The 72089-nt window shown below is 40.1% G+C and overlaps 2 protein-coding genes and 1 long non-coding RNA gene across 6 annotated transcripts in view; all 3 read right to left on the reverse strand.

The window, feature by feature from the left end:
• Window positions 1–5727: 5727 nt before the first annotated feature.
• On the reverse strand, window positions 5728–35963 carry LOC113886767. The gene is made up of 6 exons (XR_003509551.1): window positions 35709–35963; window positions 32977–33181; window positions 29436–29596; window positions 26453–26514; window positions 25318–25456; window positions 5728–5767 (listed from the first exon to the last, which is right to left on the reverse strand). It is a non-coding gene; the product is annotated as an uncharacterized LOC113886767 (long non-coding RNA).
• Window positions 35964–51190: 15227 nt separating this feature from the next.
• Window positions 51191–52740, reverse strand: BEX3 (brain expressed X-linked 3). 2 transcript variants are annotated; one of them, XM_027533212.1, is made up of 3 exons: window positions 52624–52740; window positions 52163–52240; window positions 51191–51765 (listed from the first exon to the last, which is right to left on the reverse strand). In XM_027533212.1, exon 3 carries the CDS (start codon window positions 51751–51753, stop codon window positions 51445–51447), a length of 309 nt encoding a protein of 102 aa, XP_027389013.1. In that variant the 5' UTR covers window positions 51754–51765; window positions 52163–52240; window positions 52624–52740; the 3' UTR covers window positions 51191–51444. The 2 variants fall into 2 exon arrangements, with proteins under 2 accessions (XP_027389013.1, XP_027389012.1); XM_027533211.1 differs by having other exon boundaries at window positions 51191–51812; window positions 52624–52705.
• Window positions 52741–53391: 651 nt separating this feature from the next.
• TCEAL9 (transcription elongation factor A like 9) overlaps window positions 53392–72089 on the reverse strand; it is a 23582-nt gene continuing 4884 nt past the window's right edge. For 2 of the 3 annotated variants that reach the window (XM_027533214.1, XM_027533213.1), the window contains exon 5: window positions 53392–53580. The gene's annotated coding sequence lies outside the window, so the exon portion shown is untranslated. Of the gene's footprint in view, window positions 53581–56176; window positions 56681–72089 lie in introns of those variants that run through there. The other variant, XR_003509550.1, reaches the window with a different exon arrangement.

Here is a 72089-nt window from a genome sequence, read left to right on the forward strand (position 1 = left end):
ATCGTTTTGATGGACATGAGTTTGAGTAAGCTCCAGGAGTGGACAGGGAAGCCTGACGTGCTGCAGTCCATGGGATTGCAACAAGTCGGACACAACTGAGTGACTGAACTGAACTGAACAGAGAAGCAAATTTCATTCAGGATATAGTTAAGGATAGTGATAGGAGTTGGTTATAAGGATTGCCATTCTGATAATTTCCTTCCTATCATCTCTCAGCCTGGGTTTAGGAAGGGAGGACAAAGGAGTAGCAAGGTCATGAAGAGGCTGAAAGAAACAGAAGAAAGTGTGGTTGTCAGTGAGTGTGGGCACACATATGCAAGCACAGATACACTGACACTCACATTATACATATTCCTACATCTACCAGGCTGGGTAGATTCTAAGACTCTCACAAGACAGTTGTGCTCAAAGAGGACACATACAGCTACCAGTGCAAATAGTCACATGAATCCTTATCTGTTCCTTTCTGAGCTGTTTAGTGTCATGCACAAAACATTGACAATAGGGCATATAAAAAACATTGAATTCCAAATAATGTGAAGTTGTGAGAATCAGTTCTATCACATCCATAGGATGGAATTCTAGTCATGTAGCAAAAATGTTATAATGAAAATAAAAAAGAGAGTATTTTCTGCCTTTCAGATTAGCAATGATTCACATTATTTTTAAAATGTGTCGAAATAGGAATTTTCATATAGCACTGTTAGAAATACAAAATGGCAATTTTTTTCAGTGTTGTATTCATAAAAAATAGCTTTCTTAGTTTGAAAAAACACTTCAGGAACGTATGAAAATGCCTACTAAGATATCTTCAGGTAAATGAACAAGAATGTTAAGTACACTATTATTTGTAATAGAAAATATGGTAAAGGAATTATATGCACATCACTATTGGAAAAGTGAATTTTGGAGCATCCAAATTGCCACAGGCTGGGATCTGGGACCTGTGTTTCAGTACTTTAACTTGCACCTGGCATACCTTGCTTTGAACAAGAAAATACAGAGAAAATGGGTAGGACTAAAAATAACTGGGTGCATGCGCAGTTGTGACAAATTCTGGACAAAAGATCCAAATAGACCAAATAACTGATACAAAAAGCTCAGCTTCTCTGTTCACCGGTGCCAAAACAAATTTTGGAGACAGAATTTTGGGTGAAGTAGAAAGGGAAAGCTTTATTCCTCTGCTAGGCAAAGGGGGACACAGCATGCTAATATCCTCAAAACCAAGTGTCCTCAAATTAGGTAGATCATGACAAGTTTTATAGTAAAAGAGGGATTGATCAGGTCCTGGACACTCTTCTGATGGGTTGGTGGTGAAGTAAATAAGCACCAACATCATCAGTCTTGAGGTTTAACTGGTCTGGGGTCTACATGCTTGTGGACAGCATACCATAATTTCAGTATGACCTGTCCATCTTGGATGTCATTGCACAGCATGGCTCATAGCTTCATTGAGTTACTAAAGCCCCCTCACCATGACAAGGCTGTGATCCATGAAGCAGAACACCACCTAAGGGGTGGCCAAATCATCAAAGCAACCCCTCTGGCTTGACCCCTGAACACACCCCTACTCTCCTCCCAAATAAAGAATGAGCTGGCCATACCTCTGGGAGCGGGGAGCAGCAAGCAAGGGAACCTGTTGTTTGTTCTCATTTCCCCCTGCAGCCGTAGGGACCCCAATAAAGCCATGCCTGTATTTCATGTCTGGTGTCTAGTCTATTTTATTGATTGAGGAAGGCCTAGAACCCTGGTCAGTAACAATGTGATGCAACAGTTTGTTGATATAAAAGAAAAAGTGACATTTAGCTTTCAAGAAGCTAAAATATTATTGTAGATATTAATTCTCATGGAAATATGTTCACAATAAGTGATAAAGCAGGTTACAATATTTATTGCTGTTGCTGTTCAGTTGCCCAGTCATGTCCAACTCTTTGTGACTCCATGGATTGCAGCATGCCAGGCCTCCCTGTCCCTCACCATCTCCTGGAGTTTGCCCAAGTTCATGTTCACTGCATTGGTGATCCCATCCAGCCATCTCGTCCTCTTATGCTCCCTTCTCCTTCTGCCTTAAATCTTTCCCAGCATCAGGGACTTTTCCAATGAGTCAGCCGTTTGCTCAGATGACCAAAATATTGCAGTTTCAGCTTCAGCATCAGCCCTTCCAATGAGTATTCAGGGTTGATTTCCCTTGAGACTGACTGGTTTGATCTCCTTGCTGTTCAAGGGACTTTCAGGAGTCTTCTCCCGCACCACAGTTCGAAGGCATCAATCCTTTGGCATTCAGCCTTCTTAATGGTCCAGCTCTCACAACCGTACGTGACCACTGGGAAGATCATAGCCTTGACTAACAGACCTTTGTTGGCAGAGTAATGTCTCTGCTTTTCAACACACTGTCTAGTTTTGTCATCGCTTTCCTGTCATAAAGCAAAATCTCCTGATTTCATGGCTGCAGCCATCTGCAGTGATTTTAGAGCCCAAGAAGAGGAAATCTGTTACTGCTTCCAGCCTTTTCCCTTCTATTTGCCATGCAGTAATGGGGTCAGATGCCATGATCTTAGGTTTTTTTTTTTTTTTTAACAGTTAGTCTTAAGCCGGCTGTTTCACTCTTCTCCTCCATCCTCAAGAGACTCTTTAGTTTCTCTTTGCTTTCTACCATTAGAGTGGATTATATTTATAACTTACAAGAATCTATTTTTGCTTATAGAGGGGTATACCTCTTTATCCAGAAAGCTTTAAAACTGAAAAAAAAAAAAAAAAAAAAACTTTTTGTTAAAACATAAAAATGGTCCTGTTGTTGAAATCACATAGAGTTTTCCACTCAACATAGAAAGAGGCTGCACTTTCTGTCTATATACTTCAGTATCCCTGCATCAAGTCTGCATCCCTTTTCCACACAGACTTCCTGAAAGTTCTCTGGGTTTAGGCCACAGCCCTTCCCTCCCACCTTCTAGCTCAGGGATGTTCAAGCTGCAGTTCAGTGTACTGTCACAAGGTGGCACCATCCTACCGCCACAGTCACATTTCTCTATGAAGACTTTCATTCAAAGAGCTAGAAAATCACATCCTCTTCTTCAAATGGACGGAGGAGCCTGGTAGGCTACAGTCCATGGGGTCTCAAAGAGTCGGACACGACTTCATGACTTCACTTTCACTTCTTCAAAAGCCAGCCTATATACCTATGTACACGATGACTCTAATTTTGTCTAAAAACTTGTTAGAGGTAAGAGAAGAGTGTAAAAGGAAATACTTAGCACTTGCATATGAAGACAAAACACCAGGTCACAATAGCTTGTTGGCTGTGGCCACCTGTTGAAGGGTTTGGTAAGACTGGTGGGAGGTGCAAGAGAGAAGGGGATCCAGAGCAGGGTTTTGGCGGCTCTGTCCAATGTCATGGGCAGGGTATGACATACAGGGAGTGGGAGAAGATCTGAAAAGACTCTACAGGGTGGGTGGTGATGGAGGGTGAACACCCTGCTGTCTGGGAGTGACCCCCATCTTGAAGTGTGGACACTTCAACCTACACTTACAAAGGAAGGAGATACCTCAGTGACTTCGATGTTCTTTTTGGGAAAACTGCAGGTGGTACTGCTTTACTAATATATATATAAACTTTACAAACATAATTAGTCCCTTAGTAAATAAAACATTCCAAGATCATCTTCTGCTTAGCACAGTGTGCTCATTTTCTTTGTAAAAGAAAAATGGAGATGGGAGCCACCTCGTGGTCAGAGACATGATTGCAGTTCTGTGACTCAGAACAGGGGGCTTGGCAAAGGAGGGTGAGGAGGAAGTTAGGGATGTGGGTTAATGGTTTTAGCCAGGGTTTTCCAGAATTTTTCACTTACTGGGAGCAGTTTCTCGGTATCTTCCATTTTCTGGCATATCTAAATCTGAGATCGGAATCAACCTCTAGTCAGACCTGAAGAGAAAGCTAGATTTGTTAAAGTGGCATTTATAAGCTATATTGACATTCAGTTGTTAAGTGGCCTCTGACTCTTTGCTACCCCATGAGCTGCAGCAGGCCAGGTTTCTCTGTCCCTCACTATCTCCCTGAGTTTATTCATACTCATGTCCATTGAGTCAGTGATAGTATCTAAACATCTCAATCTCTGCTATGGCCTTCTACTTTTGTCCTCAATCTTTCCCAGCATAAGTGATATTTCCAATGAGTCAGGTCTTAAAATCAAATGGCCACAGTCTTGGAGCTCAGCTTCAGCATCAGTCCTTCCAACGAATATTCAGGGTTGATTTCCTTTAGGATGGATTTTTTGACCTCCTTGCTGTCCAAGGAACTCTCAAAAGTCTTCTGTAGCACCACAGCTAAAGAGCATCAATTTTTTTAAAATTTTATTTTATTTTTAAACTTTACATAATTGTATTAGTTTTGCCAAATATCAAAATGAATCCATCACAGGTATACATGTGCTCCCCATCCTGAACCCTCCTCCCTCCTCCCTCCCCATACCATCCCTCTGGGTCGTCCCAGTGCACTAGCCCCAAGCATCCAGTATCGTGCATTGAACCTGCACTGGCATCTCGTTTCATACATGATATTATACATGTTTCAATGCCATTCTCCCAAATCTTCCCACCCTCTCCCTCTCCCACAGAGTCCATAAGACTGTTCCATACATCAGCGTCACTTTTGCTGTCTCGTACACAGGGTTATTGTTATCATCTTTCTAAATTCCATATATATGAGTTAGTATACTGTATTGGTGTTTTTCCTTCTGGCTTACTTCACTCTGTATAATAGGCTCCAGTTTCATCCACCTCATTAGAACTGATTCAAATGTATTCTTTTTAATGGCTGAGTAATACTCCATTGTGTATATGTACCACAGCTTTCTTATCCATTCATCTGCTGATGGACATCTAGGTTGCTTCCATGTCCTGGCTATTATAAACAGTGCTGCAATGAACATTGGGGTACACGTGTCTCTTTCCCTTCTGGTTTCCTCAGTGTGTATGCCCAGCAGTGGGATTGCTGGATCATAAGGCAGTTCTATTTCCAGTTTTTGAAGGAATCTCCACACTGTTCTCCATAGTGGCTGTACTAGTTTGCATTCCCACCAACAGTGTAAGAGGGTTCCCTTTCTTCCACACCCTCTCCAACATTTATTATTTGTAGACTTTTGGATCGCAGCCATTCTGACTGGTGTGAAATGGTACCTCATAGTGGTCTTGATTTGCATTTCTCTGATAATGAGTGATGTTGAGCATCTTTTCATGTATTTGTTAGCCATCTGTATGTCTTAAAGAGCATCAATTTTTTTTTTTTTGTCACTCAGCCTTCTTTATGGTCCAACTCCCACATCTGTGCATGACTACTGAAAACATCATTGTTTTGACTATATAGAACTTTGTCAGCAAAATGATGTCTCTGCTTTTTTAATGCACCGTCTAGGTTTGTCATAGCTTTTCTTCCAAGGAGCAAGCATCTTTTAATTTTGTGGCTGCAGTCACCATATGCAGTGATTTGGAGCTGAAGAAAATAAAATCTGTTACTTTTTTCACTTTTTCCCCAACTATTTGCCATGAAGTGATGGGACAGAATGTCATGATCTTCGTTTTTTTTTGAATGTTGAGTTTTAAACCAGCTTTTTTTCACTCTTCTTTTTCAACCTCATGTAAGGGCTCTTTAGTTCCTCTTTGCTTTCTGCCATTAGAGTGGTATCATCTGCATATCTGAGGTTATTGATATTTCTCCCAGCAATCTTGATTCCAGCTTGTGATTCATCCAGCCTGGCATTTTGCATGATGTATTCTGCATTTAAGGTAAATAAGCAGGGTGACAATACAGCCTTGACATACTCCTTTACCAATTTTGAACCAGTCCATTGTTCCCTATCCTGTTCTAACTGTTGCTTCTTGTCATGCATTCAGGTTTCTCAGGAGACAGTTATCCTGGTCTGTATTCCTGTCACTTCAAAAATTTTCCACAGTTTCTTGGGATGCTCACAGTAAAGACTTTAACTTAGTCAGTGAAGCCTAAATAGATTTTTTTTTCAATTCCCTTGCTTTCTCTATGATCCAATGACTGTTGGCAATTTGATCTCTGGTTCCTCTGTCTTTACTAAATCCAGGTTGTAAATCTGGACATTTTATGTCCATGTACTGCTGAAGCCTAACTTGAAGGATTTTGAGCACACTACCTTGCTAGTGTGTGAATGAATGCAATTGTATAGTATAGCGCGATTGTATACCTGCTTAAGGTGAGGTGTGTAACTTCATTCCAGTCCTGCCATTTATCTGGTGATATAGTCTTGGTGCTATGAGCCTAAGCTTCATTGTCTATCAAATGGGATTCAGGATACTTTTTTCACACAGCTATCCCAAGGATAAACTGAGAAAACATGCCCAAAGTATATGACATATAGTGGGACTTTAAGAGCGCCTTAAAAGCCAAGACTCAATAATAAGTTCTGGCTGAGACAGCTAAGGCAGCATTGCAGACAGATGTTTTTTGTTGTTGATGTTGTTTCCCCTAATGAGAAGATAAATAAATTTATGCGGGAAGCAAATATTTCTCTGATATACCTTGACTTCAACGTTTTAAAGATGGAAGGATCTCTAGTCTTGGGAGACTCAAAGCTCCTAAAACATGCTCCACATCATACCTGTGTGCTGGTACTAATCCAGTTTCCCACACTGGGAAGAGCGACCTCACTTTGACTCACTTGGTGATGCCTCCAGGGTACCGAGTTGTGGTGTTTGCCTAATTGCTGCTCCTGGATTGCTCTGTATGTTAATATGCCTATAGGAAAATTTGGGACAATAGTCCCAAATGGGGAAATAGTCATAAGTGGATGGGTCCTCAGATTAAGTCACAGCAGCCTTTCAGCCATGTGCTGCCTTCCTGAGAGGCACAAGTCCAAGAATTACTAGAATTTTCCAATACTTAATTGTAAATTCTTACTAATAATTTAAAATATCTATTAGAAGCCATCCTGTGCAGTGAAAGTGTTTCATTAATTCTTTTGTGAAAGAAAAAGAAGATAAAGATGGAATTGAACATATAGGAAAATTCACGGGTTAAACCTAACAGGAGATGGCTCCTTCATATTAATTTTTAAACTTGTTCAAACTTCATGGCATTGAGGATTTTTTAAATATTTATTTATCTATTTGGCTCTGCTGGGTCATAGTTGGGGCATGTGAACTCTTAGTTGTGGTATGCAAAGTCTTAGCTATGGCACATGGGACCTATTTCTCATACCAGGGATCAAACCTGGGCCCGAGCATTGAGTCTTAGTCACTGGGCCATCTGAGAAGTTCTGGAATTGAAGATTAAAAAAACCCAAAAAACCCTCTCAGGGCTTCTAATACCTATGCAGACAAAGGAGGCTCTCACTCCTTCCCTCTCTATCCCTCTTTGCCTTCAAAATATAACTTCCCCAGAGAGTTTTCTACATGCTCTATTTACATCAGAAAGTTTTCAGCATTCCCGGTAAACATTCCTCATTCTCACCAACCCCTTATCTCATTGCACTGTCAGTTATACCCCCATGATTTCAGAGAACTTGCTCTCACCAAGGTCACAAGCCACCAATTTGTCCATAGGTCCAGATATTTTGTAGAGGTATTTACATATTATTACTTAAAAAAATTAATTTTTATTGAAGGATAGATAATTGCTTTACAGAATTTTGCTGTTTTCTGTCAAACCTCAACATGAATCAGCCATAGGTATACATACATTCCCTCCTTTTTGAACCTCCCTACCATCATCCTCCCCATCCCACCCCTCCAGAGCCCCTGTTTCAGTTTCCTGAACCATACAGCAAATTCCCATTGGCTATCAATTTTACATATGGTAGTGTAAGTTTCCTTGTTATTCTTTCCATACATCACCTTCTCCTCCCCTCTCCCCATGTCCCTAAGATTATTCTCTATGTCTGTTTCTCCATTGTTGCCCTGTAAATAAATTCTTCAGTACCATTTTTATAGATTCCATATATATGTGTTAGAATATGGTATTTATCTTTCTCTTTTTGACTCACTTCACTCTATAATAGGTTCTAGGTTCATCCAACTAATGAGAACTGACTCAAATGTGTTCCCTTTTATGGCTGAGTAATATTCCATTGGGTATATGTACCACAACTTCTTTATCCATTCATCTGTTGATGGGCATCTAGGTTGCTTCCATGTTCTAGCTATTGTAAATAGTGCTGCAATGAACAATGGGATACATGTGTCTCTTTCAATTTTGGTTTCCTCAGGGTATATGCCTAGGAGTGGGATTGCTGGGTCATATGGTGGTTTTATTCCTAGTTTTTAAAGGAATCTCCATAACATCTTCCATAGTTGCTATATCAACTTACATTCCCACCAACAGTACAAGAGTGTTCCTTTTTCTGCACACCCTCTCCAGCATTTATTGTTTGTAGACTTTTTGATGAGGATCATTCTGACCCATGTGAGGTGATATTTCATTGTAGTTTGATTTGCATTTCTTTAATAATGAGCGATGTTGAGCACATTTTCATGTGTTTGTTAGCCATCTGTATGTATTCTTTGGAGAAACGTCTGTTTAGGTCTTCTCCCCACTTTTTGATTGGGTTGTTTGTTTTTCTGGTATTGAGTTGTATGAGCTGCTTGTATATTTTGGAAATTAATCCTTTGTCAGTTATTTCATTTGCTATTATTTTCTCCCATTCTGAGGGTTGTCTTTTCACCTTGCTTATAGTTTCCTTTGCTGTGCAACAGCTTTTAAGTTTAATCAGGTCCCACTCGTTTACTTTTGTTTTTATTTCCATTATTCTAGGAGGTGGGTCATAGAGGATCTTGCTTTGATTTATGTCATCGAGTGTTCTATGTTTTCCTTTAAGAGTTTTATAGTTTCTTGTCTTACATTTAGTTCTTTCATCCATTTTGAGTTTATCTTTGTGTATGGTGTTAAGAAGTGTTCTAATTTCATTCTTACACATATAGCTGTCCAGTTTTCCTAGCACCATTTACTGAAGAGGCTGTCTTTGCCCCGTTGTATATTCTTGCCTCCTTTGTCAAAAATAAGGTACCCATAGGTGCATGGGTTTATTTATGGGTTTTCTATCTTGTTCCATTGGTCTGTATTTCTGTTTTAGTGCCAGTACCATACTGTCTTGATAACTGTAGCTTTGTAGTATAATCTGAAGTCAGGAAGGTTGATTCCTCCAGCTCTATTCTTCTTTCTCAAGACTGCTTTGGCTGTTCAGGATCTTTTGTGTTTCCATATGTACTGTGAAATTTTTTGTTCTAGTTCTGTGAAAAATGCCATTGGTAATTTTATAGGGATCACATTAAGCTTGTAGATTGCATTTGGTAATATAGTCATTTTCACAGTATTGATTCTTCCTACCCAGGAACATGGAATATCTCTCTGTCTGTTTATGGCCTCTTTGATTTCTTTCATTAGTATCTTATGATTTTCTGTATACAGTTCTCTTGTCTCCTTAAGTAAGTTTATTCCTAGATATTTACTTCTTTTTGTTGCAATGGTGAATGGGATTGATTCCTTAATTTCTCATTCTGATTTTTCATTGTTAGTATATAGAAATGTAAGTGATTTCTGTGTGTTAATTTTGTATCCTGCAACTTTGCTAAATTCACTGATTAGCTCTAATAATTTTCTGATACTATCTTTAGGGTTTTCTATGTCATCTGCAAACAGTGAGAGCTTTACTTCTTTTCTGATCTGGATTCCTTTTATTTCTTTTTCTTCTCTGATTGCTTTAGCTAGGACTTCCAGAACTAATTTGAATAATAGTGGCAAAAGTGGACACCCTTGTCTTGTTCCTGATCTTAGGGAAATTTTTTGTTCTAGTTCTGTGAAAAATACCATTGGTAATTTTATAGGGATCACATTAAGCCTGTAGATTGCATTTGATAATATAGTCATTTTCACATTTTCTTTTGCTTCCCATTTGCATGGAATGTATTTTTCCATCCTCTCACTTTCAATCTATACATTTCTTGAGGTCTGAAGTGAGTTTCTTGTAGACAGAATATATATGGGTCTTGTTTTTGTATCCATTCAGCCAGTCTGTGTCTTTTGGTTGGAGCAATTAATCCATTTACATTTAAAGTAATTATTGATATATATGTTCCTATTGCCATTTTCTAATTGTTTCGGGTTGATTTTGTAGATCTTTTTTTCTTCTGTTGTATTTCTTGACTATATAAGTCTGTTTAACATTTGTTGTAAAGCTGGTTTGGTGGTACTGAATTCTCTTAACTTTTGCTTGTCTGAAAAGCTTTTTATTTCTCCACCAATTTCGAATGAGATCCTTGCTGGGTACAGTAATTTTGGTTGTAGATTTTTCCCTTTCAATACTTTAAATATATCCTGCTATTCCCTTTTGGCCTGAAGAGTTTCTGCTGAAAGGTCAGCTGTTAAGCATATGGGGTTTCCCTTGTATGTTACTTGTTGCTTCTCTCTGGTTGCTTTTAATACTCTTTCTTTGTGTTTAGTCTTTGTTAGTATGTGTCTTGGCGTGTTTCTCCTTGGGTTTATCCTGTATGGGATTCTTTGTGCCTCTTGGACTTGATTGACTATTTCCTTTTCCATGCTGGGGAAAATTTCAACTATAATCTCTTCAAAAATTTTCTCATAGCCTTTCTTTTTCTCTTCTTCTTCTGGGACCCCTATAATTCAAATGTTGGTGCATTTGATATGGTCCCAGAGGTCTCTGAGACTGTCCTCAGTTTTCATTCTTTTTACTTTACTCTGCTCTTCAGAAGTTATTTACACCATTTTATTTTCCAGCTCACTGATTTGTTCTTCTGCTTCAGATATTCTGCTATTGATTCCTTCCAGAGTATTTTTAATTTCAGTAATTGTGTTGTTTGTCTCTGTATGTTTATTCTTTAATTCTTTTAGGTCTTTGTTAATTGATTCTTTCATTTTCTCCATTTAGTTTTCAAGATTTTTGATCATCTTTACTATCATTATTCTAAATTCTTTTTCAGGCAGTTTGCCTATTTCTTCTTCATTTTTTGGACTTCTGTGTTTCTGATTTGTTCCTTCATTTGTACAGTATTTCTCTGCCTTTTTTTAAAGTTATTCTGTTTGAGGTCTCCTTTTCCCAGGCTTCAAGGAAAGTTGAATCCTTTCCTTGAAGAAGGTTGAATTCTTTCTTCCTTTTAGTTTCTGCCCTCCTAAGGTTGGTCCAGTGGTTTGTGTGAGCTTTGTATAGGGTGGGATTTGTGCTAAGTTTTTGTTTGTTTTTCCTCTGATAGGCAAGGCTGAGTGGTAATCCTGTCTGCTGATGATTGGGTTTGTATTTTTGTTTCGTTTGTTGTTTAGATGAGGCGTCCTGCACAGGGTGCTACTGGCGGTTGGGTGATGCTGGGTCTTGTATTCAAGGGGTTTCCTTTGTGTGAGTTCTCACTATTTGATACTCCCTATGGTTAGTTCTCTGGTAGTCTAGGGTCTTGGAGTCAGTGCTCCCACTCCAAAGGCTCAGGGTTTGATCTCTGGTCAGGAACAAAGATTCCACAAGTGGTTTGTTATGGCATTAAGTGAAATTAAAACAAATATCCAAAAGTGAGTAGCCAAAGATGAACCCTAGAAAAATGGCAGTTACAAAATCAGGCAAATAATAATTAAAATAATGGAATATACACATATACATATACACCCATGACCAAAGTGAAAACAGTCCAACAAAAATAAAGTACAGCAGATTGATTCAGAGAATATAGGAAATAAAAAATTATATTTACCAGTTAAGAACAAAACTAACTTAAGCACAAACTGGAAAACAAAACTAAAGCAAGGTGCCAAGTGGGGAATAAAGCAATGAGAACAAAACTAACAAATATGTTGAGAGGAAAGGAAAGAAAGAAAGAATAGATATACAGAGTAGAAGTAAATGAAGAAGATTTATATACATTAAAGATTAACTGCAAGGGGAAAAGAACAGTAGGAAAGGCAAACAAAGGAATAAATGTAGAAAAAATATAACAGGTTTAAAAAAATTAAAAATTTAAATTATAAAAAAGAGAAAAGATAAATACCAGAAGAAGAAAGAAAAGGTGGGGGGGGAAGAAATCTCTACAGAACTGCAAAAGCCCAACATAGAGGCAGAGGTTTATAACAACTGTAGAAAATGTGACTGAATATACACATATACATATACATCCATAAGCAAAATCAAAACAGTTCAACAAAAATAAAGTATAATAGATTGACCCAGTGAACAAAGAAAACCGAAAATTATATCTACCAGAACAAAACTTATTAAAGCACAAACTGGAAAACAAAACTAAAGCAAGGTGCCAATTGGGGAATAAAGCAATGAAAATAAAACTAACAAAAATGTTGAGAGGAGAGGAGAGAAAGAAAAGAAAGAAAGAATAGATATGCAAAGTTAAATAGAGGTAGATTTATTTACATTAAAGATTAATGGCAAGGGGAAAAGAACAGTAGGAAAAGCAAACAAAGGAATAAATGTAGAAAAAATAATAATAGGTTTAAAAAATTAAAAATTAAAACTAAGAAAAAAAAAAAAAAGAGGAAAACTTCACAGAACTGCAAAAGCCCAAAGTAGAGGCAGAGATTTATGACAACAATAAAAAAAAAAAATGTGACTGGGGGAAAAAAAAAAAAGCTCAAAAGCGTAATAGGGTTTCTTAGTGCCAATAAAACTGACAACTACAACAGAGGGGGAAAAACGGGAAAAGAAAAAAAAATCCAAAAGAATCTATAGAACAAGTCAAAAAATAAGAATAATAAATATTTTTCTTTAGTCACTGCTGTCAGAGTCCTTTCCTGTGCTGGGAATCACAGTCCACCCTACCTCCCTAGGATGCCCTCCAACACTGTGCTGATCTCTGGACCTTCTGTGGGGGCTGCTCAGATTCTAGTCTAGTCCTACTCCTGTGTGTTCTTGCCTCCAATGTCCACAGCAATCAGAGCTAGTGTGTTTTCTTTTGTGGGCACTCTCAGTGGCCTTTTGTATATTCCACAGACACAGAGTCTGCTTAATTGATCATATGGATTGAATATGCAGCTTGTACAGCTGGTGGGAAGGTTTTGGATCTTCTTCCTTAACCACACTGCCCCTTGGTTTCAATTGTGGTTTTATTTCCACCTCTACATGTGGGTTGTCCACTGGGGCTTAGCTCCTGAGGCTTCCCTGGAGGACTTGGGTTTGCCCTTGCGAGGGCCAGGTGTGGAGGTGGTGCAGCTGCTTGGGTCACAGGGGTTTTGGCAGCACCAGATACTCAGGGGGGTTGGCGGCTAGGGTAGTAGGAAATATAGTGCTCTAGAAGGGTATGGCAACCATTATTGGCCAATATGCTCCAGTATTCTTGCCTGGAGAGCCCCCTCTCTGACAGAGAAGCCCAGCAGGCCACAGTCTACAGGGTCGCAAAGAGTCAAACGCGACTGAAGCAACCCTGATGCATAAACACAAGACATCTTTTTTGCCTGTGGCAGCTCTGCCCCAGTGAGAGTTGAGAGGTGGTGCACCTGCTTGGCTTGCGGGAACCCTGGTGGCACCAAGTGTACAGGGACACGGACTGCCTCTGCCGCAGGAGTTATGGCCCTATCAGAGACTTTTTTTGAGCCTGTTGTAGCTGGTGATCAGAAGGCCTCTTTGGCCAGTCTTTCTCTGTAGCTCCGCCCGTTCAGGCATTTAGAAGGGTCCCTTGCCTGGGGTCCTTCTCTGTTGTTTGGCGCATCAGGCACGTAGAGGGGTCCCTCTGACTGGGGTCCTACTCTGCAGATTGTCACATCAGGCACTTAAAGGGGCACCCTGGGTGGGGTCCTACTCTGTACTTCAGTGTGTCAGGCATTTGATGGGCCAGCCTCTCTATTGTTCTGCCAATGCTGGCTTGTGGGGAGAGAGAGGCTATGGTGATGGCTCCACCCGCTATGCTGACTCAGCAGTATCGCCTTGCTTCCATGGCTGCCTGGCTTTCCTCCACCGCCATTTCCCACCATGATCTCCTCCCTCACATCCCCTCAATCCATCTCTCCACAGTCAACAGCAGCCTTCACCCTGGGATTGCTCCACAATCCCTTGACTCCAGCTCCCAGCCATTGCCCCTTCCAGGAGACCGGCATTCCTGCCCAGGGTATGTATGGTTGGAGCTTGGACTGTCTGATTCTCATTCCATTTAGGCTGCTACAGATCCGCCATTTCACTCTCAGCCTTAAATCTTTCTCCTCTGACTCAGACAATTGCCCCACTGTGCTTCAGTTCCCCCACCTGCCAAGGGCAGGTCCAGCCCTACTAATACTCTTGTTTTTTCCCCTAGTTCCTTCATCCTACTGAGTTTTGCGTGGGTCTATATATTCTTTTCCACTGGTTAGGTACTCCTGTCTGCTCTCAGCTGGTGTTCCACATACACTTCTGTGTCTGAAGGTGTATTCCTGATGGAGAGAGATGTACTCCACATCCACCTATTCCTCTGCCATCTTGTTCTCCCTGTCCATAATATTACTTTTAATGACCACCTGACTTTAGCATGTTTGAGCAGACTGCTCTTGTCACTTAACAGCTAATCTTTGACAGTTTCCCAGACTCTGGAAGCAAAAGGCAAAGGAGAAAAGGCAAGAAATCTGAATGCAGATTTCCAAAGAATAGCAAGGAAAGATAAGAAAGCCTTCCTAAGTGATGAGTGTGAAGAAATAGAGGAAAACAATAGAATGGGAAAGATTAGAGATCTCTTCAATAAAAATTAGAGATACTAAAGGAACATTTCTTGCAAAGATGGGCACAATAAAGGACAGAAACAGCCTGGACCTAAAAGAAGCAGAAGATATTAAGAAGAGGTGGCAAGGATACACAGAAGAACTCTACAAAAAAGATCTTCATGACCCAGATAACCATGATGGTGTGATCACTCACCTAGAGCCAGACATACTGGAATGCGAAGTCAAGTGGGCCTTCGGAAGCATCACTATGAACAAAGCTTGTGGACGTGATGGAATTCCAGCTGAGTTATTTCAAATCCTAAAATATGATGCTTTGAAAGTGCTGCACTAAATATGCCAGCAAGTTTTGAAAACAGCAGTGGCTATAGGACTGGAAAATATCAGTTTTCATTCCAATCCCTAAGAAAGGCAATGCCATGGAATGTTCAAACTACTGCACAATTGCACTCATCTCACAAGCTACCAAAGTAAAGCTGAAAATTCTCCATGCTAGGCTTTAACACTACATGAACTGAGAACTTCCAGATGTTCAAGCTGAATCTAGAAAAGGCAGAGGAATCAGAGATCAAATTGCCAACATCCATTGGATCATAGAAAAAGCAAGAGGATTCCAGAAAAACATCTACTTCTGCTTCATTTACTACACTAAAGCCTTTGACTGTGTGGATCACAACAAACTGGAAAATTCTTCAAGAGTTGGGAAGACCATAGCACCTTAACTGCATCTTGAGAAATCTGTATGCAGGTCAAGAAGAAACAGTTAGAACCATACGTGGAACAACATACTGGTTCCAAGTTGGGAAAGGAGTACATCAAGGCTGTATATTGTCACCTTTCTTGTTTAACTTATATGCAGAGTACATGAGGAAATGCCCAACTGGATGAACTAACTGACAGACTCTGGAGCATGAGGTACTTAAAGTTGGCCATTAGTGTTTCTACTCTCATTTTTATTATTAAGTTGGCCTATATTGATATTTCTCCATAGAAAGAAGTTTTCAGTTCAGTTCAGTCATTCAGTCATGTCCGACTCTTTGCGACCCCATGAATCGCAGCACGCCAGGCCTCCCTGTCCATCATCAACTCCCGGAGTTCACTCAGACTCACGTCCATTGAGTCGGTGATGCCATCCAGCCATCTCATCCTCTGTCGTCCCCTTCTCCTGCCCCCAATCCCTCCCAGCATCAGACTCTTTTCCAATGAGTCAACTCTTTGCATGAGGTGGCCAAAGTATTGGAGTTTCAGCTTTAGCATCAGTCCTTCCAACGAACACCCAGGACTGATCTCCTTTAGAATGGACTGGTTGGATCTCCTTGCAGTCCAAGGGACTCTCAAGAGTCTTCTCCAACACCACAGTTCAAAAGCATCAATTCTTCGGTGCTCAGCTTTCTTCACAGTCCAACTCTCACATCCATACATGACCACTGGAAAAACCATAGCCTTGACTTTATGAAGCTATAAATAGGCTATTGCTTCATTGCTATTCTTATATATAAACAGTTATGTTTATATAGTAAAACAGCTCAAAAATAAATATTATAGATACTGAGCTGTTAAGAACCCTTCTCCATAAGTAATAGGCTTTTACGGGTTTTTAATGATGTTTTCCTAAATGCATTTTTCAATTTTTATACAATGACTGTGTCTTAGATTTGGAAATGAAAATCACCCTAATGAATAAATATACATCCCCAGCCCTTTCCATAGAAAAGTGACTCAGCATCAGAATAGGGACACCTCTAACCTAAGGGACTTAGGTAATAGGGTGGACCCAGGAGTCATTTATGAATCCACCATATGACCATCCCAGTTGAGCAGCTTCAGGGAAATCACATGGGTAACAGAAGGGAATCTGTCTCTAAACAAATGTTCCATTCAACAGTTAGGAAGTGTCTCCACTTTCCAGAATTTTAACTAAGGTCTTGAGCTGAAAGTAGTTTCACAACATGCATCTCTCTGTCCTTTCCAAATAAACTCTTGAAATGAAGGCAAGCTCGTGGGTTTAACAACCCAGTTAGCCAAGCAGCTAACACCATGGAGAAAGGAAAGATTGAGAGTCTCCATGAAATTGCCCAGACCCACAGCATCCAGAGGGGAAAATGTTCAAAGGGCAGGTTTCAGGGGAAATTTTAGTTCCAGGATCATTCAGACAAAGTCCCCAGAAACAGTCCACACAGGTAAATGAAAACACCTTTGAAGTGCCTTCCTTGGGCAACTAAAAATAATCAAAGGAAAGGAAAATATGCACATGCCCAACACTTGTAATACAAAATTAGATCACATTCACGATATGAGACATCCACAAAGTCACCAAAAGGTTTAGGTGTTAGTCTGGACACAGGAAAATTCTCTCTCTGTATCACTGCCTTTTTTGACCAGGTTGTGGCTGCATCAGATTTTAGCTCTGCAGAAGTGGAAAGTGCACAAAAGCAATACATAAAAGAGTGTAGGTGAATGCTAAATTTGGGGTTAGCTTGTCATGGCAGTGCTGTGTTGTAATACACCTCACTGAGCTGATGAAAGGCGTTGAGACAACAAAGGACGAGAAAAGCCTGAGTGATCTCAGGGACGATGCAGAGATGGAACAAACCAGAGTGTGGGGAGAGCTAACGGGTGGACAGAGTGTTCTGGTTAGGAATGTGACCCCCAGGAGGCAGGTAGGACCTCACTGGCAGATGAAGTCCATGGGACCTGGGGTCAGAGAAACTAAAGAGGGTGTATGGTCTCCAGAAAGTGTGGGGGAATCCCTTAGTAATGAATCCTTCCCCTTTATGTCTGCTTCCTACTTTAAAGGAGGTTTAGGGAACTGAGTATCAGCTCAACTTCCCTGCTCTCAGTGGACCTGGTCCTTCTCTGCCCTGTAGACCAGTGACAGACACGGGGCACTTTACTCCTTACCCACATTGTATACCATATCAGTGTATAAAGGAGCTGTGTAGTGTCCCATGGAAGCAACTATGGTCCTTCCCCAATCAGTCCTACACCCGGATGGCCTCAGATCCCTGGAGTGCCCCCTCAGTTACCTCTGAGCCTCCATTCTTCACTCCAGTCAGGGTGGACTCCAAATGAAAAGATACTCTCCATCATATGTCATCAAGGAAGTGAAAATTAAAACAATGAGATACCACTGCACATCTATTAGAATGACCAAACACCAGAACTCTGACAATACCAAATACTCACAAGGATGTGAAGGAACAGGGACTCATTCATTGCTGGTGGGACTGAAAAGATGGTATAACCACTTTAGAAGACAGTTTGGTGGTTTCTTAAAAAACTAAACCTCCTCTTACCATATGATCCAGCAATCTTGCTCCTTGGTATGTACTCATGGGAGTTGAAAACTTACTTTCACACAAAAACCTGCACATACTGCAGCTTTATTCATAATGGCCAAAACCTGGAAGCAACTAAGATGACCTTTACTAGGTGAATGGATAAATAAACTGTGGCACATCCAGACAATGGAATATTATTTATAACTAAAAAGTAATGAGCTATCAAGCCATAAAGACATGGAGGAAACTTAAATCCATACCACTAAGTACAAGAAGCCAATATGAAAAGGTCACATACTGTGTGATTCTAACTATATGACATTTTAGAAACAGTAAATCTATGGAGACAATAAAAAGATCACTGGTTGCCAGGGGCTAGAATGGGGAGAGGGAATAACTGGTGGAGCATTTGGTGGAGGGGCACTTACCTGGTGGCTCAGGCGGTAAAGAATCTGACTGCAATACAGGAGTTCCAGGTTCTATCCCTAGGTTGGAAAGATCCCCTGGAGAAAGGAATGACTACCCACTCCAGTATTCTTGCCTGGAGAATTCCATGGACAGAGGAGTCTGGCAGGCTACAGTCCATGGGTTTGCAAAGAGTTGGAAACTACTGAGTGACTAACACTTTCACTTTTCAGAGTAATTTTAGGGCCTCCTACTCTGCATGATACTACAATAGTGGAGACATGTCATTACACATTTCTCCAGATCCATAAAATATACAAGAATGAACCCTGATGTAAACTATGGGCTTTGTGTGATAATGATGTGTTAAATATAGGTTCATCAATATAACAAATGTACCACTCTGGTGAGTGATGTTGATAATGAGGCTACAAATGTGTAGGGGCACTGGGTATATGAGAATTCTCTGTACTTCTCAGTTTTTGCTATGTACTTGAAACTACTCTAAGAAATAAACTCTATTGAAAACAATAAATTTTAAAAATATAATACTTTTTCACTGGTTCCATGCATTGAAAAGATCAAGAAACAGTGCCAACCTAGTCTCAATGTGTACCTCTACCACCATGACTTAATCCTCTAATATCATTTCCCACTCAAAGGAGCCAGACTTTTCTGAAATGTCTGAAACCAGGTCTAGGGTAAGGAACGTATCAGATATCAATTTGGACCAAACTATCATATCAGAAAGCATGTCAAAAAGACTCAGAAGCCAAGACAAAGGAACTCCCACTGGCCAAACATTGAATGTTCTCAGGAGCAGAAAGATTAATGGCTTCAGTGTATTAAAACATGTCAAATATAAGCATATATGAGTTCATGATGGCATGCTAACAAAAAACAAAACTAAACTAACTCAGTGCTCATTTTGGAGAATCCTAGGGAAACAAACTATTCTTTTAAATAGTAGAAATGCTGCAAAAGACTTAAGCATTCATTTATCCCTTTTTGTGCGTACCATAGCTCAGCATTACCTAAAAGTTGCTGAGGTTACATTTATTTGATAGAAGTCTAGGTAATGAATGCAGAGGAAATTAGAATTAGAACAATAGGTTAGATAGGGTCATTGACTCAATGGACATGAGTTTGACCAAACTCCAGGAGATAGTGGAGGACAGAAAAGCCTGGTGTGCTGCAGTTTATGGGGTTGCAAAGATTCGGACAGGACTTAGTGACTGAACAACAATTATTCAACCTTTACTGAAATGCAGAATTAGGCAATGATCTTCAGAGACTGCATAAAACATGAGGTGAAAAGCACATGGGAAATTTTATAATGGATCAATCAGGCTGAGCGAGAGACAGTGCACTAAGTCGTGTCCGACTCTTGCAACCCCATGGACTGTAGCCTGCCAGGCTCCTCTGTCTATGGGATTCTCCAGACAAGAATACTGGAGTGGATTGCCGTTTCCTTCTCCAATCAGGCTGACAGTACTCCAATTCAGTGATCAATTTTAATGTTACAAGAGGAGAGATGACCAGACACAATGAATCTCATGGTGGAATACTATAGGAATAAACAATAGCACAAGGAACTTTTGCCAAAAAGCCTAGTCTTAACAAGCCTCTAAGCCTAATTATCAACTTAAAGACTACAGAGGTCAGAGGAACAAAATAAGCAATAGCATAAATATATAATTAGCAAAATCCAAAATCCACACTCTATAGGACAAAAGATCCAGTTTATTCAGCACATAAATTAGAAGGTTGAAAAAATGGAGATAGACCTTCTTTAGATTAAAAGACTTAATACTTCAGAGAGAGAGTTAAAGAGAAATTAAAACCGAAATTAAAATTAAAACCACAACAAGTTACCACTAAGTGCCCTCCAGGACAACAAAACTGAAAAAATACCATGTGTCAACAAGGATTTGCACAAAGTAGAATTCTCTCACACTTAACTAGGGGTATAGATCTGAACAACTTTGAAAAACTGCTTGAGGCAGCCGCGTCGGGGCCCGCGGTGCCCGCCCACCCCCGGGAGGCTCGCCCGGGCTGCAGTGAAGAGGACGCTCCGCATTAAAAAAAAAAAAAAAAAGAAAGAAAAACTGCTTGAGTTCTACTGAACTCAAAATATTCATATTCTATGACTTAAAAATGCCACTCTTTGATATACGTTCAGAAGTGAAAATATTAATAAATGTTCATAAAAAAGATGTGCAAATGAACATTCATAGTACTATTATTCATAATAATTAAAAATATGTAAATCCCCTAGATACATATATTGTAAAATATCCACATGATATAATACTATATATAATGAGAATGAATGATCTAGAACTGTAGACAACAATAATGTAAATCACACACATGTACATTATGTTGATTAAAAGGAGCCATACTCAAGAGTATATGCTATAGATTACCAGGAATTTTTCCCCTGGCCTCACCTATCAGACCATCCCTGCCTCCTAACCAGTAAAACCCAGAGCACAGAGCAATGTGATTCCCATCTAAAAAGCACCTTGAGTTCATAAAAGGTGAAATAATTTATCTTTGATGTCCAAGTAATTATTTTAACATTCAAGCTATCTAATGCATAGGAACTACAGTGATTATTCCCTTTTCACTTGCTGTTATAATTATTTCCCTTGACAGAAGACATAAATAGGCATTTCTTTAAAGACATAGAGAGGTTCAAAAAGCACATGAAAAGATGTTCAACATTGTTAATTATTAGAGAAATGTAAATCAAAACTACAGTGAGGTATCATCTCATTCTGGTCAGAATGGCCATCATCAAAAAGTCTACAAACAATAAATGCTGCAAAGGGTATGGAGAAAAAGGAATCCTCCTATACTGTTGGTGGAAATGTAAATTGGTACAGCCAATTTGGAGGTTCCTTAAGAAACTAAAAAAAAAAAAAAAAGCTACTATATGATCTTGCTATCCCACTCCTGGGCATATATCCAGAGAAAACCATAAGTCAAAAACATACATGCATCCCAATGTTCTGCTGCTGCTGCAGCTAAGTCGCTTCAGTCGTGTCCAACTCTGTGTGACCCCATAGACGGCAGCCCAACAGGCTCCCCCTTCCCTGGGATTCTCCAGGCAAGAACACTGGAGTGGTTGCCATTTCCTTCTCCAATGCATGAAAGTGAAAAGTGAAAGTGAAGTCGCTCAGTCATGTCCGACTCTTAGCGACCCCATGGACTGCAGCCCACCAGGCTCCTCCGTCCATGGGATTTTCCAGGCAAGAGTACTGGAGTGGGGTGCCATTGCCTTCTCCGACCCCAATGTTCATTGTAGCACTATTTACAATAGCCAAGTCATAGAAGCAACCTAAATGTCCATAGACAAATGTATAGATAAAGAGGATGTGGTACATATTACAATGGAATACTACTCAGCCTTAAAAAAGAATGAAATAATGCCATTTGCAGCAACATTGATGAACCTAGAGATTATCAAACTAAGTGAAGTAAGTCAAACAGAAAGACAAATGCCATATGACATCACTTATATGTGGAATCTAAAATATGATACAAATGAACTTATTTACAAAACAGAAACAGACTCACAAACATGGAAAACAAACTTATCATTACCAAAGGGGATGGGGGGGAGAAAGATAAGAGTTTGTGATTAGCAGATACAAACTACTGTATATAAAACAGATAAACAATAAGATCCTACTATATAGCACAGGGAACCATAGTCAATATCTTATAATAAACCATAATGGAAAAGAATATGAAAAAGAATATACATATATGTGTGTGTGTGTGTGTATATATATATATATAAAATCACTTTGCTGTACCTCAGAAACTAACACAACACTGTAAATCAACTACATTTCAATAAAAATATAAATAAATAATGATGGTTCCTGTAAAACATTCTCTCCTTGACCAAACTCTAGTCAGATTCCCCTGAGCTCTCCTCTGAACCAGGCCTGAACCTGGACAATAGTTGCAAACAAAAAACTGACATAGTTTCTAGCTAACGGCTGCATTCCTAAAATGACCTTAAATTCCCTTAAAGTGATTGCCTAAGAACACTCAAGTCTTTCAGAACAATTTACTGTTTGTTCCAGCCAATGCCTGAGGAGAGGACCTTGTCTCCCAGCCTTTGTGGGAGGGTAGAAATCTAACTTGAATAAGTATGCCTTAGAAACCCATATGGGTTTCACATGAACACCTCCCTTCCTGCTTTTTTGTAAATTTTTAGTTCCAGGGCTATACTGGCCCCTACTCACCTCTCTCCCTTTTCCCCTCATATTCCCTTTGAAAAGCGTAGTCACCTCTGTACAAATTGAAGTTGGAGTCAGCTCACACTGGACTCTTTTCCATGTCATAATAATATATTACTGATTAAAATATGTCCTTACCACTTTAACTAAGGTCTGGCTTTGTTTATCTTTGTCATGCTTTTTTTCGTATAATCATTACCTTTTTGTTAAATAAATACCATCTGGTACATAGCAAAATGCCTAATGAAGCATAGTTTCTACCCAAAGAGATATGGATGGCTCTAACCTAACATCATCCATTGTGGGCTGACATGGTTCAACAAATATTTTTCTTCTCCCTAAGAGTATTAGCTAGAAGTATGGGCTTTGGAGACAGGCTAGGTCCAAACTGCTATTCTGCCACTTACAAACTGTGTGAGTTTCAATACTTTTACTTCACCTTATAATCACTCAATTGTCTCATGTATAAAAACTGGGATTGTGCAGTACTTACTGTAGAAGACAAAATGTTTCTAAACAATATTGCTTTGTGTTTTGGTCTTTACAAGCATAAATGGTCCCTAATACTAATATTTAAAAAATTCTACTGGGCTTCCCAGATGGCTCAGCAGTAAAGAATCTGCCTGCCAGTGCAGGAGATGCAGGTTCAATCCCAGAATCAGGAAGATCCCCTGGAGAAGGAAATGGCAACCCACTCTGGTATTCTTGCCTGCAAAATCCCACGGACAGAGGAGCCTGGCGGGCTACAGTCTGTGGGGTTGCAAAAGGGTCAGACATGACTTAGCAACCAAGCAACAAGAACAACAACAACAAAAATTCTACTGCAGAGATATTGGGATACCTGACTTTCTGTGATCTTAGTAGACTGAAAGAACTACTCAGCACTTCAGTTGTTTTCCTCATTCTATAAGATGGGTAAAACAATCATAGCTACATCAAAGATTGCTGCTTTGAGAACTGAATTAATATATAAAAAGCCTTAAAACAATGCTAGGCACACAATAACAGCTCAAAAAATGCAAGCTGCTTTAAAAAATACTCACAATACAGATCTTATTATAGTTTTACATTTACATGTATATTTAATAAAGTTTAATAGTCTTACAACTGAATTCTATTCATCAAAAGAGATTTTGTATCTCATTAATTTTCATTGTCACCAATGTTGGATACCTAATTATCATAAGAATGTTTTCAAGTACTTGGAATAACTGATCTGAGGAAACACCATCACAATTTCTGTACATGACTGAACATAAATCCGAGGCCTCATTCAGGATCCTGCGTTATCCTCATATACCCCACCACTCCAACACACAGCCACTGCAGGTCCTTCCTACCCTGCCTCTGGCACACCCTGTCCACGCCACCTGTCCTCTGCATACCACTGCAGCTCAGGGCCAATCCACCTTCGTCTCTGCCATGGACCCTGCAAGATTCTCCTAGTGGTTATTCCCTCCATCTCTCCTATATCTGTCCAGTCCATTCCCCACACAGCAGCCAGAGTCACCTTGTGAGTGCATGAATCACAGCTTGTCACTCCCTCCCTCTAGCCCTTCACCCTCAGGATGAACTCCAAACTCCTTACATGTCCCACACCATGTGGCTGCTGTCTGCCCTTGACCTCATCTCCTACCATCTGCACTTGTGTGCCAGGCTCCACTCACTGGACCTTGTCTTCTGCTCCTGGAACCAGCAGTGCCACATACTCAACAGGATGAGTGACCCAAAGGCCTGCCCAGGCCTGGTTTCCTCTTGTCATTCAGGACTCAGCTCAAATGTCACTTCCTGAGAAAGAGATTCACTGACAACCCCTCCATTATAATCCCCATGCCACTCATTTTTTACTCTATTTATGTGTTTATTTTCCTCAAAGCACTCATCCCCATATGGAATTATCCCACTTACTGGTTTACCTGATTACTGCCAGTCTCCCCAAACTAGAATAAAACTCTAGGGACCTTGCCTGTCTTGTTCTTTTTGCTGTGTCCCCAGTGCCTATTTCATTGCTTCACATATAAATCTCTGCATAAATATTACTTGCATGAGGGAACTGTTACCTATTTGACATACAGGAGCAGGGGCAGATATTTAAGACTGAGGTACAGGACAAGTTGGCAAAGACAAAAGACATTAAATGATGCAGAATTTTAAGAAGTGTTTGTTGCAAATCTGCAGCAGAGCTGTTTAAAATTGGATGAATACCAGAAACACTGGAAATATTCTTCAAAATGTAGGCACCTCCCATTCTACCTCCCTGGGTTTAATTCAGCAGACCTAGGGTGGGGTACAGGAATCTGGAATTTTAATAAGTACCCCCAAGTGAGTTTAATGAAGTGCTTTGAGGATCCCATTTGGATAATTCCTGACCCAAACAGCTAACATCTGTGTAGCATTAATTTAATGCCCAACATGGGACTTCCATGGCAGTCCAGCAGTAAAGCCTCGGTGCTTCCAGTGCAGGGGATGTGGGTTCAATATCCAGTTGAGGAACTAAGATCCCACATGCTGTACGGCTTAAAAAAGGTAATTTAACGCCTACCATGCAAAATTCTAATATATCTGGGGTGTATCTGTTAATGTAGTACACTGGTCCTTCCCTCCCACCTACAATCACATATTGCTTTCCCACATGGGTTCATACCTAAACTCCTGGGTGGTCGGAAGCATTGGGTACTGTTATCCTGTTGTATAGAAGAGAATGGAGGGAAGAGTGGTGACTTACCTAAAGTGTACCAATGATGGGACCCAATCTCTTCACTCTTGCTCCAAGAACCTGTCTAGCAGACTCAACATCACAACTGGTTCTTTCTACTGGATCTTGTTTCTGGGGCTCAGTGTCCACATCCTTCTGTGATGTCCTACTTTAAGGAAGAATAAGGAGATAAGACAGCACATGGAATAGAGAGGGAAGTGAGAAGAGGGGAAAGCACATGAAATGCAGGGGAAGGGGCTCAGGATGTGTTTGCCTGCTGACTCCTCTCATTTCCCTGGAAGCTGTGCAATGATGCTTTTCCTCCACACACAGCAGTGACACTGAGGCTTTCACATCATGGACATGTACCCTTATCCCTGTTGATGTTACATGTCCAAGTATTCTCTCCAGTCGTCATGCTATTATGGAAATGTCAAAGGCATCACACTAAACAGAATGAAGGAGGTAATGTTGGAGTGGAGAAATACAATTTGGTGAGGGCCTAATAGATGCCACATGCTGAAGGTTGTAATTATCAGACTTTTCAGTTCTACAAAAGGATGCTCTGAGGTGGAGAATCATAATTTTCTTTCTACAGATTTGGAGATACTCGGGCTCAGAGAGCAAAGTACATGTTCAAAGAATTCTAAGGAGGCATCAAATGGAAACAGAAGCCAACTTAAAGGGGCCTCTGCTGGCCAATTCTGGGACAAATTGAGCATCAAAATAAATAATTACAGCACCAAATGGTAGACCTCTGAGCAAAATAGGATAATCTATGAGTCATACTTACATAAATAAAAAAATAGAGAAAAGAGAAAGCTCTACCTCCAGTCAAATTTCAGTGAACAAATCTGAAAGGAATGAGCTAATCAGAAAAGCAACACTTGACAACTATAATAGTAATAAATAAGACAGGTTAGAATTATAAAATGATGTTCAATCTGCATCAAATCCCACAGCAGTCACTAAGTCACCATGGTAACCATGCTTGGCAAGTGAAGCCAGCAAACAAACAGCAACCAATTTGGTTCCAATTATGTGACAGGAAGTTAAAAGGACTGACATGACCACAGCATTAACCTCAAGTTTTCCTTCCAATAAAGATTCCTGGTAGCTTCTCCAATATACATATACACATAAACATACATGTTCATATACATACGTGTTTTCTCCTTCTGTCTGTTTCACCACTGGAGAACCCAGGAATTCACTGAGGAAGACTTGCTGGGGCACAAAAAAGAAAAAACCCACAATTAAATTGGTTCAATTCTAACCACATGCATGAAATTGAAAGCTGCCATAATTATTTTATTTCAGTCGCTGATTTTTCTGGAGATGTCCTGTAGAATTATCTCTGACATCTTCCTCCCTAGTTTCAGCACATTGCCAATAACATCTAAAAGCTGATAAAGAAACACAGTCAAAAGCATGTTACACATCAAATAGTTTTTACATCCTAGAGTAGCCTGTTCTTTCAACCAAAAAGTCCCTGCGTGGCTATTATTAAACATTTGGCTGCTGACAGTACAGTGAAAATACAATAACTGGAAATTTTATTTACAAAACAGTGTTCTTTAGAATAGCATCAAAAAGTCTGAAATACGTATGAACAACTTGTCCAAAAATGAGCAAGACCTGTTCACTGAACACTATAAAACATTGCTCAGAAAAATTAAAGAAAACTTAAATAAATGGACAGACAACTGTCTTTGTGGGTCAAAAGATGTAGTATTGTTAAGATGGTACTTCTCCCAAATTGGTCTATATATTCAGTGTAATACCAATAAAAATCCTAGAAAATATTTTTAAAAAGAAATTTATGGGCCAATTCTGAAGTTAATATGGAAACACAAAGGTCATGGACTATGAAAAACAACCTTGAGAAAAGAAGAATAAGGTTGAAGGATGAAGACTCCAAGATTTCTGAAGACTCATTATGCTGCTGCTAAGTCGTTTCAGTCATGTCCGACTCTTAGCAACCCCATGGACTGCAGCCTACCAGGCTCCTCCATCCATGGGATTTTCCAGGCAAGAGTACTGGAGTGGGGTGCTCACTATAAACCTACAGTAATCAAGGAAGTGTGGTATTAGAATCAATGTAGACAAACAGATTGAAGGAAAATAATAAAGTATCCAGAAATAGATGCAAACATATATGGAGAACTGATTTTTGAAAACAAGCAAAGGCAGTTCAGTGGAGAAATGATAGTCTTATCAACAAAAGGTGCTGGGACAAGTGGATATCATATATACAAATATAAAAAGTGATTCACATATCACATAATATGCAAATGTCCACTCAAAATGCATCAGAGACCCAAATATAACCTAAAGTTTTCAACCTTCTAGAGGAACCATAGGAGAAAATCCTTGTGACCTTGTGTTAGGTGAAGATTTCACAAACACTGAAACTATAATCCATAAGCAAACTAATACATAAAACTGGACTTCAAGTTAAAAACTGCCCTTCCTAAGATACTACTCAGAGAATGAAAAGTCAAGGCATTGGCTGGGAGAAAATATGTGCAAATTATATATCTGACAAAGCATCTGTATCCAGAATACAGAAAATCTAGCAAAAGTCATTTAAGAAGCAAAAAAGATACTACAATAAATAAATAGGGAAAATTTTGGAATAAAAATTTCACCAAAGAAGATACAGAAACAGCAAATAAGCACATGAAAAAATGCTCAATATCATTAGAGAATTATAAATTAAAACTACAATCGGATACCACTATATTCATACGAGAATGGCTAAAATTAGAAAGACTGACCATCCCAAGCACTGGCGAGGTTGAGGAGAGTGGAACTCTCACAAAGTGTTTGAGGGAATGAAAAATGGTATAACCAGTTTGGCAGTTTCTTAACAATGTTAATCTTAAATCTACCATATTATTCAGACACTGCACTCTTTAAGTATTTACCTGAGAGAAAGTAAACAAATCCATGCAAAATTCACTGAAGATTTAATTTAGAACACAACAGCAAATTTCAAACAAATCAGAGTATATCTGTATACTGCGATGTGTGCGTGTGTGCATGCTGTCACTTTGAGTCATGTCTGACTCTTTGCAACCTGCCAGGCTCCTCTGTACATGGGATTCTCCGGGTAAGAATACTGGAGTGGGTTGCCATTCCCTTCTCCAGAGGATCTTCCTGACCCAGGGATCGAACCCACGGCTCCTGCATTACAGGCAGATAGATTCTTTACCACTGAGTCATAGACGAAGCTCATACTAGGACACTACTCATCAATAAAAAAGAATGAACTATTGATACATGCAACAAAATGGATACATCTAAAACCAAAAGGCTGAATGAAAGAAGCCAGTCAACCAAAACCAACTGACCAAAAAAAAAAAAGAAAATCCTTTATGATTCCATTTGAATAAAATTCCAGGAAATGAAAAGTAATCTATAGTGAAAGAAGATCAGTGGTTGCCTGGGTACACTGCAAGGGGGAGGAGGGGGGAGGCAAGGTAATAAAGAGCTGAAATTATTATGTACTGGGAAGGTAAACATATCTACATTTAAGATTACATGGTTATTTTAGCAGATCAATAAGACACTCTAAAGTAACTATTTAAATATATAAATTTTTAAAGCTGAGTTGAAAGCTGAGGATACCACTAAGTTGTGTCCAACTCTTGTGATCCCATGAATTGTAGCCTGCCAGTAAAAGATATTTTTAACTAACATTTGGAAATTTTCTGGCATCTTAAGACTTTTCATTATAGAATAGATAAAGAATGCAGCTTCCAGGGAATAAACTATATTACAATCTCAAATCACTAGGAAGAGTTTCTAACCAAATGCATATTTCAACAACCACCTGAGAGAAACATGCTGATCACTGAATAATATTTACCCAGTGAGAACAATTTAGGTATATTTATTCCAAATGCATGCTAAAGATCAAGTTCCTCCCTCAGGTTGGGTAAATAATTGCTTTCAGACAAAAGAAGACATCTTTAATAGACCTCAAGGGCTACTATAAAGCATTAGCTGATGAAGAAATTAAATGCCACCTGCTAACCTTTTTCTTCCATGATGAGATCAAAGTAGCTTCTTTACTTTTAGGCTAGTTTGTGAACCTTACAGAGATATCCCACAATATGCTTTTATCAGATCTATGAACTCACTTGAGTCAGGTGTCATATCCAACTGAAGATGTGAAGTGCTGGGGTCTCCTGAGGACCGCTGCCCTTGAACCTGGAGTAGAAGCTCCATCAGTCAACAGGACACTGATCCTCAGAATCTGTCTCCTTCAGACATCTGATGAGAAAGGCCACTGGCATGAGGGCTGCACAGGGAGAGACACATCCAGCAATCACCACGGTTTACCGGTGTAACTGCATGCCCTGCACCATACTAGGCACTGGGTTAGTGACAATGACATTGAAACAATTGGGTAGTGATAATAACAACCAGATGTTACAATGAGCTTCACACCATGGCCTTTTTCTTCTCCTTTTCTCATCTATCTCTTAACAACAAAGAGGAAAAGCAATAAAAATTGCCTGAATTCATACAGACGTTCATGATCCCACAATAACTACAGGGCCATTGGCTTGTCAAAGTGAAAGTCGCTCAGTCGTGACCCATGGACACAACCCCATGGACTATACAGTCCATTGAATTCTCCAGGCCAGAATACTGGAGTGGGTAGCCTTTCCCTTCTCCAGGGGATCTTCCCAACCCAGGGATCAAACCCAGGTCTCCCACATTGTGGGCAGATTCTTTACAAGCTAAGCCACAAGGGAAGCCCGAAAGCAGAGCACTTTTGCTCTTTATGTTGTCACCAGAGAAATAAAGGCAATATAGACTGGGAGCTGGGTGGTGGTGGAACTCTGCCCAAGCTATTCTCACAAAGCAAATGCCTGTCATCAGGAATTTTGCGTTATTTAAAATGAGACAGGGTGAAAGTATCATCAATATAATGAAATCCACGGAGCGTTCTTGGAGGTGAACTAGCCCTTGCAGGGTGAATGTGTAAAACCACAGCTAAGCAGGTAGCCATCTGTGGCAGAAAACTAAGAGACTGACTGTAATCATGTGACTGAATGATCAAGGAACACACAAAATAAATGTCATTAGGCAATTTAGGAATTATTTCAAGAAAGCAGGCCTAGAATATTAGTTATTTAGTAGGCAGAAACTTGGGCTTCCCAGGTGACCCTAGTGGTAAAGAACATGTTTGCAAATGCAGGAGATGTAAGAGACAATGATTCAATCCCTGGAGAATCCTCAAAACTGAATAGCCTGGCGGGCTACAATCTACAGGGTTGCAAAGAGTCAGACATGACACAAGTGACTTAGCACAATGCACAAGGCAGAAACTTAGTCTATCGAGCCATACATTGGTTTGTCCTGGGGAATTCTGACCCTCCATTCTCATTAATTTCTTCCATATGATGGGTCATCCATGACCAAAGCACTTCTAGCCTTTCTATACACTCATTTCTTCTCTATTACAGGAACAACTTACCTAATTAGTGAGATTAGAAGGAGAACTAATTGCACAGCTCAGGTCAGCTTCCTTCAAAACTCTTGGTGGTGAGTTGCCCTTATGGAGCTCACATTCTGTTCTGCCCAGTTGTAAGGTGACTGGCCCACAGTTCTCCCCTTTCTGTGTCTGGCTGGCTCCCAATTATTCCTATGGCCTTGCTCCAAAATGCCTGGGCTTTGTGCTTCTCTGGGTGTTTATGTTTATTGAGCCACAAGATGAACCCACATACCCAGTTAGTGGGCATTCCTGTGTTAACTTTCCAAGATGGCCCCATAAGAGCTCAGTAACGGCACACTGATTTCCTGGAAATGGGGTGACAATTTTTCCCCATAGCCCACTTCCATTATACATACAACACAAAAGTGGAACCAACTCTTATACACAAGTTGGGTCTGTGTGAACTTATTTTCCTTCTTGTTGTTGTAGTTCCAGAAGCCCTTCAAGACATAGTTATGCTGTGTAGGGCTACATCGTTTAGGTTAAAGTAATCTTGGAAGCAGAAGTTAGGAAGTGGGGTGGGAAGGAAACTAACAAATCAATGGCCTATTACTGGCCAGACACTGTGTTAGGAACTCCACATACTGTTTTTACAACTTCTTACAACTGTTCAGTAAGTTGAAAGTGAAAGTGAAGTCGCTCAATCATGTCTGACTCTTTGCGACCCCATGGACTGTAGGTATCAGTATTCCCTGTTATAACTCATTCCTCTTTTTAAAAAAAATTATTTATTTTAATTGGAGGCTAATTACTTTATAATATTGTAGTGGTTTTTTGCCATGGCACACTCTACAAAGGCTCAGAGAGGTTACATACATTTTTCAAGGGCATGCCAGGGAATAGGCAGCATAGTTATTCTAATCCAGGGTTGTTAGATTCCAAAGTTGGGTTCTACCCTGTATCTGTGCACACAGGGTGGGTAATAACGTTTACCTTGCTCTAGAGAGCTTTGTCTCAATACTGTTGACACTTTGGTTCAGAGAGCTCTTTGTTGTGAAGGCTGTTCTATGCATTGTGGGATGTTTAGCCTCTACCCACAAAATTTCAGTAGTACTCCAAGTTGTGACTACTGAAAGTGTTTTCAGATATTTCCACATGTCTCCTGGAGCCAGGGAATGAAATCAACACCATTTGAGAACTATTGCTCTAGGTATAAAATTTCTGACAGGTAGTTGGATACATGGATCTGGAGCCTAGAAGGAAGTTCTGAGATGAAGACATGATCTGTAGGCTTACCGAGCCTGGGATGTAACAGATACCCCCAAAATATTTGTTAAAAATGCAAATGGCTTATAAAATTGAGTCATAAAGTCTTTCTATCCTTATACCAGTTCTACAAACTAAAGCAGGATCATTCTCATAAGCTTTATCAAAATCTACATTTTCAACCCAACAATTATTAGCTTTTTTCCTCTTTGTGAAAGGAATGTATTTGAAATGGTAGAACATGTTGAAATGGGTTATGCTACCACCAGGTAAAGCCAGAGCAAGAACTCAACATTAAGATGGAAGAACAAAAGAGTGAAGGTCCAGTGTAGCCTACATTTCTATGCCAGACACCGTATTAAGTACTTTGATGATACTAACATATTTATCTTCAAAACATCCTTTTAAGGTTTTATCACCATTTATGAATCAGAAGTTAAGGCACAGGGAGGTTAAAAAAGTTGTCTAGCTCACATAGTAGGAGACAGAGGGATGGCCCTTCCCAGGTCTATATGGTATTAAATAAAGCCCACTGATACTAACTATGAAAGTACCCTATCATGAAACAACAAATGTCTCTATAATCTCACCCAGAGTCTGGAACTCAGTGAATTTTTAACTGAATTGAAATCATATATAGAGACTGAATGTAGATGTAGAGCCTACAGCATGAGTCTTAAAATAATTCCTTGGACTTACATTGAAAAATATCTTCCGTCTAGAAACTCAAAGTGTTTTGCTGGATGGAAATGACTTTAGTCTCTGGCCCAGACCTAGCTGGCTGGGAGAAGAAGCTGATGTGATCCTCTTTGACAGGAGAGACCACCTCTTCTTTGGCCAGTATTTATTCAATGTCATCCTAGAGTTATGAGGTGAGGTCTGTCACTGGGGCCCAGGGAGAGCTCTTGGCTGGTACTGTGTGGTCTCATACAAAATACACAAATAGCCTTTGATCCTATGTATCACCTTACCTTTCAAAGGTTCAGCAGAGAAGTATTTCCCTAAAGTTATCTGCAGGGAGAAGTAAGGGAACATAATAGCACATGACACAAGAACAAACAGGATGATGGTTTTCTTCCTTTTCAACTTCTCCAGGGGAGGAGAGCGGAAAGCAGCAGGTTTTCCAGGAGATCCCTCTTTGCTCCCATTCTTGAAATCCTTTGCTCCAGCCCAGCCCTTTGTGACATGACAGGAATGTAGACAGAAGTTAGGGTTAGTGAATCTGGGGTGCGCTGAGAGAAGGACAGAAAGATGGGAGATGCCTGACAACCAGAATGGTACAACAGGAAACACAGATACCGAAGCATATGCCCTGGTTCTTGGCTCATCCATCAAGCTCTCAGTTCTACTTGTTTATGTTTGCAGTGCCATCACTCTACCCCATAGCAATGAAAGTGAAAGTCGATCAGTCATGTCCGACTCTTTGTGACCCCATGGACTGTGAATTGTCCAGGCCAGAATACTGGAGTGGGTAGTCTTTCCTTTCTCCAGGGGATCTTCCCAACCCAAGGATCAAACCCAGGTCTCCCACACTGCAGGCAGAGTCTTTACCAGCTGAGCCACAAGGGAAGCCCATACATAACACAAATATATATTTTCCAAGTGAGACTAAGAGGGGTGAGGTGTCTTACAGACATGAACAGTTACTCCAGGGAAGTCTCCTGTATCTCTTTTTCCAGTGTCTTGTGTCCTGTCTGGCAGACATAGTATTAGACTTTGATCTCACTTTTCAGGACCTCAAAGAAAATACTATTTTCCTATGTAAAACAAGAGGGTAAGCTAAGGGGAAAGGAAAACATGGGGAATAGGGTAGATGGTGACTTCACTCCCTTACTCCAGTCTCCATTCATGGGGTACATGACTCAGTTGAATGGAAATGGTATAGACACCTTCTTTTCTTCCCCAGCCCCATCAGGGCACTTATTCCACCACATAAAACAGCATTGCATGCATGTGTGCTAAGTTCAGTCATGTCTGGCTCTTTGTGACCCTATTGACTGTAGCTTGACAGTCTCCTCTGTCCGTAGGATTCTCCAGACAAGAATAATGGAGTGGATAGCTATTCCCTCCTCTAAGGGATCTTCCAGACCCAGGGATCGAACCCACGTCTCTTGCGTCTTCTGCATTGGTAGGCAGATTTTTTACCACTGCACCACTTGGGAAGCCCAAAATGACATTTAGTCACAGTCAAAACAGAAATACGTAAATATTTTCCTTCTCTCCTGTTCTTTTTTCCTTCTTTTCCTTCTCTCCAGATCATGCTACCCTTCAAATACCAGTCACATCTGTAGTTCTCCTGCCCCCTCCACTTCTAGGAAGATAAAGCTCCACCAGATTCCTGACTCTCAGCGGATCCGTCCTTAAGAAGTGTGAATCCCTCTTCCTTTTCCCTTTGAACATATGACTCAGCTTCTGTCTTCACAGAAGCTTCTGTGCTATCTTCACAGGCCCATTGAGGCTGGAAGGGAATGAGACCAAGGCCCCAAGTCAGATAGTGACTGCACTGTCCTCACATTCCCAGGGCACTTGATGTCTCCTGACGAGCATCTTTCTGATACCGGTGGAGCCATCACTCCAGGAGAGCAGGGTGGTGGCAGGATCCTCCTTTGGGAGAAGGCTGTTTCTAGGCAAGAGTTAGAACTCATAGCTTCTGTTCAGTTCCAACAGTTTTAGACATACAGAGACTTAGTCACAGAGTAAGGTTTTTCATGTGGTAGATTCTCTTAACGGAGTTAATTTAGGTCTTCTGGCAAAGTGAAGGCAGCTGCCTCTGATGAGGGCCAGACAAAGGGTTTCTGAGACTAATTGTCTCTGAGACTAATTGGAAAGCAGGGTGGAAAGAGGACCCCTGGATGAGTTCTTGCCTTGAAGGCCCTGGGGGACAAATAATCCCATGTCGAGCATAATACACCCAAAACAAGAGTAAGGATTTATGGTGGAGACCAGAAGGAGACGACTACATGTGACAAAGCAGTGGCTGGACACTTTTGATGAATGCTTCAACATTTCTTTTCCCATCTGATAATACTGGCAGAAAAGAATCACAAGTCATTTTTTCAGTACGAAATGGGAAACACCAAATAACTTAGTCAGTGAATAAAGTTTCTAGGGAAACTGGCAGTAGTTCTTCCACCCAAGGCTGAAGTGGAAACCAAGACTGATAAGCAGCTCTGAGTGCTAGGGTAATAAAGTTTCAGAGGGGGAAAAAGAGACAGGTAATAATGAAGCCCCCAGTTGCCAGGTCAACAGCCATTGAACTCCTCTGGTCATACTCCCTTTAAGCCTCTTGCCCAAATCACCTATCTGTGAACTTAGACTGGATGAAAAAGGCAACAACAACCCAGAGAATTTATAACTGTGGGATGGCTCCTCTCTGACACCTAAAAATTATGAACTCACTGTTGGAAAAGTGAAGAGAGGGTCTTCTCTGAGTAAAAACCTGTCCATTACAATGGGCAATTGGTCAGACATGATTCCCTATCACTGTTTCATGTTGCAGCTGATCCTCTCTCTTCTACTCCTCATTACATTAGTGTCCCGCATGGCCTTTCAAATCTGGAAACAACTTTGGGCAACTTAACTGCAGGAGGTGCAGCCTCTCTACGATGAAAAATTCTCAAACTTCATTGGTTATCTTCAACTCTCAGAAGAAAAGAACAAAGAATAGCCATAAAGAGAAGGTCGTATAGCCCATTACCATCACCTTTTGGTATTGAATAGCTGGCTCTCGCTTTTCTCAAAGGACCACGGATTTCCATGCCATATGAAAAAATAACAAAAAACATAAAAATCAGCAAATTTCCTTGTCTATGCCTCTGCATTTTTTTTGTCATTATTGCCTGAAATTTCTCATCTTGTACAGGTTTTGTAAGTGAGCTTTACTGTACATGTGTGCTAAGTCACTTCAGTCATGTCCGACTCTTTGCAACCCCATGGAGGAGCCTGCCAGGCTCCTCTATCCATGGGATTCTCTGGGCAGGAATACTGGAGTGGGTTGCCATTTCCTTCTCCAGGGGATCTTTCCGACCCAGAGATCGAACTTGTGTCTCTTATGTCTCTCTTGCTTCATCTAATCCTCAGCACAAGTCTACGAGGTAGGTTTTATACAAGTTTTTATACCTTTTATACCTGTTTTACCAAAAAGGAAGTGGAGCCTGAAGGACTTTGTCTGCAGCACAAATGCATTCCAGTTTTTGTTTGAATGCTTTTGTATATTCCATGTTTACTCAGAAATACTTATTTTGCTGTTGTTATTTGGATTGTTCTACAAATTTCAATTAGTATGTACATAAAATCATTGAAATATTTCAATCTTTTTACTGTTGCCTTTTACTTTTGCCTTTTCCAGAATGTTATATACTTGGAATCATACAGTATGGAGCCTTATCAGTTTGGCTTCTGTCACTCAGAAATACACATTTAAGTTTCCTCTATATCTTTTTGTCACTTGATAGTTTATGTATTTTTATTGTTGAATAATATTCCATTTATGGATGAACCCTAGTTTGTTTATCCATTTATCTATTGAAGGACATCTTGGTTGATTCCACATTTTGGCAATTATAAACTGCTATAAATATTTGTGTGAAGATTTTTGTGTGTTACTGTTCAGGTTTTTATACCCTTAATTTTTTTGTCTACTTGCTCTATTAATTACTGAGCGAGAAGCATTGACATCTACAACTATAATTTCAGATTTGTCTATGTATCTTTTCAGTGGTAGGATTTGCTTTAAGCATTTTGAAGCATATTATTGGGTGCAGCATATTTAGGATTTCTGTGACCTTGTGGCTCAGCTGGTAAAGATCTGCCTGCAATGTGGGAGACCTGGGTTTGATCCCTGCGTTGGGAAGATCCCCTGGAGAAGGGAAAGGCTACCCACTCCAGTATTCTGGCCTGGAGAATTCCACGGACTGTATAGTCCATGGGATCTCAAAGAGTTGGACACGACTGAGTTATTTTCATTTTCACTTGATGAATTAATCTAGCATTATAAAAACACTTTTGTTTTTCTGAAGTAATATTCCTTGCTCTGAAGTATACTTTGTCTAATGTTAATATAATGACAAGCCTTAGCATTTTTCTTAATACACATTTGTACCCATTGAATTTAGCCTATATGTATTTTTATATTTAAAATCTATTTCTGGGACTTCCCAGGTGGTCCAGTGGTTAAGAATCCACCCTGCAATGTGGAGGATGTGGGTTTAATCTCTGGGAAGGGAACTAAGATCCAATATGCTGTGCAGCAACTAAATTTGAGAGCAGCAACTAAGACCTGATGCAGCCAAATAAGTAAATAATTTTTTAAAATAAAGTCTATTTTTTATAGAGCGTATGTTTGGGTCCTGCTTTTTCATCCAATCAGACAAACTAACATTGTAATTGGAATGTTCATAATAGTTATGTTTAATGTAATTTTCAAAACAATTTGGTTCAAATTTGATGTTTTGCTGTTTTCTATTTGTATCTCTTTTTGAATTGATCTTTTCCTGCCTTCATTTGAATTACTTGACCATTTTTAGTAATTTATGTTATCTCTTCTGTTGGCTTATTAGTACACATTATTTTATTTTTACTAGTTTCGGTGGAATTTGCACACTGTATTTTTAACTTCTATCTACTTTTAAACACTGATTTTAGCACTTCACATATAAATGTAAGAATCTTACAATAATCATATTTTATTTTATTTTCCCTTATTGTGGTATTTTTGTAATGTATTTTACTGTACATATCATATGAATTACATAATGTATTTATCTTATTTTCAGTAAGTTCAGCAGCTCAGTAGTGTCTGACTCTTTGCAACCCCATGAACTGCAGCACGCCAGGCCTCCCTGTTCATCACCAACTCCCGGAGTCTACCCAAACCCATGTCCATTGAGTTCGTGATGTTATCCAACCATCTCATCCTCTGTCGTCCCCTTCTCCTGCCCTCAATCTTTCTCAGCATCAGGGTCTTTTCAAATGAGTCAGCTCTTCGCATTAGGTGGCCAAAGTATTGGAATTTCAGCTTCAACATCAGTCCTTCCCATGAACACCCAGGACTGATCTCCTTTAGGATGGACTGATTGGATCTCCTTGCAGTCCAAGGGACTCTCAAGAGTCTTCTCCAACACCACAGTTCAAAAGCATCAATTCTTCAGTGCTCAGCTTTCTTTATAGTCCAACCCTCACATCCATACATGACCACTGGAAAAACCATAGCCTTGACTAGACAGACCTTTGTGGACAAAGTAATGTCTCTGCTTTTTAATATGCTATCTTATTTTAGTTTTTAAAAAAATATTTAAAACTGAGAAAAAGTATATTTACTTACCTATTTACCATATTTGGTGTTCTTTGTCCTTTGCCCAGATTCAGTGTTCCATCTGGCATTATTCCCCTCAGTCTGAAGTACATTTTAAAAAATACTTCTTATATTGCTAGTCAACTGGCAACAAACTCTTTCAGGCTTTGTTAGTATTCAAAGAAATATTTAAAGAAATATTTATAACCTCAGATAAGCAGATGACACTATCCTTATGGCAGAAAGCTAAGAGGAACTAAAGAGTCTCTTGATGAAAGTGAAAAAGGAGAGTGAAAAATTTGGCTTAAAACTCAACATTCAAAAAGCTAAGACCATGGCATCCGGTCCCATCACTTCATGGCAAATAGATGGAGAAACATTGGAAACAGTGACAGACTTTATTTTGGGGGGCTCCAAAAGGACTGCAGATGGTGACTGCAGCCATGTAATTAAAAGACGCTTGCTCCTTGGAAGAAAAGTTATGACCAACATAGATAGCATATTAAAAAGCAGAGACATTATTTTGCCAACAAAGGTCTATCTATCTAGTCAAAGCTATGGTTTTTCCAGTAGTCATGTCTGGATGTGAGAGTTGAACCATAAAGAAGGCTGAGTGTTGAAGAATTGATGCTTTTGAACTGTGGCGTTGGAGAAGAATCTTGAGAGTCCCTTGGACTGCAAGGAGATCAAATTGGTCAATACTAAAGGAAATCAGTCCTGAATACTCTTTGGAAGGACTGATGCTGAAGCTGAAGCCCTAACACTTTGGCTACCTGATGGAATTTGAAAAGACACTGCTGCAGGGCAAGATTGAAGGCAGGAAGAGAAGGGGATGACAGAAGAAGAGATGGTCAGATGGCATCACCGACTCGATGCACATGAGTTTGAGCAAGCTTCAGGAGTTGGTGATGGACAAAGAAGCCTGGCGTGCTGCAGTCCATGGGGTCACAAAGAGTCTGACACGACTGAGTGACTGAACTGACTGAAAGTATTTTATCATTATTTTCAAGGATATTTACAGAGAACAGCAAATTCTAGTTTGACAGTTTTTATTTTTTTAGTACTTCAAACATGACTCAGTCATATTCTGGCTTACACCATTTCTGATAAGTAAACCATGCACGGTGATTTTTACATTTGTGTTTCTTTTTTTTTATTTTTTAACTTTACAATATTGTATTGGTTTTGCCATATATCTGCCACAGGTATACACATGTTCCCCATCCTGAACCCTCCTCCCTCCTCCCTCCCCGTACCATCCCTCTGGGGCATCCCAGTGCACCAGCCCCAAGCATCCAGTATCGTGCATCGAACCTGGACTGGCGACTCGTTTCATATATGATATTATATCTCCAGCTGTTTTTAAGATTTTCTTTTTATTACTAGTTTTCGGATATTTTGTCATTATATGCTTTGGCGTGGCCTTATTTGTTTTTCCGGCTTGGCTTCATTGAGATTCTTGAATCTTTGAGTTTTCAGTTTTCCTTAAATTTGGAAAACATTCTGCCATTATTTTTTTCAAAAATTTTTTACTGTTCCCTAATTATAGATACATTAGACATCTTGGTACTGTCGCACAGATCAATGAAGAAGCTCCTGATAGTTTCTGTTCCTAGGGCTGTCAACTCAATGAGCTTTCAGTGAGTGTCAGGTCTACCATTAATCTCAACAAATACTATTTTCATTCAAAGCTTCACTTGGGAACATTTATATCTGCCGTTTAACTCCTCATTATAATAATACTTTCCTTTAATCCTTGGGCATATTTATAATAGCTGTTTTAAATCTGTGGATGTTAACCTCACCTTGGATGCTGCTATAATTTCTGTTTTGTTTATACTGAGTATTTCTCTCTCTTAATTATTGGTCATAATTTCCTACTACTTTTGTATTACTAGTAACTTTTTATTAAATGATGAACATTGTGAATTTTACGTGGTTAAATATTGGGATTATGTTTTCTTCCTTTAAAGAATGCAGGATTTTGTTCTTGGAGGCAGATCATCTTAACTCTTGAGGATTTTCTTTAAACTTTATCAGGCATGTTTACAGCAGGTTTTACTCTAGTGTTAATTTATTACTACTACTCAAATATTTTCCTTCTGAGGACTCTACTGAATGCTCCTGGTGTGTGAATGCTCACTTTTGTCTGTGTGTTCTCAGTTGTGTCCGACTCTTTGTGGCCCCATGGATTGTAGCCCTTCAGGCTCATCTGTCCATGGAATTTTCCAGACAACAATACTGGAGTGGGTTGCCATTTCCTCCCCCAGAGGATCTTCCCAACCTGGGGATTGAACCTGTGTCTCTGGCATCTCCTGCATTGGCAGACAAATTCTTTACCACTAGCACCACTTGGGAAAGCCAGTATTCGGAAAGACTGCAATTTGACTGAATTATTCCCCACCTGTGCAAGCTCTGGAACTGTTTCAAACTTCAGTTCCCCAGTTATTCAATAGTTGTTATTCACTGTGTTCTATATATATGATAAGGTCAAATATGTTAAGAATTTTGTAAAATCTTTGAGGTCCTTACTGATATTTTTTGATAATACTATTATTTACCAAAAAAATGCTTTGTATTATTCCTTCTCACTATAATTATGCATTTTATACTTGTTCTGTTATTCTGATTTTTTTCCTTTATGTCTTTAGGCACATATAAGTAATTAGAATACCATCTAGTGGATTGATCTTTCTCTTTATAAATGTCTTTTTTTAATCTATATAATTGTCAATTGCTTTGAATTCAATCTTGTTTGATATTTAAAAATCAGTATCAGCATTCTTATAGATACAATTTGCAAAATATACCTTTTAGCATTCTCTTAGGTTCACCCATTCTTTGTTCTTATATTCAATGTGAATCTTACATAACTATCTCATAGTTGTATTTTACTGGAATACTGAGGGGCTGAGTAGAGATTTAGACCCAAGTAGAAGTGAGAAGTTCTAACACTTGGACTCTTAGAGCCTGAGCTATATCACTTCCCTGAATATTACAAGTCCTCTCTCTTTTCAGTCTCTATGTTCTCTTTGGCAGATCCTATTCATTTCTGCATTTGTCACTACAATTCCATATGTCTAGCCCAAACTACTCTTTGGCCCTGTAGATTTTTGTCTGAACTTTAATGGAACTCTCCTGAATGTCTCAAACTTACCTCAATCTCAGCAGGTCAAAATATGTTCCACCATTAAGATTAACCCTATTTCTCTGTCTCAGGTTTCCTGCTCAGTGGTGTTCAAAGTGCAATGCTGGCTCTGGTCACAGAGGTGACCCTTTTTAAGTTTCTTCAATAGACAGTCAAGTTTGCTAAAAGAGAAAAAGAAACCTGTCATTATGTTAAAAAACAAGTTAGGGGATATTCTTTACCTCATACTTATTCACTTTTGAAAATGTATATGAATCACAAACACTGACAAAATCTACTTGGCACAATTCTTTCCCGTGAAATATGCATTCATACAACTAATGCCATTCTTCAATTGCTGACAGGTGTCTCAATTTTTCTACTCAATAGCTTTACTCTAGGTCCTAGTTTGTACTTCTGCATAGTTTCTCTTCCCCCTAATGTCATCTTCCTCACAAGTTGGACTTACCACAATTACCTCTCAAGTCCTCAACATTAAGGACTTCATTTTTTTCCTTTTGCTTTTTTTCCTTTTTGGTTCCCAACATCAATAGCCTGATTATCTCCACTATATCCACCCTTGGGCTTCCCTGATAGCTCAGTTGGTAAAGAATCCACCTGCAATGCAGGAGACCCAGGTTCCATTCCTAGGTCAGGAAGATCCTCTAGAGAAGGGATAAGCTACCCAATCCAATATTCTTGGATTTCCCTTGTGGCTCAGCTAATAAAGAATCCACCTGCAATGTCGAAGACCTGGGTTTGATCCCTGGGTTGGGAAAAATCCCCTGAAGAAGGGAAAGGCTACCCACTCCAGTATTCTTGCCTGGAGAATTCCATGGACTGTATAGCCCATGGGGTTGCAAGGAGTCAGAAACGACTGAGCCACTTTCACCTTCACTTCACTTCATCTCATACCCAGTTTTATTCGGTGTGAGGAAAAACATGTCTCTCTTTAGAAGAAACAATAGGATTGGAATTTGCTACTACTAAAATATCTTAAAAAACATTATTTTAAAATTATATTGAAGAAAATAGGTGGCTGTTTCAATCACTGCTTTAATGGATTTATTATTTGTTTTATGAAATGCTGAGAGCACTGGTCCTGGACCCAACATTTTGAGCTGTATCTTGGGTTTACAACTTACTGCTGCTGCTGCTGCTGCTGCTAAGTCGCTTCAGTCGTGTCCAACTCTGTGCGACCCCATAGACAGCAGCCCACCAGGCTCCCCCGTCCCTGGGATTCTCCAGGCAAGAACACTGGAGTGGGTTGCCATTTCCTTCTCCAATGCATGAAAGTGAAAAGTGAAAGTGAAGTCGCTCAGTCGTGTCTGACTCGTAGCGACCCCATGGACTGCAGCCCACCAGGCTCCTCCATCCATGGGATTTGCCAGGCAAGAGTACTGGAGTCGGGTGCCATTGCCTTCTCCGTTACAACTTACTAGTTGTACAATTTTAGGTAATTTGCTTAATCACTATGTATCTCAACTTCCTCCTATGTACAATGGGTACATTGATAGTACAGCCCTCACAGATTTCTTCTGAGGAATGGATTGATTAGTACCTGTAAATAGCTGAAGACACTGTTTCAAATATAGTACACACTAAAAGTAGTGCTATGTTACGAATACTGGATTAGTATCATAATTTTCTGTGTAGTCCAAATTAACATGATGACATATTCAGAATTCCTTTATGGCAATAATATAACTATACAAAAAATTAAAATCTAAAAACCTGACACTGAAGTAAATAACAGAAAAATTACATTTTATCACACATCTATTTCCATATGTCATTTGTGGTGAATTCCTTTATGACTTTTTCTGCTTTTATATGCACATTCCCATATATATTTCATACCTTAGTTTTTTTTTAATTATTAGAGTATCTGCAACATACACCATTTATTCAGAAATACTTTTTTGAGAAAAATAAACTGATCACATAACATGTATTTTATGATGTAGCCCAATATGAGAAATGTTGAAATTAAAAACAAATTGATCCTAACACAGAATAAGACAATTTAGGTCATTTGATATATGCAGTTAGGATCTCTGGCATTTTGATGTATTTCCTTGTAGCCTTTCTCTAGGCACGTTTGTATTCAATATAATTGTATTTCCGCCATACTGCTGGTGGTTCTCAGGTGTTAGTGTGCATTAAAATCTCTCAGGGGAACATGATAATAATGTATATTTTGGGGCCCAGTTGGAAGTGGATTTGACTCATGAAATCTGGAGAGGAGTACCAAAGTCTGTATTATTAACAAGGGAGATAGAAGATTCTGAAGCAAGTAGTCTTTGGGAAATGCTGCAAAAAATCACTGATACATACTGACAAGGACTCCCTCATGGACCAAAATTTTACTCAGGCTTCTCTGGCTTTCTTTTCAATGAGGTCTTGTCCTCAGTTCTGGCTTTGGCCTGCTAAGTCCAGTTTTAGCAAGACATTCTGGCTAGGCAATTTATCAAGAATTCTCCCAACCTTGATATCTATTCAAGCTTGATACATAACCAAGTTCCTCTTCATAATTTTTCATCCTCTCCTGCACCTTTCCCATTGGCCATAAATCCCTACCTGTCCCTGTCGTATTTACAGTTGAGTTTAATTTCTCTCCCCTATTGCAATAGTTTTGATCCTTATTGCAATAATCTTGAGTCAAGTATTTCTTACTGTTTTTAATAGGTAAAAGGCATTTTTCTTTTATAATATAACATAAAATTTTTGTTCATGTTTTAATTTGCTGTGTCATACTACCCCTGCTAGGCTCCTTGGGAAATTCAAGTCTTTGACTCTAGAGAAATGAAGTGACTTGCCTGTTATTCTTTAGTTATGGGTAGAATTAGGCTAAGGACTTAAGGATCCACACAGTCATAATGGCTACTTTAAACATTTATTCAAGATATATCAGAATTTCTGCTCCTGATCAGGATAAAGTAACTTAGAGTGTTTCATTCTGAAACAAACAAATCACCTTTCATTCTATGAACAAACTGTTCAAGACATTCTAAGAACTGTCCTGTTCCAGACACAGGACATTAAGCAACAGAGGTCAGTGGTCCCTAAAAGACTGGGAAAAAGTGAGATTATTCTTATGATTGCCCCAGCCTACTTCCTGAAGAAAGTTTTCAGGCCACAGTGTAGAAAGTGAGAATCCGTGGAGAGCCTGGTGGTATACTATAGATTAGGATAAGAAGGGAATCTGGGGAGTCCAAAGCAGCTAGAGATTGCAAGACAGAGTACCAAAAAGGAAAGAGCCCACAGAGAAAAAGTTTTCGAGATTTACAGAGGGTCTCCCTTGACTAAGGAGAAGGCAATGGCACCCCACTCCAGTATTCTTGCCTGGGAAATCCCATGAACCGAGGAGCCTGGTAGGCTGCAGTCCATGGGGTCGCTAAGAGTTGGACACGACTGAGCGACTTTACTTTCACTTTTCACTTTCATGCACTGGAGAAGGAGATGGCAACCCACTCCAGTGTTCTTGCCTGGAGAATCCCAGGGATGGGGGAGCCTGGTGGGCTGCCGTCTATGGGGTTGCATAGAGTCGGACATGACTGAAGCAACTTAGCAGCAGCAGCAGCCCTTGACTACTTATCCGAGTACTGATTACACACCTGTGAGCAAATGATCCCAGATCAGGAAAAGAACCATCCAAAAGGATTAAAGAGAATAATTTCTTAAGTGCATAGAAGTTTGGACATAGTGCCTGCTCCTACCAGTCAGATTTGAAGATCTCATAATTCACAGGACATCAGAAAGAGTGTTTGGATGAGTTTTTCCTCATTAATGGGGTACAATTAAGCTTAAGCTAAACAGTACTTTGTTCTCATCTTACAAAGGTTAAAATAAAAACCTAAAAAGATCAAACTGTTTACAAGTAACTTAGCTGTGTTCCAGAATAAAAACCATCATATTTACAGAGATACAAAACTATGTAGCACTCAAAAGGTAAAATTCACAATACCTGGTATCCAGTCAACAACTGCCAGGTCAGCAAAGAATCAGGAAAATCTAACCCATTATGAGGAGAAAAGAAATCAATCGATCAAAACTGACCAAGAAAAGATAAAGATGGTACAATTAGACAAGGACATTAAAATAGATATAACTGCACTGCCTATGTTCAAGAAGCTGGAGGAAAGACTGAAGATGTTTAGTAGAGACATAGAACACAAAAAATGTTAAAAAAAAAAAAAGACCCAAATTGAACATCTAGAAATAAAAACTACAATGTCTGAAATTTAAAAAATATGTTAGATGGGGTTAATGGCAGATTAAATATTACAGAAGAAAAGATTAGTGAGTCTGAAGACATAGGAATAGAAACAATTCAAAATGAAATGTAGAGAGAAAAAGATTTTAAAAATGAATAGATCTCAATTCCATACCCTTATTTTTACAGCACAAGGAATTATAGCCATTACCTTATAATAACTTTGAATGGAATATAATCTGTAAAAATACTGAATCACTATGCTGTGCACCTGAAGCTAACATAATACTGTAAATCAGTTGTGAAATGAAAGTCGCTCAGTCGTTTTCGATTCTTTGCAACCCCATCGACTATACAGTCCATGGAATTCTCCAGGCCAGAATACTGGAGTGGGTAGCCATTCCCTTCTCCAGGGGATCTTCCCAACCCAGGGATCAAACCCAGCTCCCCCACATTGCAGGCAGATTCTTTACAAGCTGAGGCACAAATTGCATTTCAATTTAAAAATGAACAAGCATTACTGAGTTGTGAGACAACTATATTGATAATCATTTAAATGAAAATTGTCTAAGCCCTCTAATGACATGATAGAGATTGTCAGAGTGAATAAAAAGCAAGACTGAGCCCTTAATATCTGAACGTTATGGAGAAGAGAGGGCTTGTTGCATACACAATAAACCATAGACACATACTGAGAAAAAGAACTTTTTGCTAAAAATATACAACACACCATGGTCCAAGCATCATTAAGATAGTACTCACCTAAGCTAGTACAATTCTAAGTCAGGTAGAGGATCTTTATGCACAACTCTATAAGGGACAAACTGGGACACTGAGCTGTCCAGAGAAATCTGTAATGATGGAGGGTGGAGGTGGCTCCCCACAGCAGAGGAATGGAGTGGGCTTGTGACACTCAGTTTGGATGCTACTTCCAGCAACGGAGGGGAATCTGAGGGACGTGAATCCTGCCTGTGCCAGTTCACATGCTCTTTACCTATCTTGGTTCTCACAGCAGCCCTGGAAATTATTGTCTCCATTTTACTAATAAATAGAGAGAAATAACTGAGGCATTGTCATGATAAAAACCACTGTTTATATTGCTAGCTGCTTCCCACGTGGCTCAGGGGTAAAGAATCTGCCTGCAATGCAGGAGATGCCTTTTGCACAGGATACACAGGTTCAATCCCTGGCTCAGGAAGATCCCTTGAGAAGGAAATGGCAACCCACTCCAGATTTCTTGCCCGGGAAATCTCATGGACAGAGATGCCTGGCGGGGCTATAATCCATGGGGTCCCAAAAGAGCTGGACAAAACTTAGTGAGTAAACAACATATTGCCAGCTAAATGATTCAAAAATATTTTGAAATTCATTATTCTTGTTTATTGGTGCTTTTTCAACAAGTTTTCATCAAATTTTTCATTGTCTTTAAGTTGACTGATACATTTAGTTTGCTTCCTCTTGTTTTTTATTTTTTTAGCCATGCAGCATGTGAGATCTTAGTTCTGGACCAGAGATCAAACCTGTGCCCTCTGCGGTGGAAGTGCAGAACCTAACCACTAGACAACCCAGGAATTCCTGCTTCCTCTTTTAAAAATCAAACTTTAATCAGAGATTAAGTAATCTTGCTAATTTAGGAAAACTAGATAAAAACTTTAATCTACGCATGTGATTTCAGTAAAGGAAACATGGTGCTGAAATCAAGATTTAAAATTTGTCTTCTTAATAAATTTTCTCTTCTGTTTCAAAACAACAACAACAAAACCACTTTAGAAGGCATATTTTACAATCAGAAACATAATAATGCTCATTCCATTTGTGGGAACTAAATGGAAAATATTTTCCATTGGCTACACAGGAAAGAGTAAATTCCTGAACAGGCTAATCATAACTTTTAAAACAATGTTTGAGCAAAAATTAAAAATACAAATAAATGTTAAGATTTTCAAATTTGTAGAGATGCCTTATTCATTTGGTTATGTATGTTTATATTACTTAGAAAGCATTTTAACTGGTTACACAAGACAGCAATTACATTTCATGTTATATGCATGAAAATTTTTAAATGAGATCATTCTAAACAAAATCAGCACATTTATTATATGAAATACATGATATTAGGGAAGGAGACAGGGAATAGACATAGGATTTTGTCCATTTCATTCCTGTAATCAGTCCTTTTTCTACTCACTAGACAACTTTTAAATTTCATATAGAGATAAATTAGTTCTATTAACTAAATGTATTCATGTAATGTTCCCAAATTTGCCCACTGAGAGTTGGCTTGCTGAAACATGACTGTTATTTTCAGTTTTGAAAAACAGGAGCTAATTGAAAGTTTTTATTTTCTTGGGTTCCAAAATCACTGCAGATGGTGACTGCAGCCATGAAATGAAAAGACGCTTACTCTTTGGAATAAAAGCATGATAAACCTAGACAGTGTATTAAAAAGTGGAGATATCACTCTGCTGGCAAAGGTCCATATAATCAAAGGTATGCTTTTTCCAGTAGTCATGTACGGATGTCGGAGTTGGACCATAAAGAAGGCTGAGCACCAAAGAATTGATGCTTTCAAATTGTGGTTCTGAAGAAGACCCTTGAGTCCCTTGGACAGCAAGGAGTCAAACCACTCAATCCTAAAGGAAATCAAGCCTGAATATTCATTGGAAGGACTGATGCTGAAGCTCCAATACTTTGCCCACCTAATGCAAAGAGCAAACTTATTGGAAAAGACACTGATGCTGGGAAAGATTGAAGGCAGGAGGAAAAGGGAGTGATAAGCATGAGACGGTTGGATGGCATCATCAATTTATGGACATGAGTTTGAGCAAACTCTGGGAGATTAGTGAAGGACAGGGAACCCTAGCGTGCTGGAGTGCTGCAGTCCATGGTTTCGCAAAGAGTCAGACATGACTGAGTGACTGAACAACAACTGAAAAGTAGGTCAAATATGATCCAATTAGCTTTGAAGAGTGGTAAGAAGACAAAAAATAAACATAACAAGTTAAACATGTCTCCTTGGCAGGGGCTGTGAAAGAGGCAATATTTCTCTTAAGAGGTCTAATCATGACTAAGTTTAATCATGAGTAGTTTAATTATGACTAAACCTGGTTTAATCATGACTAGTATAGGATGATAATAAAAAATTTTATAATTTTTGTAAATTGTACTTTCTTTGGATAATTAGATTATGGTTTTGTTTATATTTTTCTTTATATTTCTGCATAATCCAAATATGTCTAATCACCTTGTATAACACAAATAATTATAAAAAGTATTTCATCTTCAAATGTTTCTCATAGAAACTTTTAAAACAAGTGTAAAGAAATAAACAACTCACAAAGAACCAATGTTAATTGTTGCTATATATTATTTTAGATAAGTTATAATTGCTAAAAGCTTTAATAATAATTAAATGCATTATTATGTTATTAAATATCTACATCAGACACTGCTGGAAATTGAGCTCCAGAGTAATTAAGACAAAAGCATTGTTATAAAAGGGCACAGGCTTGCACAGAAAAGATAATGCCTAATTTATTTAACAGTCATATAATTATTATTAATAATAAACTGTAATAATGCATTAACTTAACAGGATATTTGGAAAGGTAAAAAAACAGTACTGGTTTAGCAACAAGGTCCTTCTGTACAGCACAGGGAACAAAAGAATGTAAAAAAAGGTACTGGTTTAAATACAGACATACATTGTTTAATGCAATCCCAATTTTGGAAATATTAAAATTTGGAAAGGTACATTCTTTGTGAAATTAAATAAGCCAATCAGATCACAATGTTTGTAAAATGGTGTCATCACTGTCAGTGTTTCTCCATGCCTATGCTGGCAAAACTCAGATGCATCAGAATCACCTGCATGTGTGCTCAATCGCGTCTGACTCTGTGTGACCCATGGACTGTAGCCCACCAGGCTCCTCTGTCCATAGAATTCTCCAGGCAAGAATACTGGAGTGGGTTGCCATTTCCTTCTCCAGGGGATATGCCCAAGCCAGGGATCAATCCCGTGCCTCCTCCATTAGCAGGCGGGTTCTTTTACTGTTGAGCCCCCAGGGAAGCAGAATCACCTGAGCAACTGTCAAAACAGTAGTTAATGATCAGGTGATTCAAGGAATGACACAGGGTTCCTTGGGGCACCCAAGTGAAAGCTTTTTTTTAACATTTCCTTCAGGTGATTGAGCTTCCCTGATAGCTCAGTTGGTAAAGAATCCACCTGCAATGCAAGAGACCCTGGTTCGATTCCTGGGTTGGGAAGATCTGCTGGAGAAGGGATAGGCTACCCACTCCAGTATTCTTGAGCTTCCCCTGTGGCTCAGCTGGTAAAGAATCCACCTGCAACTGGGAGACCTGGGTTCGATCCCTGGGCTGGGAAGATCCCCTGGAGAAGGGAAAGGCTACCCACTCCAGTATTCTGGCCTGGAGAATTCCATGGACTGTATAGTCTACGGGGTTGCAAAGAGTTGGACATGACTGAGCCACTTTCACTTTTCACTAGGCCACTTAATTAAGGACAGCCACTTAGGAACAGTATTAAGCTGGTTTCTGAACTCTATTAATGAATCGGTTAAAATAATTAAATATCTGTTGAAGCTTTCCATGTGGTACTAGTGGTAAAGAACCTGCCTGCCAATGGAAAAGACTTAAGAGTCGTGGGTTCGATCCCTGGGTCAGGAAGATTCCCTGAAGAAGGGCATGGCAACCCACTCCAGTATTCTTACCTGGAGAATCCCATGGACAGAGTAAAACCAAAAGGGTCTTGTTCAGAACCAATGTTAAGAACAAGAACCATGGGAATTGTACTCACTGGTAAATATAACTCCAAAGTGAGGATGAAGGCTTTCTCCCACAACTTTTATAGAAGTCAAAGGGGGGATTTATCTCACCAGGCACTACAGACAGATCAGTAGGTTTTTGTTACCTTGTGGACTCCAGCACATCGTCAACATGAACTGAAATAGGAGTCAGCAGAAGGGAAAGAATGCCCAACTGACATGGCAGTAATCAGGGAGGTAGGGGTACTGCAAATATGACTGGAATGACAGAGTGGAACCCACCTATTTTTCCTGCTGTGAGCCTGGGTGAAAATTCCCCTTAGTACTGCCCAAGGATCTGATGAGAGCCAGGGTCCTGTTAAATGCTGGGGAGTTGCATAGGAGGCAGGCCAACAGTTCCACACCTCATGTATTCCATTCGGCAGCCCTCTAAGGCAGAAATTATTTATCCCATTTCACAGAAGAGAAGACTGACTCTTTACAGGAATGTATCTGTAATAAAGGGAGGGTTTACTTCCAGTTAAGGCTGGAAGATACTTAAAGTTCAATTTTCTTTAAGTCTGCTGAACCAGTAATTATGTTCAATCACAGACTCATTGAAAAACTGTTCTCATTGCTTCTAAAATCCCAGATAATAAATGAAAAAAAAAAGTCATGTATTATCCAACCACAGAGAAATGTGCTCCAATTACCATCCTGGGATATGTGATTTCAGATTTTTGAAGGGTTCATGTATTTTTTCTTTAATCAGACAATAATAAATGTATAAATTGCTTTTTAATTACTTTATTAACTTTACATTTTTCCATGCAAATGGGTGAAACTTTACTGTTGACAGAAACTTAGATTGGATGCCAAGGCAATCTGTAATTAGAAGCTGGTAACACAGAACCCACCTGACACACTGAAATTACATAAGGTTCACAGCAAACGGATCAGTAAAGGCATTATCAGGAAAATGCAAGGAAAAACAGAACAACAGTGGAAATCACAGTATTAATCTCATGGAAATGGCAGGAGTCAAGGCATAAGGCAAAATTCATCATGATGGTCATGGTGATTAGAGAGCTCCCCCATAAGGATACGCAGACAATTCCTCAACTGCAGCTCCCTAAGTTTTCTCCTGATTTCCCTCATCTCCTCCATGAATATTTCCATATCGTCTCCCTCTCCACCCATCCCATCATTGACCTGTCTATTGGGTATAACCCATCGGAAATTAGGGGCAAGTCGGCGAGCCTGTCCCCGTCTATGATTTCTTTCTGGCTGGTGGCCTTCGCCCCCTCCCAAAGGGCGGTCTTCCTCTCCGTTCTGCACGGGTTGCTCCATTTCTTCGTTTTCCTGGTGGATATTAGCCATGATGAGATTTTTTTCCCCCGGTTATTTTTCTTTGAACAAGTAAGACAAAGGCAAGGAGAGACACTGAGTGCTTGGTGCACTGACCAGCAGGATTCAGAGTTCTGATAGTAAAGATTAAAAAAAATTTTTTTTTTCCCACCTCAGGCGCTTCGTGCTCCTTCTGGGGAGCCTTCAATTTGACCTCTTTCCCAGCGCTCTCCTTTTCCCTCCCTCCCTCAAACCCAAAGCCCACCATTTTTCTTTTCCCAGGATTCTTTCCCAGAGCGCAGCAGGCACCAAAATGGAGGACGGGGCATGGGGTCTGGGGAAGTTAGCAAGGGATCTCAGGCTGGGCTGTGCACCAGTCCCCTTCCACCCCTGCACTGTTCCCGGCACTGACCTGGGCCTATCCTTGCTGTCTCTTGCTCCTTCTGATCCTCGCCACGAGTGCGCCGCCGCCACACTTGGTTCGGCAGACCTGCAAAGGGCCAGGGTGGGGACAGGAGGCTGCTGCAGCCGGGCGCTTGGCGCCTTCCCGACCCCGCGTCCCCTACTCCCACCAACCCCCCTTTCCGCGCCTAGCCGCCCCGAGTCCCCGCCCCCACCCTCAGATGCCCCCATCCCCGCCCCGCTCCCAGGTGACTCAGGGATGATTTCCCATCGCTCTGAGTTGCTTTCCTGCCTTCCCTGGAAACCTGCCCCCCTGCACCCCCACTCCAGGGGGCCACTATTTCTGTTCCCAGGAAAGCCGGGATGTGGAGAGGGCTTGCTGGGACTCGTCGCGCTAAACCCCTGTGCCGGCCTCTGGGGTTGGCTGGCAGCTGCCTCCCTGGCGTCAGCGCGCGGCCCCGGGGCCCTTACCTGCTCCGCTTGCTGCGGGCCTGATGCCAACCCGCCGTGCGCAGGGGAGTGGGGAGCTGGTACCCAGACAGGAGTGACGACTGCACCGAAGGCTGCGTCGCTCTGCAGCTCGCGATCACGTGAGCACCCCACGTCACCGCCGAGCTCGCCCCCAACTCCGGCGGCCAGTGCAGCAGGAGCGCCCCACTTCCGCCTCGTGCACAAGCACGGACAACCGCCTGTTTGTGCGCTGGGCCACAGCGCGCACCTCCCTGTCAATCAATCATCCCGCTCTTCTCCAATCTGACTGCCCACGAGTGGCATCACCTCCCTGCGGTTAGAGTTTGCCTTTCTCTGGTTATAAGGGAGGGTCTACAACACCCTCTACCCCCTCTCCGCCCCTAGGCCTTGGCCTTGGCTTTTTCTGCTTTCTTTCCTCTTCTCGCTGACCGAAGTCTTTCCCCACCCCCACTCCGCCCCGCCATTGCCCACCAAGTGTCCTGAATTCATACTCTTCTAGGACATTTAGGTTGAAGGTTAGGGTGGGGAGGGAGCAAGAAACTTGTCAGACAGGCGAGAAGGTAGAATGGGTTGTATATATCCTTCCTAATAATTTCTCTTTATTTCTTTTTTTAAAAAGCATGCCATCAAAAAATTAAAAATTACAAGATTTCATTTTTGAAAGAAATGCTTCATCCTGCGGAAAGAAAAAGCCTCATTGTTTGATTTGTTTGTTCACCTGTACTACCCAGAAAATATTTTCTTTGGACTCCACCACACAACATCAACAACATTTTGGAAACATTTTATTTTGAAATCTTATTTTGAAAAAATACAAGTATCTTCCCGAATACAGTTGGTGTTTTCAAAATGATCTGTAAAGTAAATCTTGAGGTAGAAGTCCAGTTGTCAGACCTTGACCATTTTATGTAAATTTATGTGATGTTTTTGCTACCACAGTCTTCGGAGGAAAGGAGCCTTAAAAAAAAAAAAAAAAAAAAAAAGGAGCCTGTTTATTTTCTGCTTTCCTTTCCAAACTTGGCAAAGCACTCCTACACATACTTCCTTAGAGTGATCTCAGAAATTAAGTATACAACTGGTAAAAGTTAGTTCCAAAGACATGTTTTTTGTAATGTGAATTTTTCCAAAAAATATTAGAAATAGGCATGGGGTATGTGAAGCAATTAAACCTGAAACTCATCTTGAGTGTAACTGTTCATTTTTTCAACTTGAAATAACTGAAAACTATTTTTAAAAATCATGGTTACAAAATAGAGATGCCTTTAGGAAAATGGAATTGCTGCTGCTGCTGCTGCTAAGTCACTTCAGTCGTGTCCGACTCTGTGTGACCCCATAGACGGCAGCCTACCAGGCTCCCCCATCCCTGGGATTCTCAAGACAAGAACACTGGAGTGGGTTGCCATTTCCTTCTCCAGGAAAATGACATTATTATTTAAAAATACTTAGTAAGTGTTGGTTGTGTTCAAGGAACCAAGAGTTATATGTACTGAGGCCAGAGGGGCCAGGCAAATGCTAACTGCCTCTAGTTTTGCTCAGGTGCTCAGGGGCTTCAGTTGTGTCTGACTCTTTGAGACCTCATCAAGTGTAGCCTGCCAGGCTCCTCTGTCCATGGGATTATCTGAGCAAGAATACTGGAGTGTGTTGCCATTTCCTCTTCTAGGGAATCTTCTCAACCCAGGGATTGAACCTGCCTCTCTTGTGTCATCTACATTGGCAAGTGGATTCTTTACCACTATGCCATCTGGGAAGCCCTTTGGCTCCAAACTCCTATGTAATCTCCCATCCTGCTAAACTAGCTGGGACACTGAATAAAGGAAGAGTATATGCCTACTGCATATGTAGTTTGAAATATATAAAATTATGTATATATGCATGCATGTTCAGTCATGTCTGACTCTTTTTGACCTTATAGACATGTCAAAACCATGACAATCTCATGGAACCCTCATGAAGCCTGCCAGGTTCCTCAGTCCATGGGATTTTACAGGCAAGAATACTGGAGTGGGTTGCCTTGCCCTCCTTCCTCCAGGAGATCTTCCTGACCCAGTGATCGAACCCATATCTCCTGCATTACAGGCGGATTCTTTACTGAGGAGCCACTGGGGAAGCCCATGTATCTATCTATTTATATATGACATATATATGTGTCATATATATATACATATATATTTACTAATTTTAGAGATATAAAGAAATATTGATATATTGCTTCAAAAGCTCAAATTAAAAAATACTTGTCTTTTAAAGGAATGCTGCTGCTGCTGCTAAGTCACTTCAGTCATGTCCAACTCTGTGTGACCCTATAGATGGCAGCCCACCAGGCTCCCCCATCCCTGGGATTCTCCAGGCAAGAACACTGGAGTGGGTTGCCATTTCCTTCTCCAATGCACGAAAGTGAAAAGTCAAAGTGAAGTTGCTCAGTCATGCCCGACTCTTAGCGACCCCATGGACTGCAGCCCACCAGGCTCCTTCATCCATGGGATTTTCCAGGAAAGAGTACTGGAGTGGGGTGCCATTGCCTTCTCTGAAAGGAATGCTAGTGATTCCTGAATTCTGTCTCACAATTAACAACTCTTCATATAGGTAGCTCTATTAATGATACCTGTTGGAATCATGCCAATTAGAGGCATGAATTGTGGTATCAGACATGTCTGGGTTTAAATCATGTTTCTGCTACTTGTACTGATGTATGACTTTGGGTCAGTTACTTATCAAGGTCTCTGTGCTTCCTCTGTGAAACAGGGATTATTAGAAGTAAATCACATATTTCAAGTATGTACCACAGAGCCTAAAGATTCATCAATGAAAGTTGATTCATTACTTTTTTTTTTTTTTTTTTTTACTATTATTAGATGGTTTCTAACAAGGTTTAAAGAGTGGGCAAAGCATAGTTCTGTCCTTAGCTAGATATGCTTGTCTTTAAAATCTGTGAGGGTCCCAAACACATCTTCTGTCTTCTACTTTGCAAAGTCAGTGATTTATAGAATTCTTTGTACCAAGTAGGTGATTGGTGAATATTTGTTGACTGATATATCCACTATTGAGGTTAATGGGGCTTCCCAGGTGGCACTAGTGGTAAAGAATCCGCCAGCCAACCCAGGAAACATAAGAGACAATCCCTGGGTCTGGAAGATCCCCTGGAGAAGGAAATGGCAACCCACTCCAGTATTCTTGCCTAGAGAATCTCATGGACAGAGGAGCCTGGCGGGTTACAGTCCATAGGGTCACAAGGAGTCAGACACAACTAAAACGACTTAGCATGCAGCATGCATACTGAGGCTAATAGGTTGCTTTTCATTCAGGGGACTATATTTAGAGCAATATAGAAAAACTTTTATGAAAATTAGGAATTACCTAGAAAGAATCCCCTGAAAGTAGACAAATTGCTATGACATAACCATTGAATGGCCTCCGCAGATGGTGCTTGTGGTAAAGAACCCGCCTGCCAATGCAGGAGATGTAAGAGATGCTGGTTCAATCCCCGGGTTGCAAAGATCCCTGGAGGAGAGCATGGCAACCCAATCCAGTATCCTTGCCTGGAGAATCCCATGGACAGAGGATCCTGGTGGGCTGCAGTTTATGGGGTCGCAAAGAGTCAGACATGACTGAGCGAGTGAGCACACATGTAACCATTGAATACAAAATTTGAAAAGTAGATTGTTGGTTCTCTCAGTGGCTCAGTTCTTTGCTACTATCTTTAGATCCATCTTGGATTAGTCTTTTGCTTGAAACCACCAAATTTTCTTGGATGAAAGCATGCATTTGTGTATTTTTCAAGGTTAGAGGCTATGCTACATGGGAGGTTGGTTGTAATGAAGTGATATTTTAAAGATAGGTGAACTATGGCTGATTCATGTTGATGTTTGACAGAAAAAAAAAAACACAAAATTCTGTAAAACAATTATCCTTCAATTAAAAAATAAATTAGTTAAAAATAATAAAGATAGGTGAAATTTGTCCTTGTAATGATGTTGTCTTCACTAAAGTGTTGTGAGGTGTTGATTGAGATCTTTTCTTGTCCTTGGTGTTTTCTGAGGAGTTGAAGGTAGGTAACAACCTGTTGAGAACAAAATTTTTTTAATTTCTAAGGCTGAGTTGGAAGGATATAAGAGTCTTAATTTGGGACTCATGTGCCCTGAAGGACAGAGAGAGTGAACTGGTGTGATGACTTTTACCCTAAAATAATAAGAAGAGTCGTATAGTACTGGAAAGGAGGAGCCTGTGTTTATGTTCGGGGAAGTGCAGTATTTATGAAGAGAACCTATTTCCTTTCCTTATCTCGTATAATTATAGTGGAACCAGCCACTTGATTGGTTTCCTTCACCAAAGCCGAGGAGATGGGATCCCAAAAGAACAGTACATAACGTTTAGGGATATATACAAGATATTCAGTTCAGTTCAGTCCCTCAGTCGTGTCCAACTCTTTGCAACTCCATGGACTGTGGCACACCAGGCTTCCATGTCCCATCACCAATTCCCAGAGGTTGCTCAAACTCATGTCCATGGAGTCAGTGATGCCATCCAACCATTTCATCTTCTGTTGTCCCCTTCTCCTGCCTTCAATCCTTCCCAGCATCAGGGTCTTTTCCAATGAGTCAATTCTTTGCATCATGTGTTAAGGTTCACTTATTCCTCTGCTGGATATCTGCATTACCATTGGGATTTTGAACTAGATGCTATGGGCGGAGAAGGAAATGGCACCCCACTCCAGTACTATTGCCTGGAAAATCCCATGGACGGAGGAGCCTGGTAGGCTGCAATCCATGGGGTTGCAAAGAGTCAGATACGACTAATCAACTTCACTTTCAATTTTCACTTTCATGCATTGGAGAAGGAAATGGCAACCCACTCCAGTGTTCTTGCCTGGAGAATCCCAGGGATGGTGGAGAGTGGTGGGCTGCCGTCTATGGGGTCGCACAGAGTTGGACACGACTGAAGCAACTTAGCAGCAAATGCTATGGGAGCCTGGAAAGAACATTTTTGAAAGATTATGTTGTGGTGTGGCCAGGTAGAGAAAGGGCTAAGATTAATCCCCTACCAAAGTTCCCAATTCTGGATAAGTGTGAAAGTAAATCCTACCATGCTTACAGGTTCCAGAGTTGGGAAGAGGGGAGTTATTGAGATACAGATTTACCAGAAATTGATACAGACTAGCACAAAGAGACCTGTGAATTATAGGAATTTCATGTGAGGATTATGAGGTAAGAGTCACATACAAGATATGGCCCAGTCTTCCAAGGAAGCACTTGAAAGGGAAATGCTTGGATGTGAGTCCTTAGCAGCAGGTTCTCTAGAAATCAAGCTTGAGCTTCAGTGGTGATTAATCATGTGGGATAGCAATCTTACCTTAGGTATTCACATAAGAGTTGTTTTATATCCCTCTTCTTCAAACTCTCAAGTCATTTGAGTAAACACAGGGAAAAGGGTGTGATTGTTAATTTTATGTCTCCAACAGGCCATTGGATGCCCATATATCTGACTGAATAATATTTCTGAGTGTGTCTGTGAGGGTGTTTCTGGAAAAGTTTAGCATTTGAATTGGAAAACTGAGTAAAGCAGACTTCCCCAATGCAGGTAGACATCATCTAATACCTCTGAGGGCCTAAATAAAACAGAAAAGCAGAAGGCCAAATTCACTCTCTGCCTGATTGCTTGAGCTGAGACTTTGATCTTTCCCTGTCTTTGGTGTTCCTGGTTCTCAGGACTTCTAATTCAGACTGGCACCTACATGTTAGCTCTCCAACTCTCAGGCTTTTAAAGTACACCACTGGCTTTCTTGGCTCTCCAGCTTGTAGACAGCACATCATGGGACTTCCCAGGCTACATAACCATGTGAGCTTATAGACTTATAGTCAGTCTATGGAAAATCCCATGGACGAAGGAGCCTGGTAGGCTGCAGTCCATGGGGTCTCGAAGAGTCGGACATGACTGAGAGGCTTCACTTTCACTTTTCACTTTCGTGCATTGGAGGAGGAAATGGCAACCCACTCCAGTGTTCTTGCCTGGAGAATCCCAGGGATGGCGGGGCCTGGTGGGCTGCCGTCTATGGGGTCGCACAGAGTCGACAAGATTGAAGTGGCTTAGCAGCAGCATAGACCTTTTAATCGATAACTGATAGATAGATTTCCTAGAAGGATGAGGAGGATTCTGAATCAAAAGTGATTATCAGTGTTTTAATTTTTAATATAAATTTATTTGTTTTAATTGGAGGCTAATTACAATATTGTATTGGTTTTGCCATACATCAACATGAATCTGCCACGGGTATACACATGTTCCCCATCCTGAACCCCCCTCCCACCTCCCTCCCCATCCCATCCCTCTGGGTCATCCCAGTGCACCAGCCCTGAGCATTCTGTATCATGCATCGAACCTGGACTGGTGATTCGTTTCATATATGATATTATATATGTTTCAATGCCATTCTCCCAAATCATCCCACTCTCGCCCTCTCCCACAGAGTCCAAAAGACTGATCTATACATCTGTGTCTCTTTTGCTGTCTCGCATACAGGGTTATTGTTATGTTGCCATGATATATAGCTCACATGTATTTAGCTGGAAAGGTACCCAGTTGGATTGTAGTTATTGTCCTGTTTTCCTCTCATTATACTCTCATGGGTGAGTGCAAGGATTGAAAGCAGATAGTCTGGCACATGGTGGGCTCTGTGGGTGTGGATATCTCTGTTCCTGCCTAGAATAGTTCTCTATGGGTCATCCCGATGCTTCAGTACTACAGTCCTATTGTGCTTCTCTCTTTTTTCCTAAATGTAAGCATGTATTAACAAATTGAAATTAATGTATTAAAAATCTAGGAAATTATGCCTACTTTAGCTTCCCAATAAGCTATGGCCATTATAATTTTGATGCCAAGAACTTTGAAGAACTGAGAACAGACCTGATAAAATTTTAAAGATGTTACTTTAAGAGTTTGGAACATTTGAAAGATAATGGACTCAATATTTCATTCAAGAGATCTTGTATTAAATAATTACAAAGCCATAAGGCTAAGACATCTGAGTGTGAAATCAACAAATATTCAGGACCTCACTATCTATTAGAGATCCATGGGATTTCCCAGGCAAGAATACCAGAGTGGGTTGCTGTTTCCTTCTCTAGGGCATCTCCCTGATCCAGGGATCAAACCCACATCTCCTGCTTGGCAGGTGGTTTCTTTACCATTGAACCACGAGGGAAACCCCAAGTTTATCTATAACTAAACAGTAAGCTAACACATACTCTGTCTTTCTCACACGCACACTCATACACTCCTCCCTTCCTCTGTTCCTCTTCTTCGTGTTACACCCCTGCCCCAGTTCCTGAGTCAGGGGCTACTTTTCCCACCATAAATCTAAGACTTAGGCATTTGTAGCATGACAGTATCTTGAGCCATATTTTACACTTAGAGACTTATGCCTGGTGACTTGATGACCCCCTCCTCCACTCCCACTCCTCCCTCATCCCCTCCCATTTATTGTACTTGTCCTCATATTTGAGATTAAAAATGTTTTTCTAATGCTGGGCATTAAGTGGTGATTACCTCTATCTTCTAAATTATCTCAGAGGACAAGGTATTCTTTTTGTAAGTAGAAGGGAAAAATTGTTAATTATTTTTCTTTTAAATTCAGGCTATGAAATAGTATATACAGAATTATCCTAGTTTCCTTAAAAATACATAGTGATGAAAATGAAATAAAACAGCACTTACATAAATGCTGGTATATATCAAACAGTGTTATATATGTATATTCATTATTGCATTTTATCCTCCCCCAAATTCTATGCTGCTACTGCTAAGTCACTTCAGTCGTGTCCAACTCTGTGCAACCCTATAGACGGCAGCCCACCAGGCTCCCCCATCCCTGGGATTCTCCAGGCAAGAACATTGGAGTGGGTTGCCATTTCCTTCTCCAATGCATGAAAGTGAAAAGTGAAAGTGAAGTTGCTCAGTCGTGTCCGACTCTTAGCGACCCCATGGACTGCAGCCTACCAGGCTCCTCCGTCCATGGGATTTTCCAGGCAAGAGTACTGGAGTGGGGTGCCATCGCCTTCTCCACCAAATTCTATGAGGTAGGTGCTAATATAATCCCCTATTTTACAAATAAGAGTATTGTAGGACAGCAAGCCTATGCAACAGATAAGAAGTGGTAGAGCAGGAATTCAAACACATACAGTTTAGTTCCTAACTCCATGCTCTTGTCCTCTACTCAGTTTCATTTATTAATAAGTCCCAGACTTCCCTGGTGGTCCAGTAGTTGAGAGTCTGCCAGCCAGTGCTGGGGACACAGGTTTGATCCCTGATCCAGGAAGATTTCACACACCATGGAGCGGTTAAGCCCATGTACCACAACTACTGAACCTGCATGCTGCAACTACTGAGGTTCATGCACATAGAGCCTTGCTCTGCAGTAAGAGAAGCCACTGTAATGAAAAACTCATGCACCACAATGGAAAGTAGCCCCTGCTCGCTGCAGCTAGAGAAAGCCCACGTGCAGCAACAAAGACCCAATGCAGCCAAAACATAATAAATTAAATAAATAAATAATTTTTAAAAGTCCCAAATCTATTTCTCATTCTTTCTTTTATCCATGTATTGTTTGAGCCCTTTTCTGTGCCAGGCACTGCCTGCCCATTCCACATCTCAATCTCAGTACTGTTTTTACATTTCTGATTTCCAGGACATAGTTCTTTCCACTTAATTAAAATATCAGAAATATACTTTTCATTCAATCATAATTTATTAAGCATCTACTGTGTTCCAGGCCCTGGAGATATAAAAAGCAATAAGACAGATACAGGCTTCATATTGTTATGTAGCAGATAGTTTAGTGGGAGGAAACAAGGAGAGTGTGATAAGTAGTGAAGGGGAGATTACAGCACTGAGTAAGAGGACTTAACCCAGTTGCCAGTGAAGTCTTCCAGGAAGAAGAAATGTCCAGGAGGTCAATTTCTGCTATGACAATATGAGGATCTCTGTGGATCTGCTTTCCTTTGAAACTAGTGAAATTCATTAAAAAAAAAAAAAAAAGGCAAAACAATTTAAAGGCTCTAGAAAGGTTTTAAGGAAACCATTAAGTGGAAAACTATTCAAGAAAATCTATAAAAACTTCACAAGAAATATGAGTCTGTGGTATTTGAACCTAGACCTCTCCGTTTTTCCTCACTCCCATGTCAAGGAAGCAAAATTGCTCTCCTATCAGCCAAGAACACGGGATATCCTCTTCCTGCAGCTCACAGCCATGGCGATTTCCTTCTCGGAAGAGGAATATAACAGTATTTCTTATCCTGCCCCAACTACTGAGATTGCGAGGTTAGGCTCCAGGTGAGTGCAACTGAGAGGTGGGGGCTCTTTCCTTCCAACCATTCCTCACTAATAGAATGGAAATTGTCCTGTGGGTGTGGTACCACTGAGACTGCTGGGGTCCTTATCACTCTTGGTTTGGCTGTATGGTGTGGTTCCACACTATGAGAAGCAAGGTGAGAGAACATCAGGCTGTTGTTTCCTTTCTGCCTACTTAAGACATCAGGTGCTAAAGCACAAGTGTCATTCAAAGATAAGAGTGCCATTGTCTCCACCCCCAGATCCAGAGCCCTGGCTCAGAGATTTTTCCTGGGGAGAGAAGAAAGTCATGAATCATATAGGTACTAAAATTTTCCCAATGGAAGTTACTTTATTTGCAACAAAGTATGGAGGCATTCAAGCCAAATTTGCTCTAAAAACAGAATGGTTGTTGTGGAGGCAATTGGGAAGTGATTCAGGGGTTTGGTGAAGATACCAGTTAGCTGTAAACTGGCTAGATTGTTTTAAAAAGTCAGGTAAGGGGACTTCGCTGGTGGTCCAGGGATTAAGAATCCGCCTTGCAATACGGGGAACGTGGGTTTGATTTCTGGTTGGGGAACTAAGATTCCACATGCCTTGGAGTAACTAAGCCAGTGTGCCACAACTAGAGTCCATGCATCTCAATGAAAGATCTCACATGACACAATGAAGATCCCAAGTGCCACAACTAAGACCTGACACAGACAAATAAATAAATTTTTTTTTTTTTAAAAGCCAGGTAAGAAGATGGCTGTGGGGAGTTCTCCTTCCTTGTTTGGAACAAATATTAAACACTGACCTTTGGAACTTTTCCTGCAAGGGAGCCCCAGTTTGATTGAATTAGGTTGCAGAACAATTGATGCCCAAGAACACTGTTTAAAAATAGTAGATTAATCAACTGGCAATGCTATGCTATGCTATGCTAAGTCACTTCAGTCATAATAGGAGCCTAACAACTGCATATGGACAGGACTATGGCCTTTACAAGTGCTTTTAAGTCCCTCACCTCACTCTCATTTAGTTGGGACAGGATGATGAGAGAGGCATTGGGATTGGATATTGTCCTTCCTCCAGGTCAGTTAGGCTCTGATAAAACTCTGATTAGGCTCTTGTAAAAAATAGTTTCTCTTGACTATTAAGAAGAATAGAATGCTCTGGATACACTTAAAAGTGCCTACTTTTCCCTTCCCCTTCCAGAAGAACAAAGAGGTTTTCTCTAATATTCACTGTGAGAACCTCATAGGTCTCTAAAAAGTAACTCATGAAAGTATGAGAGCACCCCTTAAACTGGGCCTCTCTGGAGTTTTAAATCTCAGACTTGTCCACAATGAGCTTCTAGAAATTCGTAAACTATAGTTTAGGTTTTCCTATATCAGAAGGAAATGGCAACCCACTCCAGTATTCTTGCCTGGAGAATCCCAGGGACAGAGGAGTCTAGTGGGCTGCCGTCTATGGGGTCGCACAGAGTTGGACACGACTGAAGCGACTTAGCAGCAGCAGCAGCAGCATATCAGTACTGATATGCTATCAATATAAACTGTTTATAGGTTTTACTCTAGCAAATTGTGATTCTCTGTATCTGCCTGTCTGTCACCTGTCTGTAGCAGGGATTTGATTTGTGACTTCAGTCATTTAATGGATCTAAGAAGAGTTCTTGATTTTCAGTTTATACAACTTTTTACTTATTGTTACTACTTCTAAGTTTTTTCCATGCCAAACCAAAAACTGGAAGCAAGAGGGAATTTAATGATAAAAGAGTTAACACATAAGTAATACATGACAATTATAAATATATATGCCCCTAATAACAGAGCAACAAAATATATGAAGCAAAAACTGACAATAAAAAAGGGAGAAATAGATAATTCAATAGTAATAGCTGAAGACTTTAATAGCCCACTTTTCATAATAAATAGATCAACTGGACAGAAGATCAACCAGGAAATAGAAGATGTCAGAACACCATGCACCAACTAGACCTAATAGACATATACAATATGCCACCCAACAACAGCAGAATACATATTTTTCTCAAGTGCACAGTGAACAGTCTTCATGGTAGACCATGTAATAGGCCATAAAACAACCCTCAGTAAATTTAAAGGATTAGAAGTTAGTTATACAAGATATGTTCTCTGACCACACTGCAATAAAATTTCATATCAACAACAGAAAAAAAAAAATTAGGAAATTCACAAATATCTGGAAATTAAACAAAACACTCCTAAATAGCCAATGCATCAAAGAACAAATCAAAATGGATATCAGAAAATACTTTGAAATTAAAGAAAAATGAAACATAGTATACAACATACCAGAACTTATGGGGTGGAACTTTGGTATTTAGAAACACAATGTACTCAAAATGATGGGATAGAGCTAAACTTGCATAAAGGGAAATATATAGCTTTAAGCCTGTATTTAAAAAAGAAGAAAGATCTCAAATCAACATCCTAACTTTCCACTTTAAGATACTGGGAAAGAAGAGCAAACTAAGCATAAAGCAAGCAGAAGGAAGGAAATAATAATAATTAGAGCAGAAATTAATGTAATGGAAAATAGAGAATAGAGAAAATTAGTGAAACCAAAGCAGATTCTTTGAAAAGATCAACAATGTTGACAAATCTTCAGCTAGATTGGTGAGAGAGAGGGTGAGAGGGAAAGAGAGAAATGTGTGTCAAGTTACTAGAATTGGAAATGAAAGAGGGGCTGGTATTACTGACCTTATAGATACGAAAAAAGATTATGAATGAACAGTATGAAATATTACATGCCCTTATATTAGATAATAGAAGAAATGGACAAATTCCTAGAAAAACACAAACTACCAAAACTATCTCAAGAATAAATAAACCATCTGAATAGACCTATAACAAATGAAGAGATTGAATTAGTAATACATTTTTTAAACTACCCACGAATAAAATTCTAGGCCACATGGCTTCACTGCTGCTGCTGCTGCTGCTGCTGCTAAGTCGCTTCAGTCGTGTCTGACTCTGTGAGACCCCATAGACGGCAGCCCACTAGGCTCCTCTGTCCCCGGGATTCTCCAGGCAAGAATATTGGAGTGGGTTGCCATTTCCTTCTCCAATGCATGAAAGTAAAAAGTGAAAGTGAAGTTGCTCAGTCGTGCCCGACTCTTCGAGACCCCATGGACTGGAGCCTACCAGGCTCCTCCGTCCATGGGATTTTCCAGGCAAGAGTACTGGAGTGGGGTGCCATTTCCTTCTCCATTCACAACTGAATTCTATCAAATATTTAAGGAAGAATCCTTCACAAATTGTTCAAAAAAAAAAAGAAAAGGAAACACTTCTTCTCTTATTTTGTGAGACCAGTATTACCCTGATACAAAATCCAGGCAAAGATATTGCAAGAAAAAACTACAAACCAGTATTGCCTATGAATATGGATGCAAAAATCCCCCAACAAGATACTAGGAAAACAAATCTAGAAACATATAAAAACAGTTATACATTATGACCAAAAAAGATTTATCCCCAAATGCAAGCTTGATTTAACATCCCCAAACCAGGTATTCCCTAAGCATAATGAAAGTTATTACAAAAACCCTCCATGGACATTATGTGCTGTGCTGTGCTTAGCCTCTCAGTCGTGTCTGACTCTTTGCAATTGCATGGACTGTAGCCTGCCAGGCTCCTCTGTCCATGGGGATTCTCCAGGCAAGAATACTGGAGTAGGTTGCCATGCCTTCCTCTGGGGTATCTTCCTAACCCAGGGACTGAACTCAGGTCTCCCACACTGCAGGCAGATTCTTTACCGTCTGAGTCACCAGGGAAGTCCAAGAATACTGAAGTGGGAAGTGTATCCTTCTCCAAGGGATCTTTCTGACCCAGGTATTGAACTGGGGTCCCCTGCATTGCAGGTGGATTCTTTACCAGCTGAGCTACCAGGGAAGCCCCCTGCTGACATTATACTTAATGTTAAAACAATGAATATCTTTTCCCTAGTATTAGGAGCAAAAACAAAGATATGTGCTCTCACCATTTCTATCCAACATTACAACTGGAGGTTCTAGCCAAGACAGTTAGGCAAGAAAAAGAAATAAAAGGCATCCAGATTGAAAAATAAGAATTAGAACTATATTTACAGATGACATAATCTTATGTATAGAAAGTGTTATGGAATCCACTGATAAACTAACAAAACAAACAACTTCAGCAAGGTTGCAAGATATAAGATGAATATATAAAGATATTTCAATACAGCCATATTTCTATACACTTACAATGAACAATCAGAACAAGAAAATTAAGAAAACAATTCTACCTATAATAGTATCAAAAAGACCGAAATATTTAGAAATACATTTAATAAGGGAAGCATAAAATCGATACTCTGAAAACTGTAAACTATTATCGAAATTAAAGAAGAAAATTAAATGATGCCATTAAGAAATTAAAGAAGATGCAATTAAACGGGAAAAAAAATCCCATTGAAAATTTTAATAGTGTTAAAATGGTAATGCTTCCCAAATTGATCTATAGAGTCAATGCAATCCCTTTCATAATCCCAGCTGATTTCTTTGTAGAAATTGACAAGCTTATTCTAAAATTCATATGCATTGGAAGGCACCCTAAATAGCCAAAAAAAACCTTGGAAATAAATAAAATAGGAGGACTCATGTTTCCTGGTTTCAGAACTGCTTCAAAACCATGGTAATCAAAACAGTGTGATCCTGTCACATGATAGACATATAGGTCAATAGGACTGAATTGAGAGTCCAGAAATAAAATTCAGTTCAGGTCAGTTCAGTTCAGTCACTCAGTTGTGTCCGACTCTTTGCGACCCCATGAATCACAGTACGCCAGCCTCCCTGTCCATCACCAACTCCCGGAGTTCACTCAGACTCACGTCCATCGAGTCAGTGATGCCATCCAGTCATCTCATCCTCTGTCGTCCCCTTCTCCTCCTGCCTCCAATCCCTCCCAGCATCAGGGTCTTTTCCAATGAGTCAACTCTTCGCATGAGGTGGCCAAAGTACTGGAGTTTCAGCTTTAGCATCATTTCTTCCAAAGAAATCCCAGGGCTGATCTCCTTCAGAATGGACTGGTTGGATCTCCTTGCAGTCCAAGGGACTCTCAAGAGTCTTCTCCAACACCACAGTTCAAAAGCATCAATCCTTCAGCACTCAGCTTTCTTCACAGTCCAACTCTCACATTCATACATGACCACTGGAAAAACCATAGCCTTGACTAGACAGACCTTTGTTGGCAAAGTAATGTCTCTGCTTTTCAATATGCTATCTAGGTTTGTCATAACTTTCCTTCCAGTAAGCGTCTTTTAATTTCATGGCTGCAGTCACCATCTGCAGTGATTTTGGAGCCCAAGAAAATAAAGTCTGACACTCTTTCCACTGTTTTCCCATCTATTTCCCATGAAGTGATGGGACCAGATGCCATGACTTCGTTTTCTGAATGTTGAGCTTTAAGCCAACTTTTTCACTCTCCACTTTCACTTTCATCAAGAGGCTTTTCCTCTTCACTTTCTGCCATAAGGGTGGTGTCATCTGCATATCTGAGGTTATTGATATTTCTCCCAGCAATCTTGATTCCAGCTTGTGTTTCTTCCAGTCCAGCATTTCTCATGATGTACTCTGCCTATAAGTTAAACAAGCAGGGTGACAATATACAGCCTTGACGTACTCCTTTTGCTATTTGGAACCAGTCTGTTGTTCCATGTCCAGTTCTAACTGTTGCTTCCTGACCTGCATATAGGTTTCTCAAGAGTCAGGTCATGTGGTCTGGTATTCCCATCTCTTTCAGAATTTTCCACAGTTTATTGTGATCCACACAGTCAAAGGCTTTGGCATAGTCAATAAAACAGAAATAGATGTTTTTCTGGAACTCTCTTGCTTTTTCAATGATCCACCAATTTGATCTCTGGTTCCTCTTCCTTTTCTAAAACCAGCTTGAACATCTGGATTTCATTATAGCAGACTGGAATGCAAAAGTAGGAAGTCAAGAAACACCTGGAGTAACAGGCAAATTTGGCCTTGGAATATGGAATGAAGCAGGGCAAAGACTAATAGAGTTTTGCCAAGAAAATACACTGGTTAAAACAAACACCCTCTTCCAACAACACAAGAGAAGACTCTACACATGGACATCACCAGATGGTCAACACTGAAATCAGACTGATTATATTCTTTGCAGCCAAAGATGGAGAAGCTCTATACAGTCACCAAAAACAAGACCAGGAGCTGTCTGTGGCTCAGATCATGAACTCCTTATTGCCAAATTCAGACTTAAATTGAAGAAAGTAGGGAAAACCACTAGACCATTCAGGTATGACCTAAATCAAATCCCTTATGATTATACAGTGGAAGTGAGAAATAGATTTAAGGGACTAGATCTGATAGACAGAGTGCCTGATGAACTATGGATGGAGGTTCGTGACATTGTACAGGAGGCAGGGATCAAGACCATCCCCATGGAAAAGAAATGCAAAAAAGCAAAATTGCTGTCTGGGGAGGCCTTACAAATAGCTGTGAAAAGAAGAGAAGCAAAAAGCAAAGGAGAAAAGGAAAGATATAAGCATCTGAATGCAGAGTTCCAAAGAATAGCAAGGAGAGATAAGAAAGCCTTCCTCAGCAATCAATGCAAAGAAATAGAGGAAAACAACAGAATGGAGGAAAACAAATAGAGGAAAACAAAGACTAGAGATCTTTTCAAGAAAATTGGAAATAACAAGGGAACATTTCATGCAAAGATGGGCTCAATAAAGGACAGAAATGGTATGGACCTAACAGAAGCAGAAGATATTAAGAAGAGGTGGCAGGAATACACAGAAGAACTGTACAAAAAAGATCTTCATGACCAAGATAATCACCATGGCACGACCAAGATAATCATGATGGTGTGATCACTCACCTAGAGCCAGACATCCTGGAATGTGAAGTCAAGTGGGCTTTAGAAAGCATCACTATGAACAAAGCTAGTGGAGGTGATGGAATTCCAGTTGAGCTATTCCAAATCCTGAAAGATGATGCTGTGAAAGTGCTGCATGCAATATGTCAGCAAATTTGGAAAACTCAGCAGTGGCCACAGGCCTGGAAAAGGTCAGTTTTCATTCCAGTCCCAAAGAAATAAAATTATGTTTCAGCTGATTTTTGACAAGGATGCCAAGACCATTCAATGGGAAAAAGCAGTCCTTTCACAAATAGTCCTGGATCAACTAGACAGCCACTTGCAAACTAATGAAATGAGACCCATATCTCATACCATATACAAAAAATTAACTAGAAATAGATCAGAGACCTAAATGTAAGATTTAAAATGATACAACTCTTAGGGGAAAAAATGTAGGGACAAATCTTCACGAACTTGATACCAAACGAATGAGCAGAAAAATAAAAAATGTGTATTAAATTTCATCAAAACTAAAATTTGGAGGGCATCAAAGTATACCATCAGGATACTGGTGGCACAGTGGATAAGAATCTGTCTGCCAATCAGGGGACACAGGTTCAAACCCTCCTCTGGGAAGATTCTACATGCCACAGAGCAACTAGGCCTGGCACCAGGACTTCCAAGCCTATGCTCTAGAGCCCACAAGCCACACCTTCTGAGCCTGCTTCCTGCAACTACTGAAGCCTGTGCACATAGAGCCTGTGCTCCACAACAAGAGAAGCCACTGCAATGAGAAGCCTGTGCACTGCAACCGAGAATGGCCCCCACTCACCACAACTAGATAAAGTCCATGCAAAGCAACAAAGACCCAGATCAGCCAAAACTAAATAAATAAAATAAATAATTTTCTAAAAAGTATACTATCAGGAAAGTAAAAAGATAACCCACAGAATGGGAAAAGATATGTACAAATCATGTATTCAAGGGATTTGTATTCAGAGTATATAAAAACTCCTACAACTCAATAATAAAAAGGCAAATATCCCAATTAAAAATGGGCAAAGGATTTGAATAGACATTTCTCCTAGTAATATATACTAGTGGCCAGTAAACTCATGGAGAGATGCTCAATATCATTAACCATCAGAGAAATGTAAATCCAAACCACAATAAGATATCACTCACCTCTGCTAAAATGGCTACAGTCAAAAAGTCAGAAAATAAAGTGTTGCCAAGGATATGGGAAACTTGTAACCCTTACACACTGCTGGTAAGTATACAGCAGTATACACACTGCAGGTAAAATGGTTAGCCAGTTTAGAAAATAATATGGCTGTCCCTGAAACAATTAAGCATAGAGTTACTGTATGACACAGCAATTCAATTGCTAGATATCTACCCTAGAGAAATAAGAACATTCAGTTCAGTTCAGTCACTCAGTCGTGTCCAACTCTTTGCGACCCCATGAGTCGCAGCACGCCAGGCCTCCCTGTCCATCACCAACTCCCGGAGTCCACTCAAACTCACGTCCATTGAGTCGGTGATGCCATCCAGCCATCTCATCCTCTATCATCCCCTTCTCCTCCTGCCCCCAATCCCTCCCAGTATCAGAGTCTTTTCCAATGAGTCAACCCTTCGCATGAGGTGGACATTATGTCCTCACAAAACTTGTACATAAATCTACATAGCAACATTATCCATAACAAGCAAAAGATGAAAACAGCCCAAATATCCATCAATGGACTAATGGATAAACAAAATGTTCATATCCATACAACAGAATATTGTTCAGCCATAAAAGGAAATTAATACATGGTACACAATGGATTAACCTTGAAAACATATGCTAAGTGAAAAAAGCCAATAACAAAAGACCACATTTTATGAGTCCATTTTTATGAAATGTCCAGGAAAAGGAAATCTATAGAGACAGAAAGTAGATTAATGTTTATTTAGGGCTGAAGGGATAGAGGCGTGGGGGCAGGATCATAGCTAAGGTATGGTATTTCTCTTTGATGTGAAAATGTACACTAAAAACTATTGACTTGTACACTTAAGGTGGGTGAATTTTATGGTGTGTGAATTATATCTCAATAAAACTGTTTTAAAAGAAGTAACGTCTATTCTGGGATAATGAGTAGGAGCTTTAAGGAAATAATGGGAATCCATTTAGCAGTGTTGCTGCTGTTGTTGTTAGTATTTATTAAATACCAACTGTTGCAGAGTAGAGATTAGGAGTGAGGGCTTTGACCTTAGGCAGGTGTTCCATTTAATAGCTGGGTGACCTTGGCCGAAACACATAATCTCTTTAAGCCTTGCTTCCTTTTCTGTTAAATAGTAGGTTAATAGCATAATATCTGGAAAAGGACTCAGAATTCATAAAAGGGAAGGACTTTGTGTAAGTACAAGAAACTATTTTGACATGCAAGGATACATGTTACAATGCAAGGGTGATAGAATGACTTACTAGGAGAAATTTTTAAAAAGTAATTATTCCGTAAACAATCAGATAGCAAGAGGTCTGATGAGATATCAAGATATCACTTTGAAAGACACAGTCACTCCCTTTAGTGAGCTGAAGGGCTTTATGTTGGTATTTGTGGGTATGTGCTAAGTTGCTTCAGTCGTGTCCAACTCTTTGCGATACCATCGGCTGTAGCCTATCAAGCTCCTCTGTCCAAGGGATTCTCCAGGCAAGAATACTGGAATGGGCTGCCATTTCCTTCTCCAGGGGATCTTCCTGACCCAGGGATCGAACCTGGGTCTCTTACGTCTCCTGCACTGGCAAGCAGGTTCTTTACCACTAGCGCCACCTGTATATATTATACTTAACCTCCTGTCCTTCATTTTTCTTGTAATAATGCATGGTGAACATGCAGTACATATGGAGCTACCTCATCCTTGTAAATGGATTCTTTACCTATAGTGTACTGAAAATATTAAGGGGGTGTTTAAGCAAAATATTTGAATGGACATTTCTCAAAGTAAGATGTTTGAATGACCAATAGTACATGAAAAGATGTCCCATACTCAAGTAAATTATCTAGCAAATGATGCAGCTGTATTTTTCTGAAGCTCTTGCAAAACACTGGTGTCAAAATATCAAATGATTGATTTAGGATACCATTATGTGCAAAAGGTCCCCCCCCCCCCCCAAAACTTTCCTATAGAGGGAACAGACCAGCTTTCCTCCTAGCTTTTGGCTTTTCCTTTTATAGAGGCAGTAACGATTGTATATGTAAAGGATCTGGGGCTGACTTACAAACACACACACACACA

This window comes from Bos indicus x Bos taurus, chromosome X, assembly GCF_003369695.1.
Source record: "Bos indicus x Bos taurus breed Angus x Brahman F1 hybrid chromosome X, Bos_hybrid_MaternalHap_v2.0, whole genome shotgun sequence".
Classification (NCBI taxonomy): Eukaryota; Metazoa; Chordata; class Mammalia; order Artiodactyla; family Bovidae; genus Bos; species Bos indicus x Bos taurus.

Bases quoted from the DNA above. Each gene is read 5' to 3' on its own strand.
- BEX3 (XM_027533211.1), bottom strand. From the start codon at position 51,783: ATGGCTAATATCCACCAGGAAAACGAAGAAATGGAGCAACCCGTGCAG.